Here is a 72,089-nt window from a genome sequence, read left to right as displayed (position 1 = left end):
AGCAGCAGATCAATTTCTAAATTGTTCTGGGAAAGCCACATAATGAAAACTTGTCAGTGAAGAAAAATGGCTAGTGTCAGTTCTGGCTCTGACTCGTGACCGCTTACTAGTGGGGGCTTAATGTTTCTAGGGTCTCCCTTAGTGGAATTATATATACACCACCTTCCTAATGCACACAGTGGTGTGAACTAGCTTTCTGAACTGCTGGAGAGCCTATAATTTAGAGAATCAGGCCTATAACCACAGTAAAGGAAAATTAGGGTCTAAAATAAAATGGTCCAAAAATATCATTGGATGTACCTCCTATCAAGGGTTTGCCAAAAGAAAAAAAAAGATAGCCAATCCTCTCAATGACTTCTTAAAGAACATTAAATTCAGAAGTATGGTTTTAGGTTTAGATTATAAAATATATAAAACTCAATATTCTATGACTGTTATTAACTCACTTGAATATCTCAAGGTAAAACACAATAACATTTGATTCAACTCATTTTGTCCTGCGAAAGACAGGGAGATGCATTAAGAGTACTGATTTGGAAAGTCTACATTAGAAGTTATTGGTAAATTGTTTAAGGGTGTCATTCCATTGTATGCAAATGAGTTGTTTCCAACTTTACCTCATCAGATGATTAGAAAATGTTGGAAGACTTTCTGAAAATTGGGTGGGGAGGTGATTGATGTACCTGCTTTCATTATCACTAAACCACACCTTGCAAATCACAGCAGTTGCTCCCGTGTTGTCTGATGGTGAGAGCAGAAGGTAGGGCAGTAAGACCCAAGAGCTAAAAAGCAACTGGCACATAAGAGGCAACTGTAGAACCAGGGTCCATTTCTAAGAGGAAACAAAGAGATAAAAGCTTCACATGCCATTAAGGAGAATAAAATACCTCTTGGGCAATAGTAGATGTTACAGACTGTGGTGCTGGATGTTTTTATTAACCTGGTTACTCTTACTGATCATCACATCACAATTTAGTTCATTCAGGCTGTGCTTAGTTAGGGATCATCGCAATAGCCTTTTATCTGGCTTCTGAGTTTGCCGTCTAACTTCCTTATGACTATGCATATTGAAATAAATACTCCAGAATCCAAACTGCTAACCTTGGCCTCCTAGAGCTTGATCTGACTCAGCATCCCTTTCCATTCTAGTTCCCCAACATCACCCGCTACCGTTCTCAGTGCAGCCAGCCCAGCCTTGGTGATGAAGAGATGCCACGTGTCATTTGATCTTTTCTCTATCTGAAATGCTCTTCCTTGATTCTTTTTCCCAGATGATGGCCTCCTTCATTCAGACTTTGATGCAAATGTTACTTTTTCTGCGAAGCTTTCCATAGAAAACCATTCTTCTATTTCTCCTCCTTCCTTCATTGGATTCTTTTTTTTTCTTTTCTTGACTGTACTTATAACTACTGGACTTTAACTAATAAATATATGTGGTCTTCAATGTTTATCTCCATCAGAATACTACCTGCTGGAAGGGGGCAAAACCATTTGTTATTTTTATTTATTACTGTATTCTGGCCAACTAGAATAGTAAGCAATCAATAAATGTTGAAATGGGGAAACATCCATGAAATGTGGAGTATTCTAAAAGAAATTCACATAAATAGAAATGTCCATGAGACTAATCCTTTAAACTAAGGTTCCTTAATTTGCCTGAACATAAAAATTATTTTGGGTGCTTCAGAAAAACCTGTTCATGTATATATGTATATGTATGTATATATATATATATAAAAAAAAATATATATATATATATGTGTGTGTGTGTGTGTGTGTGTGTGTGTGAATGTATATATATATATATGTATATATATGTATACATATATGTATATATATGTATATATATGTACATATATACATATGTATATATATATGTATACATATATATATATGTATATATATATGTATACATATATATATATATATATAGTCTCAAGAACTATCTTGAACATTGTATAAGTAGGAATTTTAGAGGAAAGTCCCCTGTTTTAGGCTATTCAGGTTCCTATTAAAGGATACTAGACAAATTTTAAATAAATTGTATTTTATATTATTTTGTTGTTGTTGTGCTTCTAGGATGAGACATGGGGCTTTATACATGTTAAGCAAGTGATCTAGCACTGAGCTAAATCCTAAGTCCTCAGAAATCTCCTCCTCCTCCACTTCCTCCTCCTTCTACTTCTCTTCCTCTTCCTCCTCCTCCTCCTCATCATCATCATAATTATAATCATCATCAAAAATTAGCATTGAAGCTGCTGATTTCAGAGTAACTCTTGAGTAAAACGTTGTTTTACAAAGCTCACTTATGGCACATCTAGTTCAAGGTGGTTGATAGCACTTCCTGGCTGTCTGTGGTAACCCCCGAACTGCTAGGCAAGATTACTGTATTCAAGGGGATCTGGTTATCGAATTTGATCCCCAAATACAGAAATCACCTCCCCCACCAGCACTAGCTCTTCCTTTCTTTTACTTATCTTCTCACCTCCCACGTTTTGCTCTTCAGAACATTTCCCCAAGTGTTAAATCCTGGCCTCTTTCTAAACCCATCACTGTGTTCAGATTCAAGCTTTGAGGGCCAGGCCGGCTCTTTATGTCCTTTGACTCGGACGAGCTGCTCTTTGTCGCAGTGGAATTCTCCAAATGAGTTTGTTATTTCAGAGTGAGACATAGTGTGTGAGTTTCTGCTTTCCCCTTCACTGTAAAGGCTGACTTCAAATTTCAATTAAAAATAATAGTCTATAAACCTCCACATAAAAGCGTACAGTTTTCAGCCCCGGTATATGCTCTTACTCTCTCTCATTAGAGTCATATTGAACAAGGGGACTTTGCTAAGGCACCCCAACGAAAGTGCCATGCCTGGAAAATAAGGGCTATAAAACGGGAATGAAAACAAAAGGCTTGAGACAGCTATATAAAATTTTCAGTTTTTATATGTAAGTCCCCTGAAATAATGTTATACACACTGCCTTTTAAATCTCTTCTGTGGCCATAGAGAGGAAAATTGAGAAATAATAGAGGGTTCCTTTATTTGCAGTCTCTCCTTACTTCCCTCTCACACTACTCACACCTAATCTAATCAGCAGAGAAGTGGATTGTAACAATAATTATAAAGGTAGAAATTAGAATTTGGACTTGTATAGAGTAGTTATAGTTTCAGTTAAAAGCAAATAATTTAACTGGAATAAAATAAAGAAAGCTGGAGGAAAAGATAATAGTGAATTAAGAGCTAAGGAGACAATATCAGGAAATCATCTTCACATGCTTTTAATCGTCCATTATATTCAGCTACAGGTGATGGAAAACACAAATAGCTTACTGAAAGGAAAACCCCCGAGAGAAGGCATATGTGAAGAATGGTTCTATTGTGCTGTCATGAACCCAGTGTTCCTTTTGTCTTTCTGTTCTACCATCTCCCCACAGTGGCAACTTCCCTCAGGAGCACAAGGCAGAATTAGAAGTTCCTAGCATCTCATACAGATCTGAGAGGGCCAGAGGCAGATACTTCCTCACTTTTTTCTAGAAGGTTCTACAACCTCCTTGACCTGCAGTGTCTTCACTGGTGATTTCTTCACCCATTCTTCCCAGCTTGAAATTCCCTGGTCTGTTAGTTTACCCATTCCCCTCTTCCACCATGACACTTCTTGGATTTTCCCCTTCACCAGTCTTTAATCTCTTCCTCCTCGAGTCTTTTGTTACTTCATGAGGTTTTCTTGCCTTTGTCTCTGTTCTTTTGGCTACCTATCTGGAGCATAGTTTAAAAATCACTGTTGAATTTCTTTAGGGAAATTCCTTGAGATTCGACACAGATAACAGAGTCAAATATTTTTCCTCAAGTAACTACTCTGAACTTTATAGTCTCATCAGTTTAAGAGTCTAAGATTCAAACTTTTGTACCATGTTTTGAATCCTTTCTACATAAACTTTTGTATTATCGAGTACATTTTGTTGCTTTTTTTCTCCTGTTGTTTCTCACACTGACTTCTTCAGTGAGATGCTGAGTCCAAAATACTTTACAACAATACTTGTTACAATGTAAGGAATCAATGCATGTATGCTGCTAATACTGCTATTGCAATAGTACATAATCTCACAGTTGGGATACCAAAAAAATCCTCCTTAAAAGTTACTACTCTATTTAATTTCTTTCTCTTCAAATCCATGCTTTATATTTCCTTGCTAACAATATTTATTTACACTGTGTTATCACTTCCATTTTTTAAATGCCTATTTACAACTCATAAGATATTCCAGTATAGAACAAGGCTCTTCATGATCTTGTATGCTAAGGCTTTCTTAGTGACTCTTTTTTATACCTCTCCAGATTTGGTCAAATTTCCAATCCTCCCTTGTTTCTTCCTGTTCTTGCTCCCAATATCCCATTTTCACATTCAGAAATAACTATGAATGGATTTATTCACCATGTTGGTATAGAAACTAGCCACCACAGCCTTGTCAAATGATCAGTCCCCTAAGGGAAGGCAAGAGCTTGGATTCAAGCTCAGATGCTCTGTCTCCCGATCCTAAGTTTGTTGTAGCTTACCACCTCTATGTCAGCATGATGTTGTTATAGATTGACATTAAATTCATTTTCAATTCACCCTCTGTTGATTATTTGCATAGATGAATATAGATCTACTCTTTCTGGTATCCTAAAACTTTAGACGCAAAACAGAGGATTTGAATAGAGGTTCAATAACAATAAAATAATATATATGTATGTATAATATATGTGATATAGACACATCACACACATATGTGATGTGTGTATGCAAAACACTGAGTTGCTTATATATATATATATATAAGCTTATATATATATATATAATATATATATATTATATATATATATTATATATATATATATAAGCTTATATATATATATATATATATATATATATATATATATATATATATATATATATAAGCAACTCAGTGTTTTGATCTATCTGGACTATGTCCTTACCACTATGGACTGCCTTTTAATAGCTCCTTGAACCAAAAACCACATTACACAACACAATTGTAGGCACTGAGTACCTATCAGTCCCTGCCCATCAGAACACAGGATAATTTCTCCAAACTGATAAACCACAGATGATATAATTTTGTCCTTGTTACATTTTTAAAAAGCATTCATAATTTAGGCTCACATAATTTAGAGCAATTTATCTCTAATCCCAGGGTCAGTACTGTGTTTAATATGACATTATCACAAATGTAGCCCCAAAGACATTTTTACAATGACTGGGTTTTATAAAAGAGAGGGGAAAATAAAACACCAAGGTGCAATCTGTCAGCTGGAAAGTGCTTATGAATGATTTCATGCTTACAGTGGATCTTTCAAAACTTTAGTCTTTGATTTTCCCTAAATGATGCTGACTAATAAATAGATACCTGTAATCTGAATCTGTATTTTCATATTAACTTTCTCACTTGTATCACGATCCACTCATGTTTAAGAAAAGTAAGGGGATGTTAGTTGAAATTTCAGATAGAAAAAAAAGAAAAGAATGAGAGGGAAATGATGCAAGAGAACTGACAAGAAGCATATTGATGATCTTTCCTTTAAAAACTCTGATGTTACAGATCATCTGGATGAATCAGGCCCTATTGATGATTCATATTCAAGAGAATGTGATACACCTCTAAACAGGATTGCAAGATAACTGGAATATACTCAATATTCAATGCTATGCTAGAGAATAGAAAAGTAGAGACAAGAGCAAGAAGACAGAAATCTTCATGTTTTGTTCTTGGCAATGTCTACATCATGGAATTATATCTCAGTGGTATCTTAGAGTGTTGCCTGAGCAACAACATCAAGCACAGGGTCAGGGTTGTGGGCAGAGTGGATGTGGAGGTACAGCAAGGCTAGACAGAAATTACATCTCAGCTGTGGTCAGAAGTACAGTTAACAGTTGTGTTCAATGGCTGCCAAGGGCAGGGTTGGTTTGCAGAAGAGAAATTAGTTTTCCTTCAACAAAGGAGAGAATGCAAATGACCCATTTGCCCACATCTGCTGATTGCACTGTGTAGTGCGGCTGATGTCCTCAGTGAACGTGGACAAGATTTTAGTATCTTTTCTAAGCCCTTATGCATTTATCAGTCATCATTCTTGCTTCATTTGCTTAGGAATGTTTGGCTATTAATGAAAACGGAACTCTCTCCTGAGATAGAAATTGCTTTCAAATAGTCTCTAAGCTGACTCTGAGGTTTTTGTAACTGCCTCTTCTGTTATACATATCTCTGACCTATTTTGTTCCAGTGCATCATTGCCCCTGGGGAATTACTCTCTCCTATGATGACATGAAAGCCAATTATTCAATGAGTTGGTATCATCCAGGAGATAACATATATGTTTTCCCCTGAACACTTCTTTTCAAAGAATGAATGGGTTTTCTCTCTTTCAGAGGCCAATAGGATTCTTTTCTAAAAGCAGTCATTTATAACATGATTAATTTCTTGTTCAAACCCTTCCCCAATGTGTCATTTGTCTACTTAGTACAAAGCAGTTATTGATTAAGAGTATTTCACTTCTTCATATTTAATGATGAACACCAAATGATAATGACAAACTACTAAAATCTTTTATCTTTCATGGTCCTTATAATCCCTGAGTATAGAGAATCAATTAACTTCAGAATAAGTGTAACAGAAAGATTTATTTTAACCATGCTATCCTGTTACAATATTTTCTACCTCCAAGAAAATGGCTTCATTCTAATCATTCTCATACAAACAAATATTCAATATTTCACCAGACTAAAGCTATGAAAGAACACATATCCAATTGCCCTCTTTAATTTTGTTTAGACTCCTCTTCTTCATTATAAGGACATCTAGTATTTTTAACTAATACCCATCTCAAGATTATCTTAGAGAACTTAAGAATGATTTGATTGTAAAAGAATATTTATCTGAGACGTACAAGATAACTCCTTGAGATATAACTGAGTAGGACTGAGGGATAAAAAGTTGAAAAAGAAGGTTTGTCATAATGAAGATCCTTGGGTACTGTGTAATTAGTGAAACCTACCTTTCACTTTGCTTAATTGTAAGTTTGTAACATTTTTGTTTTTAATAATTGAATTGAAAAATTAATAAAAATGAAGTCTGGGTAGTGGTTGATTAGATCTTGCACTTTTGCAGAGAATCTGCCTGACTTTTGCCCTTACCAAGGAAAAACAACATAAAAAAATTCTTTATCCGGTTGCCAAAATGACTCTGGAGGAAGATGCTCTTTCTTGGCCACAGGGAGAAGAGATCTCTTCCCAGTTCAAGCCCCACAATGAACAAAAAACAAAAATTTAACAAAGCTTCACTTGCTTCTTTCCTAAACAGTTTGCTCTGTTCCAATCTATTTGAGCGTGGAGAGAAGCTACTTAGGATTTTAGTTCCTCTACAGCACAGGAGCTATAGTGAGATCAATTTTATATTCTCCACTCACTACCTTAAAATTAATTCCAGTGAAAAATTATATTAATTGAAGTAAGCCAGACCCAAAGCAACATAGGTCCCATGATTTCCCTTATTTGCGATAACCAGTATATGTCTAGAATAATCTTACCAGACAAACAGAAATGGTTAAAAAAAAAAAAAACAACTATGTACATATGACCATATAAGATGTTGCTAAGCAAAATGAACCCCAAGATATGGACACAAGAGGTTTTGTCTTTGTCACTGTTGTTTTTAATGTATTATGTGACTTTTTCATTTCTTTTGTATGTTCTTCTGCCATGGCATAACTCCTGTTGTCACTGTATTTTATTCCAGTGCCCTGCATCTTGTATATACAATTTTCTAATTAGGGAAGGAGAAGTGAAATAACAAAATGCTGAAACAAGGGTAGAGGTTGACCCAGTGTAACAATGAGATATACAAGACACTATGTTGAAAATGAACTTTACAACTTCGGGGGGGGGCGGGTGGAGGGAGGAGTTGGAAAGGTGGGGAGAGAAGGAATGGTAGGGGAAAAACAAAGGAAAGGGTAACAATGCGCGATAGGAAATGTACTCTTTACCTTACTCATGTAACTGTAACCCCTCTGTACAGTAGTATCTTTACAATAAAAAAGTGTTGATTTAACATTAAAAAAAATAATTCCAGTGAATTGCAACATCAGCTCTTCAAAATTCCCCATTCAAGTGTATACACTGACACTCTTCCAGTAAGACCAAGGCCTGTGCAATTTATAGTTTAGTTTTCTGCATTGACAAAGAAAGGCTTCATCCAACAAAGCCATGAAGAGAAATAATTATGACTTGGTCTTCAAATAGATGAGTTCTTTGCTATCCCACCAAATAAAATAATACCTTCATAATTCAAGGTGTACTTACAGAAGTTTCCATAGATTTATGGACAAGCATAATTTTAAAAATGGATAGCGGTAGACCTCAAATTTGAGGCTCAGCCATTGGAACCAATAGATTGGGAGAGGTGGTTGGCACAAGGTAAAAACACAATAGATATATGGATTACCATAAATTTAATTAGTAGTTGTCCTCAGAGAGAGAAAAAAGAACTACATCATCCTAAGTTTAATGAGGTAAATGAAAGGAAGAAAGACGGTGTCAAGGAAAAAACTAACTAGATATGGAATTAGCCAGTTGTTCCTTAGACAGTCCATTAGTGATTTAATTTACTGCAAGGTTATTACTCAACTCCTGTTTGAGTGGTTTTCACTTGGTAATATTATGGTCTGGCTGGATTGAGCATTCTACATGGAGTCTGTCTCAGGATTAGTTTGCGTTCTCCTGTTGTGAGTGCTGCAAGAGTTTATCATGCACTAGGCATTAAAAAAGAAAAATACTTTCCTTCTATCTTTGAGACTAAATGAAGAATGGACTCAGGCTTACATCCAAACAGAACTTGATCCTCTCAGTTTTGGAAGTCTATTCATGCCCTAATCTTTGAATACCCAAGACTGAACATCAGCCCAGAAGGACTGAACTCTCTGGTGAACTTTGTTTATGGAGGAATCTTTAAGATACATACAGCTTACACAGTACTAGTATGTATTTTATGTATTGCTGATTGGCATGTATAAGCATTATTATGCATATTTATATATGCCTAGCAAGAAATAAATTGGTGCTAAATTTATTAGATCAATGTGTATATTCTTTTTAAAAAATATATTGTTTTATCATTATAAGATCTGTGTGTTTACATTCTCATATTACAAATAAGAAGACTGTTTGGTCTATTTGTCCTCAGAGATGCTAGGAGCACATTGCTACACTCATGTTTCCGATAAGCATGGATTTCTTAAAACATGTTGGATTCATGTGTCTGCAACATGAAGTTTGCATGTTACTATTCTGGCCAAACACCACGTTTTTCTTTCCCATTCACACTGGCTGGCAATTGGTGGAACAAGAGCTCAATGAATGTACCATGAAGGAATTAAAACATACAGCTATGCTTTCTTAAACAGGAGCACAAGGAGACCTATGCCCTGTAAATCCTCCAATTAGAGCCAATAAAGCAAACTGAGAAAATTGTGCCAGGTTAAAGTTTCATTTACTTCCCCCATGTAACTTGCATTTAGCAAAATCCCTCTCTAGGCCTCAAATGAGCTTGAAATTTAAATCACTTCATCCTTTACGCAAGCCATCTTTTCCTATGGGCACCTCAAGACAGCTGGAGCTCTTACAACGTGTTTTCCTTTGAAATTCTCCCAAGCACAGCAGCAAACAAACCCTGAGGCATAAGGCATGCCTCTTCTTAAAACACACATTTCCCGAACTGTGAAACTGTGGTGCTGCTGCCCTGGCATAGCATGGCACCTTATCTTTTGAGTGGGGATCATGTAGTCTTTTTTGTTTTGTTTTGTTTTTTACCAACTTACTACTTGAAATTATCATGTAACCTGCTTGCTGTGTCAAGGCTTTGATATGTATTTTTTTCCTAGTGGTATGATTTTTAAAATGACTATATTGTTTTCCCCCCATCTAGATGATGAATGTTTTTAACTTTCTCAATATGCTTCTTGTTATATGTGAGATAAATTTCTTATGATATCCAAAGAAAAAAAAATAAAGTTAAATTTTATCAATAACTTAAAAAAATGAAAAAGTCCACTGAGTGGACATTTAGAAAGTGAATAGATAAGTTTTGGGTTGCATATTCTTCTTTTATGTATTTTATGTAATTTAGTTGTTTTTGTTAATCCTATGGCCTGAACTCAGAGCACTATACTCCTGCTTATTTTTTTCTCAAGGCTGGCACTCACCACTTGAGCCATACTTCTATTTGTAGCTTTTGGGTGGTTAATTGGAGAGATCAGTCTCACAGACCTTTTTACTCAGGATGGCTTTAAACTGTGTTCCTAAGATCTCAGCTACCTCCTTAGCTAAGATTACAGAATTACAGGCATGAGCCAAGGTGCTTGGCACGTATTTATTTTAATCTGTATTTTACTTTCAAAAACTTAGGATATTTTCACAGGTCACCTCATTAATTTTGTGGAACTAATAATAGATAAATAATGACTAAAGAAGTGATAAAGCGTAGTCATTGATTTTTGGACAAAAGCACTGACTTTAAGAAAAGTATTTTAGGGGAAATAAAAGTAGTTGCTTCTTCGAATCATTTGGCAACTCTACTTAGATTTTAGTCCATTTCAGCAGAAAAGGTGATAGGCAATATGCAATATATATAAAAACACCATTAAAGATAAGTAGTTCTGAACCTCAAATTTCTACAATAATAGTATTGGCCTTTTGCTTCTGTTGTAGCAAATGTATTAAATATTCATGCCGATGTTTATTTGCTAAATGCAAAATGGATTCGGGATAACAAAGTTTTCCATCTGTTGATAATACTCGTGATATATTATTTTGTTTTTCTTTTGTGGGTTTTTACATGTTTGACTCAAGGTAGATTACTGAATAATGCATAATCATTTTAAAAAATGCATTTCAATAGTTGAGGTTACAGGTGTTGTCAGATTCATATCTTGAAGTAAAAACATTGCAATTTTCTTTTTGTACAGTACAAACCCATGGAGAAGATAGCCATTATAAATCTAATCAGTTTTGAGTCAAAATATTTTTTTGTGATGTAGGTTTTATGTAAGTGAGTTCATTTTCTAACCAGAAATCACATCACTGTTTTCTACAAAGGTTAGGCTTCCTGGAGTATCTTCTTAGAAGAACACTAGTGTGATTGAAAGTAATCTAAAAATAATCTAAAGACCTAAGAAATAGGATATATTTACAAAACTTAAAATTACTAACTGATATAAGGCTATGAATACAACATATCTATTTGCTATAGTTGTGCTTTGGGGAAAGGATCAATTTTATCTTTTTATTCATCATAAGCTGGTGGAACCCGTATTTATACTTCCAGGCTAAACAGATGTTAAAGATTTAGCTCTTTTTCTGTAGGACTTTCTAAGTTATAACAGTATTCATAAAGCCCAATATTCTGGGTTCTGAGGTTCAAAACATGATTTTGACAGCTTTACCTTGTGATTTTTATTCATGTTTGGGAGCAAAGTGCTTTTAACTCACTGAAGCAAACTCACTGAGGATTAATTAAAAATGCAAAATTCTCATCTATTAATTTTTGGCAAGAGACATAAACACAAATTAGACTAAGGAGAAAAGAGTTATAAGAGGAGTCCAGTGAATATTAAAAATGGGATGCCCCTAGTTCTAAATTATTAAGAATAATATTCAATCTATATATGTAAAAATTGAACCAGGTAGCTTGAATGGATGGAGTGTTGAGATGGTTGAGGGAGGGAGGAGGGATGTTGGAAGGTGTGGTACTGTACTCATAAATTGGCATGTTGAACTTAAACCCATTTGTAAAACTACTTAAAGATAATAAAGAAAGAATTGAATAAAATTTAAACAAAACTGAACTTCAAGATAGTGCCAGTAGAACATTAAACCATGCCCTTCTAAGCACAAGTCTCATACCGTGCCTAAACTTTTGGGACTGTAGAAGATGGCTTGTCAAAGAAGGAATCACAGGTTGGAGCGATGCTCAGGCTTAGCTACTCAGAAGGTTGAGATCTGAGGATTGGGATCCCAAGACAACCTAGGTAGTAAAGTCTCTGAGACTCTCATCTCCCATTAGCCAATAAAAAGCTCAACGTGGAGCTGCTGCTCAAGTGGAAGTACCTTAGCCTTGAGAAAAAGAGCTCAAAGACAGTGCTCAGGCCCTGAGTTCAAGATTGGAGCAGGAAAAGAAAGTTAGAGTCACTCATTATATACTTTTGTTCCTGGAAACAATGGCTCAGTTACTCTTTCCTGTGGGGAGGCACATTAACACCTCTCACTGCTCATTCATCCTTGGTTAGTGAACTGCCCTGCTGCTGTTGCCAGGCAGTGGCTCTTCATCACATTGCAATCCAGTTGAGCTGCTAACAGCTTCCTGTAAAACACCCTGTCTCCTTAATTGGATTCAGCAGATGATCTCCCCTCATCAGCCACACTTTGGGAACATAACTAAGTGAGCAGTGTACTTTATGCATAATGCACTGGCTTGCACTAATTTCTATTTCAGAGAATTGTCTTCTCAGTGCTATCCCTGGACTGTGACGAAATTTAGAGCAGTCACCTTTGCTCTGACTGTGTATTCACTCATTCATTCATTCATTCACTCTGCAGATCTTTTGCATCTAATGTGTGTGTGTGTGTGTGTGTGTGTGTGTGTGTGTGTGTGTGTGTGTGTGTGTGTTAGGAAGAATAGCATTTACGTTTTACACTTCTTTAGTAAGAATGAACATATTTTACTGTGATTTTTTGGAATACCTAGTAGAACAATTTTAATTGCATTCCAACTCAAATTATTCTAAAAGTTAGGTTGATAGATGACAGACAGACAGACAGACAGACAGACAGACAGACAGACAGACAGACAGACAGATAGATAGATAACAGATGGATAATAGAGCTATAAACAAGGACATCGATGATAGAGAGATACATAGATGATAGATGATAGATGGCACTTGCAAGATTCGTTGGATTCAAAAGTACAAATATAGGGCTGGGAAGGTGGCTCAGTGGTAGAGCGCTTGCCTTGCATGCATGAGGCCTGGATTCGATTCCCCAGCATCACATAAGCAAAAAGTAAAAAAGCCGGAAGTGGCGCTGTGGCTCAAGTGGTAGAGTGCTAGCCTTGAGCTGAAGAGCTGAGGGACAGTGCCCAGGCCCAGAGTTCAGGCCCCATGACTGGACCCCCCCAAAAAAGTACAAATATACCATTAGATTCCCTCCATTTCTCCCTCTATCGTCCACTTCCTTTCTGTCTCTCTTTCTCTCTAGTGCACATGCACTCTTGCTCTCACTCTTGCTCTCTTTCTCACTTGTGCACTTTTTTTTTTTCTGATTTGGCTTTCCTGTTAAAGCATGTTCCTTTCACATGGTGTCAGTAACAGTCTCAAATTCCTCTGGGTGCATATATTAGGGGAAAATGTCTTCATTTGAACATCCCAATGATTAGGTCAGAAGCTACTGAATGGTCTTCCCTGGAACACCTGCCAAACCTGGGCAAATAAGGCAATCTTGGACCCAGAACACTGTGTTTGGCTACCCATGAGATCACAATTAACAGTATCCAGAAGATGGAGGGGGAGTTTAAGGAAGGAAAAAAGAAGTGGTTTAGTAACCGAAAGAGGAAGGGGCCTTGCATTGATTTAAAAAACAAAAAACCCACAATATGTGTTTCATCCTTCATCGTGACTATATTAGACTGTGCAATTGAGTGTACAGAGAATTTAAGATCTGAATTCTAAAAAATGTCTGCTATCTCTGGGACTGAGAAAGACACAGGTGAGGAGAACTAAGCACTCTTTCTCCTTTTCATTAACACACATTTGTAGTAGATAGGCCTTTAATTGATAGTTCATAGCTGTACAGGGTGTACTGTGAACAAAGTTACCTCCTCTAGTATATCCCCTTCACACCTCTTCCTCCTCCCTTTTCAGACAGTATTGTGTTTCATTGTGCTATTTTCCTACTGCATGACATGTTCATCCTCTAATCACCTGGTACCCACTCCTTTCTCCCTCTTAATTCTTACCGATCCTCCCCTGCTACACAGTTCTATGTGTTCCGTGGTTCTCAGAGGAAATCCTAAAAAGTTCTCAAAGCAATTGTGACATCATTTCAAGATATTCAAGCTCACAGGTTTGTGTAATTTTGCTCCATCCTAGAGAAAGATCTTTGAACTTGCATGAAAGGTTTAAACTTTAGGACTCAGAATTTCCAATCTGTGGAATGGAGTGTTTAATATTGGCAGCCATTCTTCAAAGACAGAGCAACAAGAGAAGTTAGGAAGACCAACTTGGATGCTAGAAGACTTTTTTAAATTGTTGTTGTTTAGTTTTGTTTATTTTTCTGTGCAGGTCATGGGGTTTGGACTCTTGGACTCAGGGCCTGGGCACTGTCCCTGAGCATTTTGTTTTTCTTTTGCTCAAGGCTAGCGCTCTACCACTTGAGCCACAGCTCCACTTCCAGCTTTTTTGTGGTTAACGGGAGGTAAGAGTTTTGCAAACTTTCTTTCCCAGTCTGGCTTCGGACTGCAATCCTCAGATCTCAGCTTCCTGAGTAGCTAGAATTACAGTGTTGAGTCACTGGTGCCTGGATTCTTTTTATTTCTTGTTTTATTTAAAATTATCTTTCACATAGTTGTTCAAAGGAGTTTCAATTCTAGATGTCAGTTTATGAGTGCAAAGCTCTTTTTAAACTCTTGAATAGTATCATTTCAAGAAACATTGAAGAAAGGTAATAATAGTATTATAATATTATTATGTGAAAGATTTGGTGAAAGATAAAAAGCTAGTGAATGATCTTGTGCTTGTGCCCAGACATTATGGACATTGAATCTGCCATAGCTCCATTTTTGCCTCCCCCCAAAAAGATGAAGGGAGACAAATGCAGAAAAGCCACTGTGTTCTATATGGAGAAAGGATGTGTTCTCTTCTTCACCAGTGTTACCTCCTCCACCCGCACGGACACTCCAGGAGTCTGACAGCACTCTCCGAACCATATGACAACACATTGGGAAAATGTCCCTCTGTGTTTATTCTTTACCTGTGGGCTGATGGAGCCCTCAAGCTTGTCTCCAAATATCCTCAATTGAATCCGTGGACACTTCTGGGAGCCAGGGTGACAGCTGACGCTTATGCTATCTTAAGGGGAGCGGGGCACACACTTCCTTCTGCTGCTTTGCAGGGACACTTGAACGGTTTTGTGAGATGGCAGGTCCCATGGTGAGCCCCAGATCAGCAAATCCCTGAATTACTGGTAACCATTAGGATAACCTACAAAATCAGCACTAGAAAAACTGGCCAGTTTCCACATTGTACCTGTCCAACCTGGTTACTGCAGCAAGGCTGCAAGGTGATGGTGAGTTTGGTAGGAAGTCAAGACAAGGAGAGGAATTGTTAAGGATCTGAGCTTCTGCACCAAAGGGAAAACACTGACATCAGGTTGCCTGGAGGAACTGCAGGCATCAGCAGGTTGATACTGGGTAAAACAGGATCTTTACAGCACTTATATGCCACAGACATAGTACTGATAAGAAAAACAGAGACAAAGGCCACGGCAGAGACAGTGTGAGACAGAGACTGGAGATAGAGACAGAAACAGAGAGACTTCATGGTATATCTTTTTTTTAAACTTTAGGTGGAAGAGAGAGGGAGTGGTAGAAAGTTAAATAAATAATAGGTTAAGTTCCAGGAATCAACTAAGGAAAACTAAAAATAGCAAGCTACCTAAGTAGAGTATACAGTCTGTCTGCAGGGTAGAATGTTGGAGCCTACACTTTCCAAGGAATGTACCAAGGCCATAAGAAGCCTGTTGTGTTCTCCCTTAATGGAACCTGTCAGCACTTTAATATCCCCAAATATCCTTAATGGCAGCCATGTTCCCAAAAGACCAGTTGGCAGGTGTCTATGGTGCAATCATTTTCCAGGATGATGCAGATCTTCCTTCCACATCCTGTCTCCCACAGCTCTGAGACTAACAGAGACCTTTCAGTCTCTTGAAGAGGCAAAAGCTGAGATTTTATTCCAGATTATTTTTCATCTCAAATTGCTAAAGCTTGGAGCAAAAGCTCAAGACAGCCTAACTAATTTTACTAAAATAAACTTGTTTGCATTGTATAAGGACAACAGAAATAATGTATTTGATACGTTTTAGGTTTAATTTAATCTATTAATTTAATTAATTTAATTTAATTTAATCTATTAATCAGACTTAATTATTTCCTCACTGTTACCAATATATCTGCTTTTAAAGTTTTATCTTAAGATTTAGACTTGTCAAGTCAAAGACACACAGTCGAATCTTTCTCTGTTGCAAGTTGAGACATTGGTCTCCATTAATACATTTTACTCTTCCTTCTCCTTCATTCATAGCCTTCCCAAAGGCAATATTGTAAATCTGTCCCATTTACCTATGGTGGCCTTTAAGTGTCTTTCATCGCTTTTCCTCTGCTCTTTTAAGAGTCCTTGCCCCTCGGTCCTCTAGACATCCTGGGTTCTTGAACTTAGTATCTGTTAAGGCGACTCTTCAGTGGTGAACTATCCCTGTCAGCTCACCCCAGAGCTCTGGAGGGCAGCAACATGTAAGACAGATTTGGATCCAGAAATTCATTCACTGCCAGTCACAAGCTCTAAAACTGAGCCAGGCAATCACTCAGCCTTGTTTTGCCGATCTCTGAAATGGAATCTTCCTACCTTCACCATGTGTGCTCACCTCTTGAGTCCTCCTCATTGCTTTGTCTTCCCCTGTTTGGCCTCACCCCTTTGCCTCAGCAGATTTATTATTTTTTGTAAAAAAATAAAATTATTTCCTCTTCAGAGAAGTTTCTCTGTAAGTCTTTAGCCCACTTATTTATTGGGAAGTTGTTTCTTTGAGGATTTGTTGTTGGGGGATTTAGTTTTTGAGTTCCAGTTATATTTTAGATATGAGACCCTTGTCCATTGTATGGCTAGTGAAGATCTTCTCCTAATTCATGGGCTTCCTATTGATCTTGCTAGCTGTGTCCTTTGCCACGCAGAAGCTCTGCAGCTTCATGCAATCCCATTTGTCCAACCTTTCTTTGATTTGTTGTGTTTCTGGGTTTCTATTAAGAAAATTTTGGCCTGTGTCAAGGAGATCTAGGGTTTCTCCTGTTCCATCCTGTAATGTTTTCAGTGTCTGCTTTGACTCCAAGGTCTTTGATCCATTTGGAGTTGATTCTGGTGCAGGGTGATATGCAAGGATCTAGCTTTAGTTTTCTACAGGTGATTAGCCAATTTTACCAGCACCATTTACTGAAGAGGCTGTCTTTCTTCCATTCTATTTTTTTAATCTCCCTTATTGAAGATTAGGTGGCTATAGGTCTGTAAGTTCATTTCAGGGTTCTCAATTCTATTCCATTGATCCTGAGGTCTCTTCTTGTGCCAGTATCAAGCTGTTTTAAAGAAGAACTTCTCTGAAGAGGAAATAAGAATGGTCAATAGCGGGGCTGGGAAGGTGGCTCAGTGGTAGAGCGCTTGCCTTGCATGCCTGAGGCCCTGGGTTTGATTCCTCAGCACCACATAAGCAAATAGAAAAAAGCCAGAAGTGGCACTGTGACTCAAGTGGTAGAGCGCTAGCCTTGAGCTGAAGAGCTGAGGGACAGTGCCCAGGCCCAGAGTTCAGGCCCCACGACCGGACCCTAAAAAAAAAAAGAATGGTCAATAGACACATGAAGAAATGCTCAACCTCTGTAGCCATAAAAGAAATGCAAATCAAAACAACATTGGGATTCCACCTCACCCCAGTTAGAATGGCTATAATCAAAAACTCTAATAACAACAGATGCTGGAGGAGATGTGGCCGGAAGGGAACCCTACTGCATTGTTGGTGGGAGTGTGAACTTGTTCAGCCACTTTGGAAAGCAGTATGGAGGTTCCTCAAAAGACTTTACATAGAACTCCCCTATGACCCAGCAATCCCACTTTGGGGCATTTACACAAATGATCATAAACAAGACCATACTAAAGCTACCAGCACAACTATGTTTATTGCAGCATTATTTACCACAGCTAAGATATGGAACCAACCGAGATGCCCCTCAGTAGATGAATGGATCAAGAAAATGTGGAATATATACACGATGGAATTCTATGCCTCCATCAGAAAGAATGACATTGCCCCATTTGTTAGGAAATGGAAAGATTTGGAGAAAAGCATATTAAGTGAAGTAAGCCAGACCCAAAGAAACATAGGTCTCTTACACTAGTTATTTGCAATAACTAGTATATGTCTGGGACAAGCAGAAAAACTCAGATAAGATGATGTTAAGTGAAATGAACCCCAAGATAGGGACACAAATGGTTTTTTCTCCCTTGCTATTGTTTCTAACATATTTATAAGGTACCATGTGATTTTTTTGTTGCTTTGTATGTCCCTCCCCCATAGTATAACTCCTGTTTTCACTGTATTTGATGTTGGTATAATTTGTGGAGGGGAAGGGAAAAAATAAATTGTTTGAATAGGGATACAGAATGACTCATTGCAACAATGAGATGTATAAGACACTATGTCAAAAACCAACTTTACAGTTTAGGGGGGGAGGTGGGAGGGCGGGCAGGGGAGGTGTAGTTTTGGAGTTGGGAAGGACAGGATTGTAGGGGGAAAACAAAGGAGGCAACAATGCTGGTTAAGAAATGTACTCATTACCTTGCTCATGTAACGGTAACTCCTCTGTACAATATTTTCACAATAAAAAACTTATTTAATATACAAAAATAAATTTATGTGTAATTGGCATTTGAAATTGTACTTATTTATGGGTTACAGTCTGATAATTCGGTACACATGTGCTGAATGCACCAATGACAATAAATGGCGTGTGTTTGGTCTCACCCAAGACAGAATTCAGGGATGGAGCCATAGAGGAGAATTAATAGAGGAAGACTTACTTGAAGCAAAGAAAATCCAAAGCAAGATTTATTTCAGAGAAAGAGAATGGGAGCTGGGAGCAGACACCTCCTACCCCTACAGCCAAGTAATTTGAGCTCCTGAATCGTAGATACTTCTATGGATAGGATGTAAATATTATGCTAATGAGATTCCATAATTATGGAAATTTGATCAAAGTGGGGGGTGGGCTTTTCCAAACACTAGAGGAGGGGAGAGACTTACCTAGTAAAATGTCCTCTGAGTCAGGATGGCAATTTGAGGGAAGGCGTGTGCATAAAACTGTAGCTGTCTGAGATGCACCCAACTCCTCTGGCTCACCTTGAAGGCTGGGAAAGTCATTGATGGATGTGTGCACTGTGGACTGTTTTATCTCAGGTTTAGACTTTAGTCAACAGGACAAAGGTATGTTTGATAAAATAATCCAGGATCTGGTGCTGCTGCATCTGCTTTTTTGGCCCTCTGTGGCATCTTTTCACCCCCTGTCTACCTGTTTATTCTATATCAACAATAATCGGATCAAGATAAGTAGCATTTCCTATACTTTTAATATTAACTACTTCTCCATTAAAAAAAACCTTCAGATTAATTATTTTAGTTCTTTATAAAATACGTAACTTGTAAATTGTAGTAACTCTTCTGTGCTGTAGAACCGTGGGACACACACTGCCTATGTAACTGTGTTTCTGGTGCCCATTATCCAACCTCCTTTTGTCCCTCTGTGCTCTTCTTAGTCTCCAATAATCACTACTTAACTTCTTCCCTGTATGCAAGATTTTTTGCTTCCACCTATGAGTGAGATCTCTTGGAATTTGTCTTTCTGTGTCTGTTTTATTTCTCTTAACATTATATCCTCTAGTTCCATCTCTTGGCCACAAATGACAGAATTTTATTCTCTTGTACTATTGAATAACATCCCATTTGTGTACATATAGCAGATATTCATTATCCATTCATCCATCACTATACACTCTAACTTTTGTGGATTATACAACTTTTTTCTGGGATAGATTCTTCTGGTTTTTTGTCAAGTCTTAACTTAAAATTTGCTTCAGCTGAGGCTGGAGCTTTGACTCAATGGAAGAGTACTCATTTAGTGTATACAAAGCCCTGGTTTCTCAACATATCACTGCCAAAAATTAAATAACAATTCATAGGAAAATATTATTGCAGCCTATGAAATGCTCCTCTCATAAGCATTCTATTTTATTTTTTTGTCCGTTGTGGGACTGGAACTCTGGGCCTGGGTATTGTCCCTAAGCTCTTCAGCTCAAGGCAAGTACTCTACCACTTGAGCCATAGCGTCACTTCCAGTTTTCTGGTGGTTTTTTGTAGATAAGAGTCTCACAGACTTTCCTGTCTGGGCTGGCTTTAAACTGTAATCCTCAGATTTTAGCCTCCTTAGTATCTAGGATTACAGGTATTAGCCACCGGACCCAGCAGCATTCTTTTTTAAAGAAACATAACTTGTGATTATGTCATTTCCTTCATCCATTTGATTTTATCCTTTGTATTTCAGGGTCTTCCTTCCCTGATATGCTGCATATTCTTTTGGGCCAAAGACTCTTTCTGTCTCCCTCCCTCCATTCCACATGTCCTATTATAGCACAGTACTCAGCCTGGACAAACATCCAACAAATACTTTAACTCTTCCCTATTGTGTCTGGAAATAGACCCAAATCGTAGTGAACAGAGACTAGTAATCTTAATATAAACTGCTGTACAGCTAAAGAGACAGATACTACCCTTAGTACTTGACAGAAAGATAAATGTCTCTGGAAGGCCCAGATGTTGTAAACTTCCCTTCCTCTCTGTAATGCTATTGAGTGATTGAAAGGACTAGTGGAAGGAGGTTAGGTTATTGCAAGGGAGCCTTTGAAGGGGATACTGGGATGCCAGTCCATTCATCTCTCTCTCTTTGCTTCCAGCTTCCATGAGATGAATATGTTCATCACTCCTGCCACAACGAGCTATGTTTCCCCAAGCACAAACAACCATGGACTGAGACAAAGTTCATCTTACAAGTTGGCTAACTCAGGTATTTTGTCACAATACTGTGAAGCAGGCTAACACAAAAGTAATGGGTACTGGTGTACTCTGATGAAAGAGAATCAGACTGTGGAATAGGAAATGGGATCTCCAAAGGAGGGATATTTTATGCGATTGGATTGAGGAGTATATTTGACTTTCTGTGGTTGGTCTTGAGCTAAAAGTGGAAGCAAATGGTGAAGAAGTTGGCTGTCACTCATCAGTGCTGATGTTCAAATTATCTGCAGAGATGATAGATTTTTGTCACATGCAATCCAGCCATTGTTTCTTTGTCCCTTCTGGCTCCCATATGGCCCCTTCTCCTTTCTCCTAAACAATCTAGAAAGAAAATGTATTAATTAGTTTAATGTGAGAAGTTAATATATGATAAAATGATGTTATATATATAATATATGCTGATACGCTATGATATATTATGATAATTATATATGATAGTGTATCATAGAGGACTGGTATTTGTCAGTTGTTTGTCAACTATTGACAAAAAGAGAGTTAAGAAGCAGTAAGGACTGAGAGAAGAGCAGTACTTGGAGATAAAGTACTCTAGTATCTACCCTGTTCAAATCATACTGCAGAAGAAGACTAGTTTAGTGTTTCTCTATAAAATATATAAAATAAAAAAGTTAACTTTTTTAATAATATAAAGCTGATTTAAAGGACACCCTAAAGGAGAATTGCGGTATATATACACATTGATATCTAGACACTCCATACATATTTTGATCTCTGAATTACACGTGTGCTTGTCTAAAATGCTGTGTGCCTCCTCTCACCAAACCTTGGTTTTACTTTTCAACAAACAGATCAGGAGTCTTCCTCCTCTTCCTCCAGTCACTGCCAATAACAAATTCACAGCTCATTTGCTATCCTCTGATTCTATCCCTCAACCCCTAAGCCATATCATTCAACACATAATGACATGTTGCAATAGGGTATTTCTTCTATCCATGTAATTATTCAACAAGTTAGAGTGGAAGCTTCTGTGATATCTGTGCCTCTACCCCAGTAATTTTTTTTGTCAGTCGTGGGGCTTGAACTCTGGGCTTGGGCGCTGTCCCTCAGCTCTTCAGCTCAAGGCGAGTGCTCTATCGTTTGAGCCACAGCACCACGTCTGGTTTACTAGTGGTTTATAGAAGATAAGAGTCTCATGGACTTTCCTGCCTGGGATGACTTTGAACCATAGTCCTCAGATCTCAGCCTCCTGAGTAGCTAGGCTTACAGGCATGAGCCACCAGCGCCCAGCTCTACCCCAGTAATTATGATAGATATACTCTATTGGCGTGAAGGTATGAATGTTTACCCTCTCCATTTATAGCCATAGGGAAAATATAGACATTTAAAGATTTAAAGAAATAAATATAAAGTTACCTTACCCATGCACACACACACACACACACACACACACACACACACACACACACACACGCACACGCACACACACACACACGCACACACACACACCCCTATGGAGAGTGGTACAACATATTTAACTCCACAGGCTTTAGTCTGTGTTATTCACATCCATGCATATTCCATTGTGTGTGCATTCTTACTGAGCTTCATAAATACTCCTAAACTCTGAATAATGCATAATGACCTATCTCTATAGAAAAATCTATTATGTATTAAGTATTTGTGACTAGTTATCATTAGTTCTTATGCTATTTAAAATTGACCAAAAGCTACTGGGGGCTGATGACACAGTCCTGTCCTCGTTACTCAGAAGGTTGAGATCTGAATATTTCTGCTTGAACCCAGCACAAGCAGGTAAGTCCATGAGACTCTTATCTCCAATTAATCAACAACAACAAAAAGCTGGAAATTGAGTTGTGACTCAAGTGGTAGAAGCTAGCCTTGAGTAAAAAGAACAATGCCCAAACCCACAGTTTAAGCCCCAGGAATCATACACATACAGACACACAGAAAATTAACTGAAATCATTTGTTAAAATTTGTTAGGAGTAGTCCCATTTACAAAAGGTACATACATACACACACACATATGGGTGTGTCCTGCTATATAATATGTACATATATATAAATTCTGTTTATATATACATATATGCACATATATTATATATAATTATATATACATACCTATACACATGTGTATTTATTTACATGTATTTCCAAAGGTTGAGTTGTTATGAAAGTGTTTTGTCTATTTTGAAAGTCTCTTAGTGGATAAAATGATCAAATCAAGTAAATAAAGAATATATAAATGTTCTGATTACTTACTTTAGTCTGAAAGCCAAATCAGAATATTACTGCGGCATTCTTTAAGAGCCTCTCAGACAATTCACCCACCAACTGACCAAACGACAGTAAAAGAATTTAAGGACACTATGGCCTAAATTTGAAATCAGAACTCATGACTAAATTTGTTAAACATGTTGCTTTGAGTGAACTATTTGTCTTTGTCAAATATTTTTTTCCCATTTATAAGATGGAGCTAATAATACTCAGGATTAGAAAACACAAATGAGAAAAGACTCTTCATTGCCTATGGTTTACCCACTTACAGAAGAATAATAGACAATCAAGAAAAGCTGGAGATGTCTGATAGAAATCCACCAGGCTGACAGATTGCATAGAAACATTGGAAACTTGACTAAGTGGCCTAGATTTCCAGCTAAAATGTTAGAGAAAAGTGATCATTCAGATAAGCTCAACTTCTCCATGCTTCCTTTCCTCTTGTGCATTTGTTTAACTATGCATGAGTGAGACTTGGAAAAGCCAGGCAAAGACAGCTGCCAAAGGGTGGAGGGGCCAGCAGCTCTTGAAAACACCAAGTGACTGCGGAAAAAAACAATAAAAACAACAAAAACCCAAACTAGAGTCCAGGCCAAGAAGGAATCAAGGGCTTGAGAGACCAAGATGGTGAAAAATAAAGAGGCACAGAGAAGTAGGCCTGACATTCTTTGGTCCTCCCCATTAGGCATGTGCCAATTCCTCATTGAGTAGAGTCAGAGGTTAAGAAGCTAAGTAAAAAGCAGCTGAAAAAGAGAAGAGAGATTTTGGCAATCTCACAACACTCAGTAAACAAAAATCAGAATTCAGGGCTGCCAAAGAAAAGGAGGTCATTGTAAACACTCGAGTCTTTTAGTCAGTCTGGACCTTTGGCAAGCTTCACTCTAGGAACTGGAGGTAAAATGAGAGACCAAAACTTAAAGAGACAGAAAGCCACCATTGGAACAATTCATTCATTTCCTGACTGGTTAAGGTGAACTTCTCTAACTTGGCAACAGGAAGGGTAGATCCTCATTGCAAGAAGAAAATCAGGGAAAATCATGTAATTATCTCTCAAGCTCATCACAGGGAAAAACCAAAATGACTACACAAAAAAATTTAACAAGAATCAAAATAAAGATGACAGAAACAAATTCAAAAATGACATAGGTACCAGAGCTTTTTAAAAAATTTCCAGGCATAGAACTTAAGCAGACTCAAATTGATGACATTTAAAACAAAACATGGTAACTGAAAATTCCAAGACATCAGAGATCCATGCCAAAATTTAAATAAAAAGTGTCCAGGCCCACAAAGAAACACAGTCACATGACTGAAAGCAAAGAAAAAGAGTGACAATAAAAATACTGTAGATACAGATGATGTAGACCCTGGAATTAGCACACAACGATTTTTAAAGTAATTATCAATATTCATGTGAATAATTTTCTTTAGAATGGGTTCAAACTTTCCTGGACAGAAAATGGAGACCTACTGCTGAGGTCGTTTTGGGAAGCAGCGGATCTGTTGATCTCTGATCTTCCTCTGTTCATGGTACTTACCAAAAACAGATTGGGTCCAGGGCATTCTCAAATGCCCAGCTCCTGTATGTTAATCTCAGTGTGTGTGCTCAGCAGTATGAAATTTAGAAACATTAGGTTCTACTCTTCAGATACTTTCTTCAACTTTTCTATTTCCCACATTATACAGGTCTGCAATTTGGAAAATACGTTTACGACAACATTGGCTTGCATTAGAGGTCCTTAACGTCCTCATTTTCCTTTTTCTGGCTTAACTGGGAAAGACCCCTCATTAACAATTCTAATTCTTTTTCCCCAGGAAAGAATCTGAATCATGAAATCATGGTCTTTTGCCTGCATGGTTTTTCAGGCTTGGGTAGGGGGAAAAGCTACAGTGTCAAAGTCCGTATTTGTTTACTTCTAGTTCTTATTTTAGCTACTTTTTGATGACATTCAACACATAACTTTTTTACTTTAGGTAGATTTGAAATGATCTCAGTAGGAGCTCTAGTCAGCCTCTACTTTCTGCTAGGTTAGACCAATGATGCCAAATGTTGGTAAGAATATAGAGCAACTGTGACTTTTTATGCACTTATCACTAAGTATAAAGTTACCCAGCCATTTTTGAAAACTATCCATAATATGAACAGCAATTCTGTCCTAAAGATTACATTAACCCACCCAAAATGCATCCAAATGTTTATTAAAAAAACATGCACAAGAGCTCCAAACTGGGAACCACTCAAATTGCCATGACATTAGAATGAATACATAAATTCTGTGTATCAAAAGGGTATATAAAGTATATATTCAAAAGGTGAGTGAACTACAACCACTGTGATGGTTAATGCTATGTGTCAGCATAACACATAGCAAAATATATGCCCCCAAATGCCCATACTGTACATTATGTTTGGATGAGATTAGCATTTGAATAGGGTGGACTGGGGGGGAAGAAGGTTTTCTTCCCTTTGGAGATATAAGTAGGCATCATTGAATCCAGGAAGACCAGAATGAATTCAAATGCAAAAGGAGGAGACAAGTGCTTCTGTGGCTCCCTGACTTCTTGAGGTAGGATAAGACCTTTTGCTCTCACAGTCTCCAAATCTACAGATTGCAGATTTCTGTCAGATCACCTAACTTGTCAGTATCTAAAGTAACATGAGATCATTTGTATGTGTGTCTATGTGTGTGTGTGTGTCTGTGTGCATGCATGTGAGCATGTATATATTGGCTGATCCTCTAGAAATCCCTACCTAATACAATCACATACGTCATGATGAATTTCACAATTTCTGGCAAAAACAAACAAAAGAATCTTGAATATACATTTTTCTAATTTTGGGAGGGGAAGGAACAAAATGCTGAAATAAGGACATAGGTTGACACCCATTGTATCAATGAGATGTACAAGATACTATGTTGAAAATGAACTTTACAACTTGATGGGGGAGGAAGGAGTTGGGGAGGTGGAGAGGGAAGGGATGGTAGGGGAAAAACAAAGGATGAGGTAACAATGCTCAATAGGAAATGGACTCATTACTTTACTCATGTAACTGTAACCCCTCTGTACAGTATTTTTACAATTAAAAACAATATAAAAATCTTTTTAAAAAAGAACAAAACTAAAACAGCTAGAAGGAAAATTCATTAAGTAATGAAAAAGTGTTGCAAAATAACAAAGCACTATATGAATATATAAGGAATTAGCATTACTGAAAATAAACTAAAAAATATATAGAATATTACAGTGCCCTAGAAGCTATTGGCCTTACACATGTATTTTCTATGTAATTTTAGTGAAACTTTACTATCTGAAGTAAAAAAAAAAAGAGCAAAACACAAATATGTTGGTCCAGAGATCAGCTTAGTAAGTGAGCATCATGACATTTTGCTAACACTACTTCAAATTGTGTTTGATTTCTGTAAATTACAAAGGTTCCCAATGAGTTCAGCATTCTGGGTTTTATCTTCATTACTCAAAGGCATAGCTATACATTTTTGCATTGCTTTGCCCTGATACACTTCTGTCAACTTTGTCACTTGCTCTCAAAAATGTCACATTCTAGTTGAGCTGTTGTCTGATATTTTCAGTTTAAGGAATTTACTGGATTGCATCACACAGCTTGTCTTAATGTTTAGACAATAACAATAATGAGTACCTTTTCCAACAACCCTGTGCTCCTGATCTTATTCTGTGGTTAGAATTTAAAACAATGCCTCATATTAACTTTCAAAAGGAACAGAGCTTGAGAGATATCCGAGAAGACAGAAAGACCTTCACTAAAGTTACATTATGTCAATGTTTACCCACAGGACAAGCCTGGTAAAGGATTATCAATACTTGAACAGTCTCATAAGTAAAATAAATTATATATGAGGCTGATTATTTTTTTCCCCAAATAAAAATTCCTGAGTTTAAAAATGTCAGCAAGTTTGGTAAAAGCAACTTGTCTGAAGCTTAGTTGTGTATTAATGCATAAAAGAATTTCAGTGTTTTTGCAACCAGACATTGAGTTTGTTCCTTTTGCATTAGAAAAATAAGTTCTTAGTTAAAAACCAGTTACTTATTTTTATTTTTAAGAAAAGAGTCATTTCCATATTTGGTGATTTTTTTCCATCTAGCCTACTTTATATTTTTATATGATTTCTAGTGACAATATGTATACGATTAACAAAAGGAATTTCTATGTATCCTTTGCTCACATTCACCAATTATTTACAATAAATGTACCTTCTTGCATCCCATCTTCCCTCATACTCATATACCAACATTATTTATTTAGGAATAAATTGAAAATATTATACTTCTTCCATTCTAAATGCTATAGACTACTTCCTTGGAAAATGAAGGTTATCCAAGTACAATGATCATATTTAGCATTATTCTTAAAATGTTATCTAATCTATCTTCCATATTTAAATTGTACTGATTTCCCCAATTATTTTCCAGTACAGAATGAAACCTAAGAAATTGCATTCAATATATTTGTTGTGTTTATTTTGTCTCCTTTGATCTACAGCATACATCATCCTATTTCTTTTCCCTTTTGATTTTAGTCTTCTTATGGGGTAAGAGACAGTGTAGAATAGTTATCAGTTTGGATTTGTTCTATAATTGTTTATGATCAAACTCAGACTTGTTGGAGAACTTCAAAAAATTGTTAAGAGTCACACTGTGTCCTTGAACTATTACATCAAGAGAGAAATAATGCTGACTTGGTACAGAGTTTAACCAAATTAAACTTTGGTTAAGGTATCCATCAACATTTTTCCTCCAACTTTTGTCCAGTTGCTTTTATCACACATTAGAAACAATCTAATCTTATCATTCATGCTATATTTTGAAGACAACTTACATTCTGTCCCTTAGATTTTTCTTTATTTATTTGAGTACTTTATTATAGGTCAATGGAATATTTTAGTTAGCGTGTTATAGCTGTTACAACTTATTTCTATAAGTATATATTTTTCCACTTAACCAATTTTGGCTTCCCCTTCATGTGTGTGTGAACATGTTTGTATGTGTATGCCTCAGTGTGTGTATTTGTTTACATGTTCCCATCATTCACTGAGCAACTCCTTTTTTTTTTTTTTTTTTTTTTTGGTCAGTTGTGGGGCTTGAACTCTGGGCTTGGGCGCTGTCCCTGCATTCTTCAGATCAAGGCGAGCACTCTACCGCTTAAGCCACAGCACCACTTCCAGTTTTCTAGTGGTTTATTGAAGATAAGAGTCTCATGGACTTTCCTGCCCGGGCTAGCTTTAAACCGTGATCCTCAGATCTCAGCCTCCTGAGTAACTAGGATTATAGGCGTGAGCCCGGTGCCCAGATAACTGAGCAATTTCTTACTTGTGAGTTGAAAAATAAACTACACGTTGGTTTACCTTGTGGGCCAATGAGTCTTCTCTTAAAGAGAACTGATTTCTTCAAGTGGAAAGCAATATTTCTGAGATTACACAATTACCTTACAAAGTTGGAAAACTATTCATGCATGCCTCTATATTTTTTTCATGCCTCTATATTTTTGTGTATAGCTATGTACATACATATATATCTATAGCTACACAAGTTAGGATAAATTAGGATATTCTATTAATCCCTCTGTTTCCATCCAGGAGCTCAGGGATTGTCATGATTTGTGCTTTCCTATGTGTAAATCTTTTACTGCTTTGCTCTGTCTTTTCTCTATCATACTCCTCTATTCTTCCCTCTCTTCTCATTTCTACATGTCCTTGTTCTTCTAAATAGTATGAGTGAGGGTATTTTTAAAGTTTGAAAATGTAAAAATCAATGTCAAAGACAACCAAAAGTTAATGCTCAAAATACATCAGATGTACCACAGCATATAGTATCATGGAGAGGTGGTAGAATCTTGAAGAGGTGAGGTGTGGTCTTATGAAGTAAAGTTAAGTTATGGGGGGGAGGAGGGATTACCTGTCACATTCCTTTCTTACCCGGCTCTGTGTGGCATTTCTCTTGAAAAAAAGTGGATCTAGAGTTTGCTCCCTATAGGTTGGAGTCATCACTTGATGTGCTAACACGGTCTTCAGTCTGACAGCTACCGGAGACTGCCTCACAACAGGCTTATTAGGCTTGAGAAACCTACTGAAGATATTTTTTCAATCTTTTCTCCTATTGACAATTCCCCACTGCACTTCACTTTCTTTGTCAGGAGATAATTCAACAAACATCATATAAACCTGAGGTTTGCAAACTTGCCAGTCATATATCAGCACAGTTTCTCAAGGAGGAAAGCATTAAGAAGTGTAAGAAAGAAGACACCAAATTTCTATATTAATCAAGCTCATCCTGATTTTCAAGCTATCCTCTGTACCATGTTGGGTTTTCCTGGGAGAGTCTGAATCAAACACTTGAATTCGGTAGTTTGTATGACAGGAGATTCTTAGAGAGCACAGGATAGTAATGATAAACTCAAATTAGGAAAGGATACAATTCCAGTGAGTTATCTGTTTTGGGACACTACACATGCTGGAAAATTGTAGAACACATTGTAAATAACACCTCAGCACCGACCCCTCTGAAGTCAAGCAAGTTGGGGTATGTATCCTTCAATCCCTTCACTGAATGCTTTGCTAAGAAGAATTTTCCTGGGAATTTTCTTCCTGCCAAATGCAAGAACCACAGCTAAACCCTTAGGTGATGGGTCCTAGGTGCCTACAATCAGAAGCTTTGGTAGATGCCAGATCATTGTAGAACCAAGAGATATGTACAGAGATCTGCCAGCCTCTGCTACATGAATCATATAATGATACATTCAGAAAAGGAATTTCAACTTTCCAAGAATCATGGAGTTGTCACAATTTCACACTATGCTGATACGACAATGAAAGGGTAACGTGTAAGCCCACTGAGAACAGGATCCATATTTATAGAAGCCTAGTCATAGCAAGCACTCAGCAATGTCTAACAGGGACCTTGTAGTCAATGGACTAACATGTTTTGTTGTAAACTATGCTCAGATAATTATACTCAGATAAATCAGAAAGGCTATGTGGCAAAGAGCTATGTGGCAAAGACCACAAGCTCTATGATCACATTACTTAGATTGAAATCCATCCTTATCCTTTATTCACTGTGGGCCTGAGTGGGAAGTTTCTTCACCTCCTGAGTCTTGATACGGAAATATCCTACATGTGTGTGATGACAATTCCCATACAATTGTGCTGCTTGACTAAATGAGATTGCTCATGCCAAACAATGATCCACAATTCCCCATACCTGTTAAATGGGAAAAGTCTGTCATTAATAGCACTTAAGCCACAGCCACTAAAGTGGTCCAGTGTCTGGACAGATGATCCTGGCACTCAAGTGGGGAAGCCTGGGAAGATCACAGTTCAAAGCCAATCTGTGCAAAAATGTGAGATCTATCTGAAAGATACCTAAAGCAAAGAGGATCAAGGGGTATGGCACGAGTCTGTAGAGGATCTGCCTAGCAAGTGTAGCCTTGAGTTCAAACTGCAGAACTGCTACAAAAATATATTTGCCAACATCTTGCTTGGTAAGAAATGTACGCATTATCCTGCCCGTGTAATTGTAACTCCTCTGTACAGTATGTTCACAAATAAAATAAAATTAAATTAAAAAATATATATATATTTGCCAACATCTAAAGTGACCATATATTATGGTTGGCAAACTCAAACTTTACACACACACACACACACACACACACACACACACATCACATCACACACATATAACTAAAATAGTTGTGACCTCATTTGAGGCTTACTTGTCAAAACCAATCACCTTACAGTAAGTGATAGACATAATGTTTCCCTGATCTTTTTATTCTTTAAAATCATGTTTCCAATTGTTTAATTTATTTGGGAAAGTAAGTCCTGTGTTTCGAATTAGGAAGATATAACAATACAAGCCATTTCAGTAAGAGTTTAAAGTAAGATTTCAAAATATGATTTTCAAGTTTACAGATAAGAGATTTTATTATATACCTAAATACCAATTGGGGTGTCTTTTGGATTTTATTTGTATAGCTTCCATTTCCATTAATGTCCCATTTATAACTCAAGATTAGGTTTTGCTTTTCTTTAAGATGTTAAATTTATACTAGGTAAGAAACACTACATTGAATGCTTGGCCAATAACTTGGGCATTTTTGCTTCAATAGGACAATACTGATCTCATCATAGCTGGAAGGAAAATTACTCCAGAAAGAAATGTTCATAGTGGCTCTCAAAAAGTACATTGCAATAGTAAATAATTTTCAGTATGTGGCACATCACTTTTAAACTTCTTCCTTTCTTTCTTTTCCATTCCCAATGGAAATGAAAAACCAGAAACACTAGTAAATGTACTCGAAAATTATCATTGATTATCTTTACTTTGTCTGGGCCAGATGGTCTGTGGTCTATTTTATCCGCTGAGGAAGGCAGCAGAAAAATCACTTAAGTAGGAATAAGGAAATTGGAAGTCTGGTGTTAGCGTTGTCTTTAATCCTTTGAATCAGTGATATCATAGATGGTGTTGGTAATAGTTTTATTCAGTGACCTAACACCATGGCTTGGATTGGGAGTTCTGATGTACCTTCAGAAAAGCTTGGTACTATTTGAAGATACAGGGATAGAAACATGTTCACTGATTGATTGTTATAGAGACAGAACTTTGAAATGATACATTAAAGTGGGTGGGAAGATATCCGTAACATCAGTAATATCAGTAATAAAAAACTAGTGTTTCTTATTCAAGTAAAGCTAGGCATATAATTTCTAGCAATTAAACACAACATGTGATTACTAAAAAATACATCTTCTTCTGAGTGGTTCAGCATCAGGAGAAAAACAACCTAGCACCTCAGCTTGGCGATGGGTTTCCAGGGGTCAGTAGATGAATGGATCAAGAAAATGTGGTATATATACACTATGGAATTCTGTGCCTCCATCAGGAAGAATGACATTGCCCCATTTGTTTGGGAAATGGAAAGACTTGGAAAAAATTATGTTAAGTGAAGTAAGCCAAGCCCAAAGAAACATAGGTTCCATGGTTTCCCTTATTTGCAATAACTAGTATATGTCTGAGACAAGCAGAAATGGTCAGATAAGCTGATGTTAGGTGAAATGAACCCCAAGATAAGGACTCAAGTGGTTTTTCTTTCTTGCTATTGTTTCTAACGTATTTATAAGATGATTTTTTTGTTGCTTTTTATGTCCCTCCCCCATGGTATAACCCCTGTTTTCACTGTATTTGATGTTGATTTACTTTGTGGAGGGGAAGGGAAAAAACAAATTGTTTAAATAGGGATACAAGAGGACCCATTGCAACAGTGAGATGTACAAGACATGTTGAAAATTGACCTTTACAACTTCGGCTGGGGGGAGATGAAGGGCAGGGATGGTAAGGGGAAACAAAGGAGGAAGTAACAACACTTGATAAGAAATGTACTCATTACCTTGCTCATGTTATTGTAACCCCTCTGTATGGTATTTTCACAATAAAAAAAACTTATTAATAAAAAAAGAAGAAGAAAAGCAACAAGAAAGAGGAGCTGTGAAAACATAGAAAATAAATCATCCAAGATTGACCATAGCATGGAAAGATGAGTTAGTAACAGGGGATTGAGGCAAAAACAATTTGAAGAATTCCAGGACCAAAACTAGCTTAGGACAAAGTAATGACAGCATTAGCTATTACTAATGAAACTCAATAGCTTAAAACAAAACATAGTTATCACTTCATAGTTTTAATTGGCCATGAATATAGACAAAAGGACCCTTCTGGTTTCACATCTCTCCTAGATGGTGATCACGGTCTGGCTCAGTTATTAGATAGAGGTCTTCTAGGTGTTCATCTGGGCCAGGCACTTCTGGTGCTTTGTAAGGTTGAGCTCTGGGAAGGCTGTTGATTGAGGGGCACCCTTTTTTGCCAATGGTTAGTGAGCAAATATCCTCAGTTCCTTGTCATGTGGGCCTATCCACTAAGTGGCTCAGAACATGGCAGTTTTCTCCCTCAAGGTCCACAAGGGAGGGTTTCTGATAGGAAGAGATAACTGAGAGTCTTATGCAACCTATTAAAGAAAGTGAATCTTATCATGCTTCTTGAGTTCAGTTTGTTAGAAGCAACCACAGAGTCCAGCCCACTCTCCAGGGGAAAGTGGAAAATCACACTGGTCAAAAAAGCCAGTATATGGATCTCCTTGGGATTCATATTAGAATTTAACCACCACAGGGTGCTAATGTATTAATGTACAGTTGCATGACAGTGATTAGGAATATACTTTGACATCATAGATCTAGAATACTAATATGGTAGTTTTATTATATGTTGTTTTTTTTAAATAAAAACAAACAACAAATTTCCTCTCTTTCCCTCAGTTGCTTCGGCTATAGAAAATCAGGTTTGCGATTAATGTCTCATCTTCACATTCTCCCTTCAGGGTTTTCCACAATTCTACCACTGAAACTCTTTCCCAGCCTTCCAGATTTTTTTTTTAGCTGTGAACTTGACATTGCATTCTTTGTTTAGCAAAGGGTCAACCTCTGTATAAAGGATTATTCTGTCCTGAAGTATGTACCTGAAAATCAAAGAATCTAAGCCACACGTTTTGTTCACCACATAATTTTTCCAACTATGATATGAAACTGTACCACAGAAATGAACCTCTCCAAAAAATCTTAAGTAAAAATGAAGACATAATTGAGAAAGAAGTGAGGTGATAGAGTTTAAGAGGTGGCAGCCAACGAGGGCCTGCTAAACCCAGTTGTGTACCAGACAGGGTGCTAAGAGACATTTGGCCTCATAACTTTATTCAGAAATATAAGCAATTACTTTTTCAAAGGCTTTCTCAAGTATTTCATATGTATTTCTTGCCTTTTAAAAACTGGAGCCCAATGTATTACTTGCCTTTTCTCCAAATGTTCAATTACCATTCAATTCCCCTTCTCAACCCCTTGAGATTAATGTAACAAATACATTGCATATGCCTTTGATAGCAGTTAAACTTGTTAAATTCCCATGATGATGGAGATTCCAATGAAATTCTGAGATCCAGCAAGAAAGTCACTTTCTATCTATTTGCTTAGGCTAGTTGGAGTCCCAACTAAATCTCAAGCGATAAAGATTGTGGCTCATGTCTTTCATGAAGCAGTGAAGGTTCCAATTTGTATTGGAACAGCCCTTTCCCACTGGGTCAGCCTCCCGACTGGATTTAATCATAGCTGCTAGTCGGACTTGATTCAGTAGCTCAGTGCAGACACAGCTCCAGTCCATGGCCTTTTACTGCTCTAAGACCAGTTTTCAAATAAATAACTGGCTAAATGGTTTCCAGATGCTAAAATAAAAACTATACAGATGCAAATATATTACATTTAATTTCAAGGCTGTTTAAGGTTTTTACTGTGCCTCAAGAAGACAGCTATAAAAAAAAATGCACATCACTTCAGCAGAGCATACTTCATCAATTACTCCATTAGCAACAACAATGTGGGAAATAAGGGGTGAAATTGAGAACAATAAACCAACGAAGAAATAGAACATAAACAAGAAGTGGAAATCACCATGAAATGAATTAATATTAAGCCTAAGTTACCCATACTATTCTTCAGGTCTTTCTTTAAAATACGCTGTTTTTGACCACTGATCAATAGGATTCATGCTTTATGAATCACTTTTCTAGTAATGATGAAGTAGGAGGACTTGTACAAACTTGCCCTGTTGTCAGTCTGTTCCACAGTCTACACTTCCAAGATGGCTCTATAGGAGTGGAGGGTTTTAGTCATGGAACAAAAAACATTCCTAGTAATTAGCATGAAAGTATTGGGTTAATAAGCAAGAAGTAGGTTGTAGTTTGACACTCTCACTGTTCAAGAAAAGAATAGATTAGTCTTACTCAAGGTTACCTATCTGAGTATGTGTAAGTAGGTACAGAAAACAAGAGAGTTTAGATATCATAAAACTGTCTTTATTATAACTGGAATTGGCCATCAATTGAAATTACTCCTCCACTTCATTCAAAACTCTAAAGCAATAGACTAGGTAGCAAAAGATAAAGGCACCTGGGAAGGAAATAGATTGGCATTTGCTTTAGGGAAACCATGACCTTCAAATGACATGACCTCAATGATATTAAGGTTTTAAACAATTAATTCATGACATCCCTTACATAGGCAAGAGAGCTACATTCAAGACCAGAACTACAAAATGTAACAACAAAGAGGTTTGACTCATTTCAAAACATATAATGAAGAAGAGAAAAAATATAAACAAGGTTCATGTAAGTTCCTTTTAGAAAACATAAGTGCTAGGCCAGTGCTTCTTTTACGGTAGTTCTTGTAAGGTGATGGCTGCAGTGGAAGCCCTTTGCTTCCTACCATGTCATGTTGTAAAGAAGGCTGAAATAACCTCCAAGGAGAGAAGCCCAGCGGCTTTATTAAAAGGAATGGGAGAGTACAGGGAACTGATGTCCTCTGAGCGAAAGCAAAAAGACTCCTGCCAATGTTCTGTCAATCTGACCATGTGGAGCTGTGCTGTCTGCATACCTAGGGCCACTGGAGCCTGATGAGGAGATGTTACAGCTATCCTTTCCTTCCTGTGGACTCTGAGCCCTGTGGACAATTCACACTATCTGTCTCATGAGGTTTCTATCTCAATGCCTCTGTGTCTAGATGCTCCAGTTCTGTCTGGTTTCACATTGACAATTTATGTTTTGCTCAGTCACTTCTTTAGCTTCCAGATCCATCTACATTCTTAAACTTTGCATTTAAGTCTAGAGACTAGGGAACCTCATCTCAATGTCCCAAACAGGCACCTGTCCCTTAACTTCAATACCTCGACCTTCTCAAGTTCTCAAAGGAATGTAATGTATATTCCCACAGCCCCAGTGAGGTAAAGCAGCATCACATTCTTCCGAGGATTCCATTGGTACAAGACCCTGGGTATTTTCAAATTAGCATCTTGGCTCTTCAAGGTTGCCATTTGCCTTGCTTAACTCTAGGATTGAAATTGTAACAATTGAAGGGGGCTGGGCATGAAACCCAGTGACAAGGGACCTGGGCTCCAAGCCAATAGATGCCACCATGTACACTAGTGACCTTCAAAAGGACATTCTTTTAGCTCAGGTGTCTCACTTCCAAAATCATCATGTTAGAATCATCCCCCAGATCTCTTTTAAAAACAGAGGAAGCAATGTTTGTCTGAGTATTCTGTAGTTTCAGTTTCTAGAGGGACGGGTAGACAGTGCTAAGGGCTTGGACAGTGCTAGTGAGCTTCTGAATCTCTGCTGAAGTTTTTTTTTCTTTTTCTTTTCCCCTGTGTCCTTGCTCCCACCACAAAATTTAGCAAAAAAAATACAATGCACTGGCTACATTTTACCTCCAGGAAAAAAAAAAGATCCCTTCAAGAGTTTCTCCATTCATGCATTCAGATTTATTGCACTACAAACTGGTGGGAACCTACTGCATTTATTTAAACTTCTGTCATCGTCATTGTGAATACATCCGGAGGTCTCCTGTGGGCTTGCTGCTGAAATGCAGAGTGTCAATGGAAGTAAACAAAGCAGTATCTTACTTTCTATTCTTTGGGCTCTGCCACTGATATTTAATGACATAAGAAATACCCAGCAGCCATTTGTTGAGTTAAGCATAAGAATAAATAAAGTGACAATCTACAAAGTGAGGATGTGCATATACTACATTCTGAAATCAGATTTCTGTCTCTCAGGAAACTCGCAAGCTGAATTTTTATTTTTTTCTGTCCTTACAAAGGCCCTCTGGTAAGAGGGCCTTTCTAAACTTGAAGCTGTAGCTTAGTAGGTAGAAGGGACTTAGCTGTGTGTGGAGTACGTGTGATTCCCACTCCTTTTACATGTCTTCTGTGTTCTTGCTTCTTCCTCCTCAAGATTAGAGTCTCCTCCTGGCCTCTAAGGTTCCAGTGTTGAGGACATAACTAAAGAATACTTTTAAATTGTTATTGTAAGGATGATGTACACAGATACGTAAGTACAGTTACAATTACATAAGTCAGGTAGTGAGTGCATTTCTTTTTGAATGGTGTCACCCCTCCCCTTGCTTTCTCCCAGTTTTGGAACACTTTTAATACCCAGTTGTGGTAAATGTGGCTTGCTTATCAAATGGCCAGGGAAATGACTGGGTCTAATGACTCCAACTATGACAAACTGCCAATTTGTCACAGTTGGAGCCAGAGGTTTCCAACGCCTGAGTGAGATGGTTGACGGTGAGATGAGCTATACCTCAAAACTACAGAGGCGATACACACTGAAAGGGAGAGGTGAACCTGAGTTGAGGCAGGTTACTATAGTACTGGTAAACAGCCCTTCTGAGGAATAGGATCAGAAAGGCGTCGCTGGGTGTGAATGCGAATGCCTCGGGAGAACGGGCTTCTCACCACATCTGTGGCACTAGCTAACTTCAGTTTGGGAGAAATGTTGTGCTTTCCCCAACCTAGTTCCTCATTGACTCACTGATTCATTCATTGATCCAGAAAGAAAGTTCCATTATTGTCTTCTATGTTGTCATTGTTGTTGTTTTTCAGAATGAATCATCGAAAAGTCTAGGTAGAGGGAAGAACAAAAGAAAACACTGTGGAAATTTGAAAGAGGTCAGCAATTTAAAAACCGGCAAATGCTCCAAAGGGGCCACGCTGCCTACATTAAGAGAGAGGCAGATGCTGGGAAGTGTACTTGTGTACTTGCTGACGCTGGCTGTGAAGACTCTTCATGTCAGTCGGGGACATCAGAACCTCCCAAGCATCAATAGAAACACATCGATTGTTTTAAAGTAGGGAAATGGCCTCCTCAGAGATTTGCCTTGCTTTGTCATTTGGACCTTGATGATGCTTATATTCTGTTTAATACTGGGATCAATGATGTAAGCCTCTATTGTTCCAACTACTAAGGACTTCAGTCCCTTGCTCCACTCTTCTATTCTACTTGCCTTGATAATTTAACAGTTGATGAGTATGGCTCAGTTCAAAGAGAATAATCATCTACACAAACTGGAAACTATAGGTGGAGAAAAAGTGTCAGGTAGCACGCTGCTCTGCCTCTGTCATTGATATTGAAAAGTGTCTTTTGTAAATTCGATATTTTCAGCTCCTGGCAAAGGCCATGCAGCTCATTCTACAATCTTTTTGAAGTAAGAATGTTGGAGACAGTAGGAGTTTCTGTTCAAGCTATAGCTACCCTATCTAGCTTTATCTGAACAAGGGAGTTCTAGCCCCCTATTACCCTGTGCCTTTAAAAATCAATTCTGGTAAATACACGTTCCTTTTAGTCCTCTGTCTTTTGAGTCTGAAAGTCCTTCCTTGCCTTTACATCTAGTCTGTATCCATACCTATTGTAGAAACATGACACCTGTTTATAAAGAAAAACCATGCTGTGTTATTACTATGTTTTAGAAAACATCCTGGATCATATTGAAAAGTAATAGCTACCAAGACAAAATTACATGGGATTGCTATTAAAATTAAGGTTGCTTACATTGCTGTGTCCCATGCTAGAGGCCCATCTTTTCAACATGTTCAACATATATGAACTTAACACATATCAAACTGTAGAAAATACTAGCAGAACCACTGAGAACAAACAGAAGAGGAGACATGAGAAGTGCGAGCAGTTAAGAAGTTCTTTTAGACAGGTAGGCAAATGAGGTCCAGACATTCCTTGCTTAGCGCTTGTGGTAATGGAGGAAAGCGCATGTTGGAGGAGGATTTCAGATGTGGACTTCACCCACTGTTAGCATTCAAATACAGTCAGGTTGAGCTGGTTGGTGAATGTGTCTGGAAATACCAATTTTAGGAAAGGCTCTGGCTTCAATTTCCATCATCTGGTTTGCTCTTTTTGGCTGGATAAACTACCTGCCATCTACCTGTTTGGGCCTTTAACAGAAAAAAGGTTTTTGGAGTAGTGATAGCCTCATTTTTGGTCATGTTTCAGCTACTTTATTTTATTCTGTACCCTACAAAAAGCAAGTGGGGCATGCAACGAAGGCACCATAATGGCACAGATGTCTGACTATGAATTGGGAAAGTCATCAAGAGTCAGCAGGAGGCTGTCTGTCTGAGATCTGAACAGGTATTGAAGCCCTTTCTGCTCTCTTCTGTACTCTGATAATACCTTCTGAAAAGTCAAGAATTTAATGTATATCTCATATTAAGGTAGGACAGGGATGGAGGTATTGACAGGGGCGACATTGATAGAGATAAATTGTATTCATAAACTGACTGTTAAATGGCAACTCCTTTGTACAACTACTTAAAGATAACAATAAAAGGAAAAATATATAGCCGGATCCTCTTCACTCCAACTTTGTTTTCAGCTAGCAGTAAGAAAAAATACCCTAATGTATCTGAAACAAAAACAACAACAACAACAAGAAATTCTAAATATAAATACTTCAGGAGTTGACTGTGGTTATCAATCCTGGCCTAAAAACACCAAGGTACATACAAGAGATCACCACAGCTTTACACTTGGAGGAACACAGAACCAACGGCCACAGCTTAAGGGAGTAATCCCTAATCTGTCTCCAGGAGCACCATCTTTCAGGAGATTCAGTGGTTTGTCTCAACAGCAAGCACAATAAAATAAATTGCTATAATGTGTTTAGAATATATGGGATTCAACAACACAGTCTGACCTTACAGCATGACTCCCTCGGCCCTCTAATGCAATAATGAGCATGAAAGCTGCTGTGTACTGCTTAAAAAAACACACACCCTGGAGCAGAACCACCCGAGGTTAGACCCTAGTTTGCAAGGATGTTGATCTGCCTTACGTTTCAGTTTTCCTTGTGTGCAAATGGTAGGAAATACCTGTCTTGTAGAGGACATGAGCTCATAATGATGAGGGCAAAGGTTTAGAGTTAATGTTTGGGGATGAGAATTCATTGGCAGGCATTGTTCAGAACCACAGTTTAGAAATTCTGAGCTAGAAGCTACTGGCATTTCAGAGATAAGCAGAGGGGCAAAAAGGCCCATACAGAATTAGTGAATAGAGAAAAGTGAAGATTTGAACTGGAGAATGGCTGTTGCTCCTCTGGTTCTGTTTTCTAAACTCAGTGAATTCAGGAAAGCAAGGTCCAAATGCCAAGAGGGAAATGGGATTTTGGTCTTCCCTAGTTGACTAGACCCCATTGCAAGTACTAAAGGAGACTCATCCATCCACTTCAGGCTTTCCATGCAATGAACCTTCTAGCTGGAAGGTTGTAGAGTCTGCATCAGTGTGAATCTTCTCAGATTTTCCTGGCTATACCCTGAACTCGTAGCTGCTTGCTCCAGAAGCTGTTGGCCACTGCCACCACACTGCAATCATCTTCCAATCTCACAGCCTGTCTCAGGCTCTGTAATGGTGCACTACACACCCTGGCACAGCTCCATCCACAATGGATTGGGGAGAAAACTCAGCAGCTCCATGTTTGTTACAGTCTTGAAGGTTCTGAATCATTCCATTTCTGCATCCAGAAGAAGGGCTACACAGAAGGGTGTGGGATTTTGTTTCCTTAGTGACTGTCAAGATAGTCCCATAACTTTAGGGAATTATAAACAGTGAGGAAAACATTGACTAATAAGTGATTGGAGCTGAGAAAACAAGATAATGTCATATGTATTCCTCTACTTGTTTCTCCCATGATGAACTTCTTCAAGGAACAGTGATTCCAAGGAGTCAAGTTGGAAATCAACTATGCTCTCTGAAAGTTATGACCAACCAATATCCAAATAGTACTCTGCCTTATATTTGTCCTTTACCTTTCTCTGCCTCATTCTTCTTTTCCATTCATTCCTCCTGCTTTAGGACCAAACATTAAGTGTATTTTTCATGGTCTGCTTTCAAGGAACCCAAGATACAGAAGATTCTACATCCCAAAACAGGATTATGGGGTTTTTTTGTTTTCATTTTTGTTTTTTTGTCTGTCATGGCGGCTGAACTCTGGGCCTGGGCACTCTCCCTCAGTGATTCAGCTCAAGGTTAGAACCCTACCATGAGCCACAGCTCCACTTCCAGCTTTTTTCTGCTTATGTGGTGCTGAGGAATCAAACCCAGGGCCTCATGCATGTGAGGCAAGCACTTTACCTCTGAGCCAACTTCGCAGCCCCAGGATTATGTTTTGTGACATCAGTTGACCTCCATAGACATGACCATGTGTTTTGGACCTTTCCAATCGGATCAGGGGAAGATATATTTATCATAATCATTATTAAAATATATTTCTCTTCTAGAAAATTTATCTTTCTGATGTCTAAGGCAGGAAGTATTTTTTGAACAGGATTAAAATCATGACAAAAATTTAAGGTTTTTCTTTTATGCTGAGAATATAGATTATCCGTAGCATTGATCCCTTTTGGTAACTTTAATGACGGGCATAGTGTCTTCCTGGTTGCAAGTACTAACAAAGGCTTCCTAAATAATTTTTCTTATAGATAGTTCCTATAGCAAGTTGATTCATGGGAGACACATTTGATGTATTTTGTGCAGCAATAGAACTAAAATTTTTAAGTCTAAGGCTGAAAAACTATGCTCTGGGGCCAGAGTATGACCAGTGTATACAAACTAGTGTATAATGCTACCTATGGGAAAATGACATAAAAATAAGTAATAATTGTTAGACATCAGTCTTCTCTCCATATTTGACAGTCCATGGTAGGAAAATATACCCTGACAAAACAACCCTGCAGCAAAGGTGTCAATGCTCAATATTTTTTGTTCTTTAACCTTGGCTTCACTTCTAGGAGGACTGTTCCAAACCCACCACCTGTGTGTTCATTTAATTCTCTGGGAAGTTGCTAGAAACTAAATATCAGCTGGAAATGTCTGGTTTACAGGACAAGATAGTCATTCATTCTCCTCCCTCTATAAACCAGTTGGAAAGTTTGGATCCTTAATAATGTTTGATATCAAATTAAAAATTAATTAATTGGCTTACTCCAAAAATTGTGAGCGAGTCTAATGTTCACAGTCTCTTCCAAGTTATCTGATGCTCCCAGAAAATATTAGTGGAACATCACTGTCTCTCTCTCTCTCTCTGTCTTTCTCTCTCTCTCTCTCTCTCTCTCTCTCTCTCTCTCTCTCTCTCTCTCTCTCTCTCTCTCTCTCTCTCTCTCTCTCTCTCTCTCACACACACACACACACACACACACACACACACACACACTACTGATTAAAGTCCTTGTGATGAAGCCAGTATGATCTTTCAGAAATCAAGACCTTCTAGGCTAGTTGCTGGACCCCAGGCACTCTCAATCTAAAGCTCCCCAGCTCCAGCAAGCAGGCAAGATAGTCACTTAACACCACGTGGAACCCAATGGTCAACCGAGGCCCTTGATGCGGGATCTAAATCCATACAGCAAGCCCAGTGGCCAAAATTATTTAGTTCTGTCATCTTTGCTTTTATTTTTGTTTCTTTTTACTTCTGAGACAAAGGTTAGAGAAAAATTCTACCTCCAATCCTTCAGCTCTATCCCAGGAAGAGTTTAGGAATAGCCCCTTCAGCCTTGAGATTCCAATCTCTTCATTTAATTAATTGTTGGGGTAGTTTAAACTTTCTTGCTTAATTTCTGAGTCATTTGTTCCTGTAAAAGGAGTGATGCCTGAAAGTCTATGTGCTCTGCCTCTGAATGCTACAGACCTTCCAGACCAACCATGTTGGAAATCTTTCTTAATTTTATCACTTATCACTTTGGGATAATAGAAAACAAATTCACATAGAGCTTCTGCCAAGACAATGCATCAGGGACGTGCAATGTGCACTGGGAACCATTACTTTGTTTTGGTTTGCTTGGGTTCAGACCCCTTGAAGTGGCCCTTGAGTTTCAGGTTCATTTAAACTGCTTAGTTGGGCCTGGCTTCCATCTGCAACCATAAAATTGCTTTGAATTTCTCCAAACTCAGCCCAGGTTTGCTGAAAACTCATCGAAAAGCTGGACAGGGTTCATGGAAAGGTTTGCAGATCTATTTGATTATGTAGCTGTTCAAATTCTCATTTCTAAATTGCCAGGTGAGAACTTTACCTTGTGAGAGACTCTCTCATCTGGAAGTCCTTGCTACCCACGTTCAAGTCCGAAGACCGCCTTTCATACAAACAAAAACAAAAGTAGAGATTGAGGGTGCTTGAAAAAAAGAAACTATATCTCTCCAAATCTTGAAATATCTCCCAAATAATAAATAAATAAATACTAGAAACATTTTCCCATCAAGCCCTGTACATCAAATTGGTCTCCCAATTCCTCTTAGCATTTCATTGGAAATGGCTGTTTCCCAATAGATTAAGATTTACCAAAGGAAAACGGGCTTGTAAATGTTCTAACCTCCAAATGAGTTGAAATGAAGCAGCATGTGGAGGCAGCCATGCACGGAGATGAATGCAGTATGGTGGGTGAGAGGTGAGAGAAAGAAAAATGGGAGACATTTATTTCTGAGAGATGTTTTTCGCCATTTCCAATAAGGTAGTATGCCACAGACATAATTGAATTTCTAAAATTTTAAAAGATCTGATACAACTGTAAATTTTATCATTTTAAATGATTTTTAGGAATAAAGAGCTAATTTCATTTTATCTCTCCCTTCCTCCACCATAAGGTTCTGTCAATCTAGCTTGAACTCAGATTCTTCAGACTGACTCACACTCAATGCTGAGCCACTGTCATCCTTATTTTAAAGCATAACCTTCTGCTGTAATAACTTCTGGCATGAATACTCCTGATGACTGCTTCTGCTTAGCTGTAGCCAGATCTATGCACACAGCTAAAAGAAAGTCACATTAAGATTGAAATATAGCTTGAAATGATTACAGATAAGATGATAAAAGGTTGTTTTGAGAGATCTCTAGCAAAACCAAGGTTTAATGGTGCCAAAAGCCTTTCTATATTGTGAATAAAACCTTTTATCCAGGGGTTGCTAAATTTTTTCACAGTCCAGAAGTGTAATTACATGAAAAAAAAATGAAGAAATAAGCAAAGATTAAAAAGCAAGTTAATGAACTGGATGGATCATAGATTATTTTGTTTTGTTTTCCTGGGTACCAGAAACTGTCTACTTGCTAAATAAGCTAACAAGATCAACTATATACATACACATTGCTGGACTTTTATACATCCCTGTCTAGTGTAACTCAAACACACTGGAGACACAGGTTTCATGATTCTCTTCATTTTTTTGTCTTAGAAATATTTGACTTACAGTGTACATACTAACACAGTAGTCAGACACAAAACTGTGTGATGTAGAAACAAGCCAGAGTGCAGGAAGTCATTGTCTTTGATTGTAGCTCTAATCCTAGCAGACAATGTATTTTGATAGCATGACTATTTACATGCATTTGGCCTTACCATCCTCAGGTGGACGAAACACCAATGGTTTGATACTTTGCCTTTGTTAATGCATCAAAACAGTTCACTGACACTCTTAAGCACTTTGACAATGGGTATGAATAGTCTAGAGTTTTCCTTCCTAACCTAACTACAAGTCTTTTGATTTGCATGATATTTATCAGGTAAGTATAGATTTCATTTCTTCTTGGTTAAGTCTCTTGTGAATACATGCCATTTATTGAAAGAATTCCTATGGGGACCACAGTGTTCTTTTTCCCCCTGGAAACACTTCTGGCACAGAGATAAAGAAAGGAAGGTCTGAAATTTAAAGTGGCCAAGATTTAAACTTGCATAATAGTGCAAGTATGCAATCCCAGCTACCCAAGAAGGTAAAATAATTTCTAAACTAACCAGGGCTACATAGGGATTACAGTGTCGGCCTGGACCACATAGAGAGACCCTTTCTCAAAAATATAATAAGAAAAAGGAAAGAAGTGACAGAGAGACGAAAAGGGAAGGGGAAAAGAGAAGGGGAGGGGAGGGCAGAAGTAAAGACAGGGTAAAAGGGAAGGAGGTGGCTTTGCAGACGCTGCTGTCACTTGGGGTTACCAGCTGCCAGCCATGGTCAACCCCACCGTGTTCTTCGACATTGCCACGGATGGCAAGCCCTTGGGCCGCGTCTGCTTTAAGCTGAAACAAAGTTCCAAAGACAGCAGAAAACTTTCTGCTCTGAGCACTGGAGAAAAAGGATTTGGTTATAAGGGTTCCTGCTTTCACAGGATTATCCCAGGATTCATGTGCCAGGGTGGTGACAAAACATGCCATAATGGCACTGGTGGCAAGTTCATCTACAGAGAGAAATTTGAGGATATCATCCTGAAGCATACAGGTCCTGGCATCGTGTCCATGGCAAATGCTGGACCAAACACACATGGTTCCCAGTTTTTCATCTGCACTGTCAAGACTGATTGGTTGGATGGCAAGCATGTGGTCTTTGGGAAGGTGAAAGAGAGCATGGAAGTCGTGGAAGCCATGCAGGGCTTTGGGTCCCGGAATGGCAAGACCAGCAAGAAGGTCACCATTACCGACTGCGGACAACTCTAATACATTTGATTTGGTTTACCATAACCACCAGACCATTCCCTCTGTAGCTCAGGAGAGCACCCTTCCACCCCATCTGCTTGCAATATCCTGTCATCTTTGTGCTCTCACTGCAGTTCTTTGGGTTCCATGTTTTTCTTCCCTCCTCTCCAAATCTAGCTGGATTGCAGAGTTAAGTTTATGATTATGAATAAAAACTAAACAACAAAAAAAAGGGAGGGAGGAGAAGGGAAGGGAGGGAAATAGGAAAGGTATTATCTTTGTTCTTAAGCATGTTTAGAACTGCTGAGAGCTAGCTGCAAATTATATAAACAAATAGGAAAATAATCCATCAATCTATGCTATTTGCTTTGGTTTTATAGATAGTTTAGGAGGAAAAATTATATACTATTTCTTGCAATCTTCTTTCATAGCTATGTAGGAACTCTCATTGACATCTCTCTCTCTTTTTTTCCTTCCCAAGGAAGGAAGAGTTGGCAAAAAAGACTCACCAAGTATTGTGTTGGCGGGGAGGGGAATGCTTTCTTGTATTCTCCATCCATGCATTCCTCAGAGATGGGAACATCTCCAGTTCACTGGAAGTTCCAGGCAGCTATGGAGTCGCTGTCTCTTCTCATATACTGGTTGTCTCCCAGTGACCAACTAATAATGTTTCCATTTGCCTCCAGTGTTGTTCTGTACTTACTTCCATGTTTCCCCAAAGGTCATTCTAACAATAGTGACAGTTGTCAACTTTTACCATCTCCATGATTTAAATGTCTTCCTGTCAAACTATTAAAAGTAGAAATCTTTGAAGATTTGTTTTTGGGAGATGTGATTTTTTGAGTTCCAGGTATATTTTAGATATGAGACCCTTGTCTGTTGTATGGCTAGTGAAGATCTTCTCCCAATCCATGGGCTTTCTATTGATCTTGCTAGCTATGTCCTTTGCCATGCAGAAGCTCTGCAATTTCATGCAATCCCATTTGTCCAACCTTTCTTTGATTTCTTGTGTTTCTGGGTCTCTATTAAGAAAATTTCGGCCTGTGCCAAGGAGACCTAGGGTTTCTCCTATTCCATCCTGTAATGTTTAACTGCCCAATAAATGAGTGGGTTAAAGACTTAAAGAGAAACTTCTCTGAAGAGGAAAGAAGGATGGCCAATAGACACATGAAAAAATGCTCTACCTCTCTAGCCATAAAAGAAATGCAAATCAAAACAACATTGAGATACCACCTCACCCCAGTTAGAATGGCTATAATCAAGAACTCTAATAACAGATGCTGGAGATGCGGACAGAAGGGAACCTTACTGCATTGTTGGTGGGAGTGTAAACTTGTTCAACCACTTTGGAAAGCAGTATGAAGGTTGCTCAAAAGACTCCACATAGAGCTCCCCTATGACCCAGCAATCGCACTTTTGGGCATTTACCCAAATAATCACAAACTAGGCCACACTAAAGCTACCAGCACGACTATGTTTATTGCAGCATTATTTACCATAGCTAAGATATAGAATCAACCCAGATGCTTAGATGAATGGATCAAGAAAATGTGGAATTCTGTGCCTCCATCAGAAAGAATGACATTGCCCCATTTGTTAGGAAATGGAAAGACTTGAAAAAAATTATATTAAGTGAAGTAAGCCAGGCCCAAAGAAACACAGGTCCTTGCGTTTCCCTTATTTGCAATAACTAGTATATGTCTGCGTCAAGCAGAAAAGGTCAGATAAGTTGATGTTAGGGGAATGAACCCCAAGATAATATTCAAATGATTTTTGTTTTTTTCCTTTCATGCTATTGTTTCTATCATATTTATAAGATGATTTCTATGTTGCTTTGTATGTCCCTCCCCCACAGTATAACCCATACTTCCACTGGTTTTGATGTTGGTATAATTTGTGGAGGGGAAAGGAAAAAACAAATCGTTTACTAGGGATACTAGTTAACTAGGTGGACCCATTGCAACAATAAGATGTACAAATCGTTATGTCGAAAAACGAACTTAACAACTTTGGTGGGGGGTGGGGGGAGGATGTGGTGGGGGGAGGGGCGGAGTATGGGAAGGGATGGGAAGGGGAAGCAAGGAGGAGACAACAATGCTTGATAAGAAATGTGCTCTCTTGCCTATGTAATTGTGACTCCTCTGTATGGTATTTTCACAATAAAAATAAAAGTAAACATCTATCCTGAAGCTATACCTATACCTATACCTAGGACCTCCAGCATTCTTATGTATTCTTCCTACAGCCCTTTACATAAGCAACGTCAAAATCACATTTTAAATAAGTACAGAGCCTAGATTTTAATGCAGAACTCTGCCTACCTATCTTCCTTATATGTGAAATATTGTTCATTTCCAGGAGAGTAAGTTTCTGGGGTCCTTGGTAACCTTTTACATTAGTAGATTCTGATCTAGTTTCAGACAACCATGAGGTGAAGAGAAAGGAAATTTGTTTTTTGTGGGTTTTTTTGTAATAATCACTGGAAAGACTTTTAAAATATAGATGCCCAGGATTTTACACACACACATACACACAAAAACACACACAGACATATAAACACATACACACACAGATCTGCCTTCAGGTTGTCTTAGGTGGAGCTCCGCATCAATGTTTTTAGAAGATACTTAGAAAATTTTACTGTACAGTCAGAGCACTTAAATGCAAGAAGAGGAAAATATACTTTACCAGAACTTTGAAGCTAATGAAATATATTAAATAGAAGCATTAAGGATTAGCAAGTCTCTATTAATTAACAGAAATATATGGAAGTACAAGAAATCAATACAAAATTGATTATGTCTCTGATATTCAATTAATAAACATTATACTTTATTTATGGAATTACTGAATTACTATTAATAAAATGTTTAAAATATTTATTAGGACACTGATTGGTTGAACACTGGAAAAATATGTAGAACTAAAGGCCCAGATTTATAGGTTTTATAAATTGTCAAAATGTATGTCTTTGTTTCTATAAATTTAGATTCCTCAAAATAATAAAAGAAAACCTTCTTGCTGTGTGCCCTTTTCTAGCCTGTTTTAAAGTCCTTGATCAAGCAAGAATTTATCTTCCTGTTTAGTTCTTTCTCATTGTTCTTGATCCAGACTATTAATATAATGCTTCACTGAGAACTAAATGTTTTCTTTCTTCCTGAGGCTGAAAAATTGAAGTCATGGTCTCACTATTTGAAGAATCTAAAATTTGAACTGAACAGGGGGTTTAGTTACATTGCCATGTTCAAACATTTTTTTATGGAAAATGCTTTATTGCCACTGATTCAAAGCCACAAACATGCTTTGAATCCAATTCAATATATTTCTTATTTGTTTCTGATTTTCTTTTTTTTTCCTTTTAATTATTATTAGAAGGTATAAATTTCCAGAAAAGCTTGGCCCTGACAAGGCCCCATTATTTGCACATGACAAGGTTTATCAGAAACAGTTGGATTTTTGTAAGAAGCCTTTTATGTTTCCTCCATAAAGTATAAATAAATGAAAAGGATTAGACGGAGGAAACGGAGTGTAATTCATCACCAGTGTGAAACATAGTCAACGGGTTACAGATGGATGAACTGAAGAACTTGGGATACTGCTCCAGGCAAGAAAAAAACCCTCTTCCATGAGCCAACCTGACTGACATCTCTAACTTGTGATGTCATCTTAATTTATTAGCCTTCTTTTGCTTTTTGGTGTTTGGTATATAAGTCTAAAGCTGGTCCTGACTCTCAAAAAAAATCTGTCATAGTTTGATGTCGACTCAAAGCTGTAGTTAACTCTTCTTTCTCCCTCTGCCTCCCATTCTTTCCTCAAATACACAGAAAAATAAAACAATACAAAAACACACAAAGCATTGACCATTGTGATGGTATAGTGGCACAGAGCTATCAGAGATAAAATGTTTAATAGATTTTTCCATTTCAAAGCCAATAATTAGCCATTTAAGGGGAAGTGATTTTTATATGTATAAAGTGTGGTATCTCCCTAAACACACAAAATTGAGGATTTTAGCTATTTTAAGCTAAAACATAACAAAATTACTTTAGCTCATAGATCTGTTTCTAAGTTGGACTTCATTGCTTATCAGGCAGTCTCATTCTTGGTAAAATGAAAATGCATAGCACAATTTCCTCCTTAAATCTATCTGAAATCTATCTTTCAGAAATAAGAGACTTTTCATGTCTCATATTCTCAACTTTCATTTCTATCTAATAATAATAGAGTGCTTTATAGCATATAAATCACATTTCTGCTTAAAAATGACCTTCTTCATGACCTTTTTGTCTCTACCTGTCACCATGTATTCTCCTAGTAATAATAATAATAAGTTCTAGCCAGGAATGAGCACTCAAAATTAGACTGATTCCAAGAACAGCTCTTACAAAGGCTGAGATATAGCTCATTTTGAAGTTAAATAATTTAACAGCTTTCTACTGAAGTAGACACACACTGGATGTGTCACTTTAAACTGAGAAAAGTTTACTGATAAGAAAAAGTTTACTGAAAAGGAAATAAAGAAAATATACCAGGAAATTTGCAGTCAGACATAGCTGTCCAAAAACGCTAAGCTAGGGACACTGCTATCATTTTGTACTCTAGAAATTTATTTCCTTTTTAAATTCTAGCCTACTTCTTAGAAGGCACAGAAATTAGAACCTTGTCTCCAATCCTTTCAACCTAGGGTTCTTTTGATCTTAGAATTCTTCAAAATTTTGAAACACTACCCAATCATGTTTCACTTTAGCAAAAATAGCAAATATTCCCTTTGAATTAACACTCAATTATGAAGCTTCAGGACAAACATCATAAAAACACAACTTTCGAGTCTGAATATCTGCCCAGTAAAGTAATGCTATTTAATGGTTTAACATTTATTTAGGGGGAAAGAAGGATATAAACCTGAACTTTAAGAAGCAGGTCCCTGAAAACACTTTAAACTGTCTCATAATAGATGGAGAGACATTAAGTTCCCTTTTAAGCAAGTCATCTTATTTTAAAACGAGTCTAAACTCTACACAAATTTTACTTCTTAATGAATCATAATGAGAATGGAGCTTTCTCTTGTTAGGTCAATTTACTATACAACCTATTCTGCATCCAGGTTGGCTTTTAAGTGTGAGTTCATTTCTACAATCTAAAGACAATTTAGGAAGTACAAGAGACCCGGCCATTCAATGGCTCAACACATGAATGATTTCCTTCGTACTTGAACTGTTGAAGAGTCTTCTTGAGACACAAGTGAAGGAGAAACTTGGCTGCTTCAAAGAGTAGAGGATCACATATCTTTCTAAAGCCATGTCTTAGTGATCACCCAAAAGAATGCAAATAAATTCGCCACAGTAAGAAGGACTCTTTGTCAATGATCTGGGGAGATCAGGTATGTAGAACCTCTTCCTAGATATCCTCTCTCTACCCTATCACACATTGGACATTGAGATGCCTCAAGCGAACAAGGCCAGTTACTTGTATTGAAGCCAATGAGTCTTGAAGTTAACTAATTAGGAAAAGCTTTGTGAATCACAAACTCTCACATCCTTTCCCTGTAGTAACACCTGATTTCTGAGAAACACTGTTCCCTAAGATACTAATTTAAAAGGTTTTGTTTTAAAAAATAATAATAAGACAAAGTTTCCAGCTGCAAGATGTGATAGAGCATTGTTTTCGCTGGACAACTTCAAAAAAAGGGGTCTCATTTGCATACTACCTGTAAGCTCATTGACTGTGACTGTCTACATCCTGTTTTAACTCATTAGGTTTCCTTATCAGAGGGAGTTTATCTGAGCTTCCTATGGGCTCCAGAACACATGAGCGATCATGGTCACTGTGGAAACAATACATCAGCCTCACAGTGACATCCCATCTAGCCACACAGAAAGACACATGGCTGTGCTCACTGGTAAGTTAGATGAGTGAAATGGAAGATAAAAGACCCAACTCATATGTGTACACTCTGCCTTTAATAAGTGGAACCCCCACATCTGGTTCACTGGCTGACTTCTCATGGGTATCTTCAAGTGGACACATCAAGCATTTCATTTTCTCTTCCTGGAGTTTATGGAGGTTTGGAGAGCCCAGAATGTGGGCATGGTTCTTTCTTCTTCTCCTACTCACATCTGGGTATAACTTCGATTTCTCTCAATTAAAAGTGAATGAGATCACTAGTCAATTGTGTTGCTCAAAGAGAGGTAGAGCTTGAGATCCAATGATACTAACTATTCTGGCATGGAATTGGTATGGGAGCCTCAGAGTTCAAAAGGAAACACTGACAGAGTAGAAGAGCCCTTAATGATAAGCAGAAGGAGATGCCCGGAATCACCAGGCTATGAGACTCACCACTGTCCTGGTTGGTTGCTCCTATCAGCAACTTTTATCTCAGCCCAATCCTTTGACTGTCTCAAATGAGCCAGGTGCTATCTAGCCAGGCTCTGGGAGATCTTCAGGACTGAATTTAAAAGAAGAGTGAATTGGCAGGTGACAGTTGTATTATAGAGGCTTACATTCTTGTTTGTGCTAGCAACAAGCTATTCTTCATTGTCTCTGTCTAGGAGACATACCACAGGCCCCAGGCCTATCAAAAGCAGTAACACAGTACCATAAAGTACTCAGGGGAGAAAAGACAAATGGTGCTTCTTTTCCTTATGGAAGTAATGATTGGTCAAATCACACTTTCAATATCAATGCAAGAAACACAGATGCAAAAACTTCTCTGGATACTTAATTATCTATGTTTCCTTCAACACCAGCCCCTAAGTTTCTAGAGAATATGGTGTTCTTATTGTTTGTTTTTACTGTTTTTCCTTAAAGTCAAAGTGGCATGGTATCACTCAACATAATCTATACACAAATCACATGGAAAACTGATTAAAATGAAGACTGTGATACCAGGGACCAGGCCTGGGATCCGAGACATTGCATTTCTAACTGTCTCCAGTGCTACTGCTATGCTGGTCTACCATGCTTTGAGCCCTATGGCTCAGTGTATTAGACTAATGTTGGAGCTGTTACAGTTGAGAAGGTTACATATCCACAAGCCAACCACTCAGTGATCGTCCCAAACACCACTGAATTCCCAAATCGTTTCAAGTTGATGTTAAACGTAGAGGCCACTCTTCTGAAGCCCTGAAGGATCTTTGCTGAAGCTAATTGAGTGAAATGAAAGCATCTTCAGTTTCAATAATTTCCTTTCATTTATCATCACAATCCATGAACCTCAGAATTTTCCAGCTCATGATGAATTGTGAGTGAACACCATTTGGGGCAGGTTTCAAGTGCCATTACCTACGTATTTCCCTTATGAGGGCTCAAGGACACCTCAGAACTCTACTTTGTCACCTTCACCTTTGATGGATGGGGCCAAATAGCAGAGAGGGAATTAGGTCAGCATTTGGATAGGTTTGGAATATTTTTATAAGGCAGTCTATTGCTATTCACTTCAAGAAAAAGATTAACCTCTGCATTTGTAAAAATACAGTTTAATTATGATTACTTTTTGGTCCAGACAGTTATCTTGTAAATGTATTCGATTGAAAATATTCATTCAGTTGCTTCATTCTGAAGAACAAACTGTCATTTGCAGAAAACAAGCATGCCTCCTCCAGTTGTTGAAATTAGTGATATATTAGGTAACAAAGAGTAGGAAAGGTGGTGGGAAACACCTTGAACTTCTGAGGATTACTGATCAACATGGCCTTTGTTATTGGCAAGCAGTAGTATAAAACCTCATACCTTTAGGTAAGCTGCTGTGGATGTAGTGATCCAAATTTGAGTTCATTTCCAAGACCTGATTGTATAATGCTTTGATAATCTGAGGAGGCATCAGTCTTTCCTTCCTACTCTTCTAGAATTTATCATTGAGTTGATGTGTGCTTTGTGGCTTTGTTTTTTACTTGAAGCCAGGAAACCCATCTTTGTTTTCTTGGGGTCCTTCAGAGACCTATCACAGAATCTTGCAGAAAGAGCTCCGCAAATGCTTATCAAGCGCAACTTCTTCCCAAATAAAACAATATTATAGAAACATACTCATTTCTGACTTGGTATAGAGAAGAATGACATGAGGCCAACTCAATATAACACAAAATAAATCTGAAACAATTGCCCTTTTCATTCTGGAAATATCTTGGGGAACATTTCAGGTCAGGTAAAGACAATGCCTGAATTCATTCAAAGTGATTGAAAATCATTTAAGAGATAGGATAAAGTGGTTGTAGGATGAATTTCTTACTAGGAAACAGGACATTAGGTATAAATCTAAGTTAATGTGGGAGCCTTGAGTCTTTTGAAATTATCCCAGTAGAATCAGAGAAAATTATACTGACAGTGATCTCTATTTACAAGAGATGGTGGCATTACTTTTCATTATTATTGCTTCAGAAGTATACTAATAATCCCATGATAATAAAAGCTTAAAAAAACTGTGATTCTGTTTCCATCATTTTCTGACCCAAATATAGAATTCTAACTGTTAAATTTGAACTGTTGTTAAAAGTCAAAGTTTGTTCAGAAATCAACATGGATTCTAAGAGCACAGTAGAGTTGTTTTCTTATTTATTTGAATAAAAATTAACATTAATCACATGAATACATTTCAACATAAGTGTTTCCATAAGTTCTTACTTCTTCTTGTCTCCTCTTCTTTTCTCAAACATCCAATGCTCCATGTCCCTCTAATTTTTATTATCCCCAAGTCCCTCTTCTCCTCCCTCTCTTCTCTTCTTCATTGTATCAAATAGGGATCCACTTTCATCATTTCTTTTTATTTGAAGGAACCTCAAGATAGAACTTGACATCAGTTGGGGAAATACGTCACAAAGGAGCCTTCATGGAAGTCCAGTCATAGAACATAAATTGCAATAACATTTTTTAAAAGTTTGAGGTAAGGGTGATCATGAATGGATTGAGCTGCTCTCAATCTATTAACTTCATTATCCTGAGCACTTACAAATACATCGGACTTTTGTGTTTGTGTTTGGAAGACACTGCTGAGGGGGAAAAAAGTGAGGTCAGTATTACCTTTTTATGGTGGATTTATTGCAGTTTAGAAAAACACACATACACAGTATGAAACAGTTCAAATAATGGGCTTCATGTTTATGTTGGATGCAAACTCTTTGTTCTTCATTGATCTGGTGGGGACTACACTTCCTATTTGCTCAATCTCTGGCTTTGTTTGCTCCCTTTTTGAATCCTGTGGATGAGTCAAGGAAGGATTCATCTGCTAGCTCATATAATTTCTGTAATTCACAGCTGAAAAGAAACATTTACCTTAATATAATTTTAAGTAGGTTCTTTGTTTTAAATCTAGAAACATACTCTACGCCTCTTGATATTTTTGACAACTTTGAGGTGTTTGATGTGGGGAAAGGAGCAAAGGAGCATGAATAAATTAAAATTTCCTAGTTCTTTTACTTTTAAACCAAACCTTTAAATAATCCACTGGTTAGATATCTTTAGGAAAGCTTCTTGGTAAAGGTAAGTCTTCCATGCTATAAACTTCTACCTTCTAAGGGCAGAAAACAATTTATAAAAGCAATAGGCCTCAATTCCCACGGTGTTAAAAAGTTTTTATGTCCTGAGAATTGATTTTATTTCTACACTGGGTCATTAATGTAGCTCAGTTTTACCTACTGTGATAGTTCCTCAGTAAGAACTGATTAATGACATCATCATTAACTCGATTTTCTTTTAGTCTTTCCAATATGCTGTTTTTATAGGGTACAGGCTATATTTAGAAACACGTTAGCCTCAACACTCACGGATGCTCTTTTCCTTATAAACCTCGGGGTAAATTTCTCCTTCTGGGAGAACAGAAGGTATTTCTTTACCTTTCTCTCTCAGTTTGGAGAGGGTAAACGGCTGCCATTGACACAGATTTATGATACTGGGGTTTATGAAACATGCCTTGTGAATAAACTCATTTCTAATTCTTCTAGGAGCAGAAAAGCTGTGCTGTGATTTCTCAGAGTATATGGAGACACCGGGGTTTACACCAACCTCAGCTGAAAGTCAATGAAGGATTGATGGTTCTTGCTTTCAACAAATCCCCCCCTCCAAAAGAAAAAAATACATTCATAAAGAATTGAGAGACAAGGTTGGTGGATGTTCTTACAGCAATATCTTTGCCGTAGCGGTTGTGTGAACAACATATTTAAGTCACTGCCACTGAAAGCCTGGCATTTGTAAATATTTCTTATTTTATGGGGTGATTATAGGGTGCTACATCTTACACAAAATTCTCATACAAGATTGTTCTATTCATTGGCTAATACGTAAAGTGTCTGGCATTCTTATTTTTTTCCCAGAAAATTCAAAATATCTAAATGAAAATGAAAAAAATAAGCCACAAAGATATTTCCAAACTAATAATAGATTGCTGTGTGGTTGAATACTGAAGTTGGAATAGATGCTTTTATAAGGAGAATTTTAATATCAAAATTGGACTAAATTCTCTTAAAACTTACAGATTTTTCTCCTCGTCTGTCCAGACAGACTGAAAGAACAAATCTACCAGAGTTTTAATTTACTCAAGCTAAAATTCAGTGAAGAGTGAAAGAATTATATACCATTTATTGCTCATTGCTGACTGGGATTTCAGTAACTACAAACACCATCTCATCCTAGACCACCTCTCTAAGATTAGTTCTAAGAACATAGACATCAAATGGAATGAGGATCTTGAGAAAGAGGCACTAGTAACATCTGATTATTTTAGAAGATGGACCACGTATAGATGAGGCCAAAATGTATCTGTAATATATTTCTTTAAAACTACATGTTTCCGTAAGTGTGTTTTTTTAATTAAGCCAAAAATACTTTTTTTTCATTTTGAGCTAGCAATAATAGTAGATAAATTCCTGATAGTTTTGATGCTTCCAATTACGTATTCACTATTGATTGTCCACTCTAATTCATTGCATATATGCTATGTGTTAGACATTATTTTGTCTGATTGTCTGATTAGGACATGAACATAAAACTAAAGAGAGAGATGAAAAAATTCCACAAACAACGAGCTAATACCTTAAACTAGCAACAATTGCACGTTGATTTAATTTTTAGCACATTTGCATTAAAACTTTGTGTATACACTTTCCCCTCAGCCTTCGCATATTCTTGGAGAAAGGGTACATTTTTCTGTTGATCCTGGAGTTTGAACTCAACGCCTGGGCACTGTCCCTGAGCTTTTGTGCTCAAGTGTAGTGCTTTACCACTTTGAACCACAGCATCACTTTTCTGGTGATTAACTGGAGATAAGAGTCCCATGGACTTTCCTTCCCTGGCTGACTTCAAACCAGGATCCTCAGATCTCAGCCTCCTGAGTAGCTAGTATCATATGTGTGAGCCATTGGTACCTGGCTATAAAAGGTGCATTTTTTAAGGCTAAAAAAATCATAATAGTCAAACAGGAAATGCAGATATGAATCAGAGTAGTAATCATTTAGCTTTCCACATGGGAACAGCCCACTGGAATAGAGCACTGAGAGAGGGTAATTAAGGGACTACTTGGGAAGGGGTGTAATTAAGGGACTACTTAGGAAGAAGGTTCAAAAATAGCAACACAGAAGGTGGTACTAATACACCGGGTGCAATGCCAGGAAGCCTACAACACAGATCTGAAGAAGGAAGGAGGGGAAAGGAGGGTCACTGGGGTCTGAAGAGAGCTGTAATTGTGCTGGAAAGAGACTCCAACAGAAGCCTGGTCCTCGAAGGAGGATAGAGCCATTGTCAAACTAAATCATAACTGAACAGGGAAGAAACTAGGAAATAAATGCATCTTTTCTTCTCCAACTTTATTGCAGCCCTTCCTGCTACTAATCAAGGTCAGCTACAAGCTGATGCTCAAAAGCACAAAGTTTGCTGAGGTCTTGAAAGGAGTAGAGAAGAGAAACCAATGGATAAGGAAGGGGGAAAAAAAAATCTACCAACACAGTTGGGTTTACATATTCACAAAAGGCAAATCTGTAGAAATAGGAAGTAGATCAGTAGTGGCTGTGAACTGAGGGATGGAGAAATGAGCTATTGTCTGATAATTGGAATCTTACTTTTGACTTATAAAAAATTCTGAGGGGAGGGGAGAGGGGAAATGTAGTTGTAGAGATGGGAGGGAAGGGATGGTAGGGAAAACAAAGGAGGAGGCAACATTGCTTGATAAGAAATGTACTCATTACCTTGCTCATGTGATTGTAACCCCTCTGTACAGTATTTTTACAATAAAAACCATTAAAAACACTTAAAAATAAAAATAAATTCTGAAATTAGGAAGCCATGTTGATTGTACCACATTTTGAATGAACTTGATGCCACTTAAATTATATTGTTAGAAGCATTACAATAAAATTTGTATTGTATCACCACACAGAACTGCTTTAGAATAACCTGAAAAAATTCACATCATATCATGTCCAACATGACAATTATATTTAGTTTTTTCCTTGAAAATTAAAAAATAAAAATCATTCTTTAAGTAGTACAGTTAGATATTAACCAATGAAAGGAAGATTTATCTGATACAACTTCAAAATCCATTCTGTTGTTATCCTGGTTAGAAATATTTGCAAATTAGAAAAACTATTGGGTACATAATTCAAATTCAGAAATTGAAGAGAAGAGCTATTCTTTATATGTACCTACTATTGCCCTTGCTTAAAGCCAAATCACTATTAGTGAAATTGTCCTTGCTTCAAATCAAATCACTATTACTTGTACTGAAATTTTGTTATAAGCCTTAGAATTCAATAGTTTGCTCCACTGTGGGAATGGAGAGATTAAAAATATTTAAGAATTGAGCTCCAATTTACATGTACTCAATTGTGGTTTAAAGTAAGTAAATAAAAGTACCAAAGTATAAGACCTTTTATGGCTCACATGAGGAAACAATTCTAAAACACTGTTTTCTCTAACAAGGAATTCCTTCTGTGTATTTTGGAAAAAATTCTATAAATGTCAGTATGTTTTATGCTAATTCTTCATATACAATGCATTAATTTTATAGGGATTTAAATCACTAGGTTTTATTATTCCTTTTACATTGTGTGCTTCTTTGAGAAGAAACATAACTCCCTGATTTATCTTTATACAATGCTTTAATTGTTGAGTGGTACCAGGTTTTTAATAATGGGTCAGATTCTCTTGGAGTTGTTTGTTGATAATGTTTGTATAGGTGCCAAAAACGCAGACCCCCAACTGAGTATGTATGCCTCCTAAGATAATGGTGTCTCTTGATTGGAAGATAGCATTAAATGGGTTTCAGATGACTTCTAGGGCTGACATTCATCCCTTGACAAATGAATGCATTTTTAGATGCTTACACACACACACACACACACACACACACACACACACACACACACACACACACACACACACACACACACACACACACACACACACACACACGGAGTCCGTTCAATCCTCTTAGAGTAGTCAAACATTTCCCAGGTCTTGTAGATGAAGGAACTAGGGCTTAGAGAGATCATAGTACTTGCTCTAGCTTAAGCTAGGCTTCAATGCAAGTTCTGATTCTAAATCTATTGCACCATCAAATCTGGTTGTACTCTGCCCAGATGGATAAACTTCCTCTACCTATAGACCCATGGAAATAAGCTTATCATATCTCAATGTTTACTTAAAGCTTTAGGCTCTGGATCAAAAGATTAGTTCATCTAGTTTATTACATTCTGTTAAAAGAGAGTAATAAGTGTGGGCTTATGTTGCCAGTCTTTGTTTCTCACAGAAGAATGAAGATGGCTCCAGTGAATTATGGCAGTTACAAGCTCCTATTAGTGTTTATATTAAATTATTTATTAACATTGCTCAATAGTATTAATATTAAATAAACCAATATCAAGACTTTCATGCATTTTAAAACATCATATCATTTAAAAAAATTCTAACAATGCTATAATTTGAATTGTGTGCCTTATTCATGTTTTCTGATTATGTCTGGCACTCTACCATTGAGCCATGCCTTTAGTCTGGTTTTTTGCTAGTTAATTGAGATGGAATCTCAAGAACATTTCTTTCTGGGCTTTGAACCTTAATCTTCTGGTTTTATCCACTTGAGTAGCTAGGATTATAGGCATAAGCCATCAGCATCAGCACTCAGCTTCATTTCCTTTTAAATAAAATACTGTTTTTATCTAGATGTATATTGTGAACACTTCTGTTTATATATCATTTTTAACCATATGAACTCTACTGACCTACACTTTGTGATCATAAATACTTTGATATATTTCATTTTTTTAAATGTACCTTAACGCCAGGCACCGGTGGCTCACGCCTGTCATCCTAGTTACTCAGGAGGCTGCGATCTGAGGATCATGGTTCAAAGCCAGCCCAGGCAGAAAACTCCATGAGACTCTTATCTCCAATAAACCACCAGAAAACCAGAAGTGGTGCTGTAGCTAAAATGGTAGAACACTACCTTTGAAGAGAAGGACAATGTCCAGACCCAGAGTTCAAGCCCCACGACCAACATAAATAAATACATAAATAAATAAATAAAATATACTTTGATAACCTTAGTAAATTTCTGTTGTCTAGCTCTTTGAATTGTTTTTATTGTTCTTCCTTTTCTGTTTCAGAGAAAAAGTTCTGCTATCAAAATCTTTATGCAGTGTACATAATTTTTTTAAACTGTATTTCTCCAAATGATTGATAAAAGACCTTGTATATTTTCAAGACTATTGATAGAACACTTCCAAGTTTATTGTCAAGAAAAACAAGGAAAGATTCTTATCCTGGAAAGGGACACCAGAGATTTCAAATTCCAGTGCTTTCATCAGCGTTTATAAATTTTAATATTTTGCAAAATGATCATTGAAAATAGTACCTTTGTTATTAGTGTGATATAAGTTGTTGTGATAATACATGTTTTCTCTGTTAGATTTTTTTTTGGGGGGGGTCTGGTTGTGGGCCTGAACTCTGGGCCTGGGCACTGTCCTTCAGCTCTTCAGCTCAAGGCTAGCGCCCTACCACTTCAGCCACAGCGCCACTTCTGGCTTTTTTCTTTTTGCTTATGTGGTGCTGAGGAATCGAACCCAGGGCCTCATGCATGCAAGGCAAGCGCTCTACCACTGAGCCACCTTCCCAGCCCTCTGTTAGATTTGTTTTCTAATTTTGTATACATTATTATAATTTCGTCTTTTAGGCATATCATTATCATTCTCTGTGAAAATAATAATTTTATGTTTCTAAATGTTCCCTGCATTTTAGTATTGTATAAATACTTATCTAACTTCATCTTTAGCTATATGCCTTTATTTTGATGAGCGTACAGTTATTTTTTTTCAGTACAGGGCTTTAAAGCACTTAGGGCCTGGTGCTTGCTGGGCCTGCACTCTGTCGCTTAAGGAATGTTCTCTTTTTGTGTAGTTATTTTTCTTCAGGTTGGGTCTTGTGCTTTTTCCCCTGATGACCTCCCAATGGTGCTCCTCCAATCTCTGTTTCCCATGTAGCTGGGATTGCAGTGCTTTATTGTGCCTTGCCTTTGTATTGAGATGGTGGTGTCTCACTAAATGTAGAAAGAAATCTAAGAAATCAGGCAAAAAAAAAAATCAGCATGCAGCTGCAAAACATATAACAGACTCAATACTGTTGTGTTCTAGCAGAATATACTCACACAAATGATTTTGAAAGTATACAGAAACAGCACACTGAACTATCAACTGTGATTTTTCTCTATATCATAGATAAGTTATTTTTCTTTTGCTATGTTTCTATACTTTCTAGCTTATTTTCTGATAGCAAACATTGTTCTTGCACTTGGAAAAAATCTTTAATAAGCATAATGTTTAAGAAGATAGAAATGTGAACAATTTAATAGAGACCCACAAAAACAAGACTTACTAGACCAGGTACATACAGAAATAAAGTTAATTTACCTGCACTAAATAAAGAAACACAAATCATATATTAGGACTAACAAGTCTGGATTTTTTAAATTAATAATTCATTAAAAATTGTGTTTGTGCATGAAAAATAGGGCAAATCTACAGAAAATAAGTTGCATGGAAATTGTTAAATCATACTCTTCATCTGGTTCACTTGTCTTTCTCTCTCTCTCTCTCTCTCTCTCTAGCTCTCTCTCTCTCTCTCTCTCTTTCTCTCTCTCTCTCTCTCACACACACACACACACACCACTTGTAAATACCATATTGTTCACTAAGGCAATATAACAGAGTTAAAGCTTTGCATCAAAGGCTGACAAAATACAGTTATGTATCTCATTTAATTCTCTAGAACATCCTGAGAAACTACTCCTTTACAGATGAGGGCAGGCTCTGCAACTTGACGGTGAGCTGAGAAGCACCTCCTTCTGATGCTTTGATAAGGAAATGCAGTATCTTTGGCTAAATTGAGCATCGTGGGATGTTGCCCAAGCATCTCTCACACACATACAATAGATCTCAGATGATTTGAATGCATAGCCATGATTAGAAGAATACATTTTTAAAACATAATTTTCAAACTCCGATTCCTGTGCTAAATTTGCTATTCCTGACTCCCAGCAATATAAATAGTATCCAAATATGCAGGAAGTAGAGCTGTGGTTCAAGTGATAGGGTACTATCCCTGAGCAAAATGAAGCTCAGGGACAATGCCCAGACCCAGAGTTCAAGCTCCAGGACCAGCAAAATAAATAAATAAATAAATCATTTATATTTGCATGGGCTTTGGTGGTATAAAGTTAGCATAGCTGCCTTCCAAATACACAAGTTCCTAGGAACTTACACACACACACACACACACATGAGATGTTTAACCATGTGTGTCATGATACAGATTTAAGAGCTTATGTTTTCCTGTTTTTACAAAGCTCTTAAGAAAATATATATTTAACTATATAACTATAAAGCTAATGAAAGGGAAGTCTGCCATCTGTGCTTTCTTTTGTGCATTGGATGTTAGAAGTGATCAAGAACTTTCATCGCAGATTTGGAAGAAAAAATTCTGACCAACTTCGGAGGTAAAAAAAAAGAAACTTGAACCCTTTCCAAAGTGTATTAAAACACTTCGTTATAATAATACACTTATGCATTCCACCTTCATTTTGAAGGTATTTATTATTTGAAAGCAAAAGTATCTAATGTGATTGCTAAGTGTTCAAAAGCCTCAATAGATATCCAAAATTAATTTTCAACAAGTATAGTAATAATGAGTTTTAAAGACCAAGTTTAATCATTTATATTCAATTCATTTACAATCATTACACAGTCAAGAAACTTTCTTCATACTTTTATTGGGCAAGTAATATACACATTATTATAATATAAGTCTGCCTTAACCAAATACAAAAAGTAAGCCCATTTCAAAGTCATTTGGAAGCTTTATGTGTTGAAGCTCATGTTTGCCAATGGTTTTTCATTTTCTTAAATGTTCTCTAGTACCAATTAATTAGTCTCACTGGGTAGGAGCCATTGAATTTATTATGGATGCTTGGAAGACATTTTCAATTTCATCAGCAAAATATGAAAGAGATAATCAACATCATGTATGTATGTATATTGCTCATATCCATAACAACTTATTTATATATTGCTAAACTGTGTAATATGAATTGAAACAGAATTCTATAGACAAAGAAGGAAATGTATGGATGAAAAATATGAGACGGGTTAGATGGAAATTTAATCACAGTGCAAAACTTTAGTCATGTTAAATTTAAATTGGTAGAGTACAATTACCATTTTCTTTTCTTTCTATGAAAATGTAATCTTATGTCAAAATTTCATAGTCAATCACTATGATATTTTTAAATGGGGACAATGTTTCTTTTATAAGGAACAATTTTACTCATTATAAGTATCTGGTTTGTGAAGTTAGCAATATCTAAGTTCAAATCTTAGGTCAGGTTTGGAAAGTAATTGAATGTTAAGGAGATTTCTTAAAGGAGTAGGACCTGCATCACCTATTTACCAAATGGCAAGAAAAGGATCTATTTCTCCTATGTGCTGAAGGTTGTGAGATTGAAAAATAGAGGGCAACTGACACAAAATTAAATGCATGTTGTTTCCTTCTCTTTTCTTTGAGGGGACAAAAGTCTATGAAATTTTGATTGAATATGATTGTAGTCACATATGTCCTTGTATTAGATATGACTGCTCATTGCTTCCTTAAACACTTAACATTGAAAAAAATCACATCCTAATAATTTTAGTGTATATGGAATAAAGATGATAGATAAAAAATACTGAGAAAGTAACAAGATGGATAGATTTGTTATTTCTCTAGCATCAAGATTCATTTAGGGTTGAAGGTTTAGCTCCACCAGAGAGCACTGGCCTTAGCACAGGGGAAACCCTGGCTTTGGTCATCAGCATGGCAAAACAGACTTTTCAACTTGTCAACAGTAATTCTTACACTGTAGTCAAAATTTGCCTTATGATAGAAACATCTTATAGATCTTGATTTCAAAGGGAGGGCACTTTTCTCATCTCTGCGGCTGTAATTCTAGATAGTGATCATCCCTGATCTGATTAATCACAGTTGATTGTAGAAGACACATGATTGACTTGTTCCCTCCAGGGATCCTCTTTCCTGGGTAGGAGTGGTGTTATGACAGACTGCAATTCTAGCCCATTCTCTTCCCCTCACTCCCTCATCTCCATACCCCAGACTTGTGCTCTGCTACTTGACAGTACCTTCTCACCAGAGTTCGGGTGACATGCCACCCTTTTTCAGTGGGGTCAAACACATGACTCATTCTGGCTAATGGGATACTAGCAGAAGAGAAGGAGAGTTGTACTTCACTTCAGGCTTGCTCTTTTACACCTCTGACATTGTTATTAAAACCTGCCTGCTGAAGGATGAGAGACGTACAGAGCAGAGTGGCCTCAGCTGCTCCAGTTGGCAGACAGAAGACATCCAGACCTGGGTAGGCATAATTGAAATCAGCGTGACCATATAACTGAGCTTCAGCTTGTCCCAGACATGTGAGCCCAAACGGATTGCTGGATTATGGATTGTGTCTATGTGTTATGGTAGCATTATTACAGAAATGGTAATAGTTATAAAAGTTACATATCTACCATCCATCTGTGTCCCTACTTATCTAATCAGTCATCTACTTATCCATACACATATATGTGTGTACACACGTATACATACACATACACACAAGTACATAGATATATAACCCTGTATATATATGAGTACATGTTCATATATATACACCTATTTAGACATATGTTTGTATATACATATATGCTCATACACACACATATATGTATATACTATATTGTGAATTAAGCAAATATTCCAAATAGTGTATGCTTATTATTTTTTCTACAAAAGGTTAAAAAATTGAGAGAATATTTTGAGATTTTGATTTATACTTAGAAAGAGGTGTAGAGAGGTGACTATTCATTCAATGGTCAAGGTTAGTTATCTATATCTGAAAATAACAAGTTTCCCATCAGTGCTTCAGTTATAGCATAGTAGCTAAGTGAGTCTAATAGAAATTAAATAATTAATTAATATGTTCAAAGGACTCAGTCACATCCAATTAAGTTTATGACATTATGTCAAAGGCATAATTGTTTCACACAACTTTTGTAAATTTAAGTATGCTTGTAAAAACAACAATAATCACTCCATAAATAATCACATTTTTTATTACCTCCAATTCATTCATTTAGCATCAACTCCCAGTTCCAAACATTTGGCAGACTCCATGAGCATGTATGTAAATGTATGGAAGGCATTTGCAAAGGGAAGTCTGTCAGGCATCCCCAACTCAATACACAAAGATAAAACTAGGCCTTTCATTGAAAGTTAACTGAAGTTTGTACTTCCTGCCTCTGTGGAATGGCTCCACCCGCCATTCACAAAAGAAAAATTACATGGCCAACTGGAGCTATTTACTAATTTAAAAACTAGTAATCCATACGTATTAAGAATTTTAAAAAATTTTGTTCATGTTTTCCCCACTTGATCTTTCTTTTATAAAATCCCATAGAACAATGATTATGATACAGTCATTTAATATATGTACAAATTGTAAAGAATATGTATATTTTACATGAATGTAAAAGCATGTAGAAGCCAACATATAAATAAATTGTTTTTAAAAAAGAATTTAAAAAAATCAAAGCGATTCATTTTGCATAACAACCCAATTAGTGTTTTAGCATTGCACCAGAATAGAAAAATGTAAGGCTCTATTTTTTAAATTTACATATCTTATTTGAAAAATTAAATAGCTGTTAGACCTGGTGGCTCATGTCTGGAGGCTGACGTCTGAGGATCAAGGTTCAAAGTCAAGGCTCTATTTTTTAATGACAATGGAGAGCTATAGTTTGTCTTCATGATCCTGCATCTGTGGTTGGTTTGAGACCTTTCAAAGAAGTTGAAGAAAGGAGGCCCCATTATCCATCAACCCCTTCAAAAATCAAATTATTGCATGCACAATTAAGGAGAAGAAGAGAATTTTAGAAATTAAAGTGCAAGAATAGTTATTTGACAGGAGTGTCTTGAAAAAATTGTTAATTCTGTGCTTTTCCGTGGCCTGGTGCCTGAACATAAACATACCTCCAATAAAAGTCATACAGAAAAAATACACTGAATAGAATCTAAGGAGCTCCACAATTATGTTAGAAATGTTTATCTATTTCTTCTTCAGAGAAGTCCTTCTTTAAGTCTTTAGCCTACTTATTAATTGGGCAGTTGTTTCTTTGAAGATTTGTTGTTGGGGGATTTAATTTTTTGAGTTCTAAGTATATTTTAGATATGAGACCCTTGTGTGTTGTATGGCTACTTAAGATCTTCTCCAAATCCATGGGCTTTCTATTGATCTTGCTTGCTATGTCCTTTACCATGCAGAAACTCTGCAGTTCCATGCAACCCCATTTGTCCAACCTTTCTTTGATTTGTTGTGTTTTTGGTCTTTATTAAGAAAATTTTGGCCTATGCCAAAGAGCCCTAGAGTTTCTTTTATTCCTTCCTGTAATGTTTTCAGGGTGTCTGCTTTGACTTTGAGGTCTTTGACCCATTTGGAGTTGATTCTGGTGCAGGGTGATATATAAGAATCTAACCAATAGACACATGAAGAAATGCTCAACCTCCTTAGCCATAAAAGAAATGCAAATCAAAACAACACTGAGATACCACCTCACTCCAGTTAGAATGGTTATAATCAAGAAATCTAATAACAATAGATGCTGGAGGGGATGTGACCCAAAGGAATCCTACTGCATTGTTGGTGGAAATGTAAACATGTTCAACTACTGTGGAAAGCAGTATGGAGGTTCCTCAAAAGACTCCACATAGAGCTCCCCTATGACCCAGCAATTCGGTTTTAGGCATCTACCCAAATGATCACAAAGAAGGTGATACTAAAACTACCAGCACAACTATGTTTATTGCAGCATTATTCACCATAGCTAAGATATGGAGCCAACCTAGATGCCCCTCAGTAGATGAATGGATCAAGAAAATGTGATATATATATATATATATATATATATATATAGAGAGAGAGAGAGAGAGAGAGAGAGAGAGAGAGAGAGAGAGAGAGAGAGAGAGAAATTCTATGTCTCCATCAGAAAGAATTACACTGCCCCATTTGTTAAGAAATGGAAAGATATGGAAAAAAATTATATTAAGTAAAGTAAGCCAGACCCAAAGAAACATAGGTCCCATGGTTTCCCTTATCTGCAATAACTAGTATATGTCTAGGACAAGTAGAAAAGGTCAAAAGCTATGTACATATGACCATATAACTTGATGCTAAGCGAAATGAACCTCAAGATAGGGACACAAGAGATTTTATCTTTGTTGCTGTTCTTTTTAATGTACTTATAATGTACCATGTGACTTTTTTGTTTCTTTGGTATGTTTTTCACCCATGGCATAACCTCTGTTTTCACTGCATTTGATTCTGGTGCCCTGCATCTTGTATATACATTTTTCTAATTTGGGGAGGGGAAGGGAAATAACAAAATGTTGAAATGAGGATACAGGTTGACCCATTGTAACAATGAGATGTACAAGACATTATTTCGAAAACGAACTTTACAACTTTGGGGGGGGAGGGAGGAGTTGGTGAAGTGGGGAGGGGAAGGAATGGTAGGCGACAAACAGGAGGGGGTAACAATGTTCCACAGGCAATGGCTTCATTACCTTGTGCATGTTACGGTAACCCCTCTGTATAGTATCTTTACAATAAAAATATATAGTTAAAATAAAAAAGAAATGTTTATCTAAAGAAAAAAATACTGAGCATCAATTTTAATCCTTTATTATAAAATGTTAAGGAACTAAAAGTTTGTCTCAGGTTACAACAGGAAAATTAAAGGCATATTTGTTTGCATTAGTTGGAGTTCTTCAGAGAAACAAAAACATAATATTATATTTTATCTAATATATAATTTATGAACACCAACATACATTATACATAATTTTATATACATTATATACAATTATAATTATGGATTATATATTTATGTATAGGTTATATATTATATAATTGCACATAATTATACATAATTACATCTCATTATAGTTACTAAATATTATATTACATATTATTATGTTATAGAATATATAATGCTATATATCATTACACAATATATTCTATACATTTGATAGTATAACATATTACAATATGTAATATTCATACAGAATATATATTATAATATAGGCTATATCATATATAATTACATATTATAGTGTATAATATTTATATATATAATACTTATATAATTGCATGTTATACAATATAATATATAATATTATATATATCTTCATTTAAATACATATATCCCCAAACCAGTAGTTCTAAGTGTTCCAAAACAGAAGATGGATATCTCAAGTCAAGTAGAGAAACTGAACTTGACCTTTGTTATCTTTTTATTGTATTCATGCCCACCCATATGGGTTTTTTTCTTACCATTCCACATGCTAATTTGTTCTAGAAACATCCTCACTGACACATCCAGAAGTGATGTTTTATCAACTATCTGGGCATCCCTAAATCTGTAATGTCTTACCAGCTCTTTTGGCATCCTAAAGCCTAGTAAATTTGACATATTAAATAGCCACCATAATGCAGAATGTACAGTAGTTTTTCCCAAACAATGAAAATGTCAAGTGGTTAATTCAATGCTCCCTTTTTGAAATCAGGAGTGTACAGTTTTTATAGCCTTGAATCTATTAAGCTGAGTATATAGAAATATTAACAGTTACATACCTTCTTCAAAAAGGAAAATTTCAGCACATATGAAAGATAAATACAAGCTGCAAGAGGAACTAATATACCCAGGTCAACTGACTTATTTGCATTTGTAGTATACATTAAGACCCTGCTTCTGGGTGTTATGTATGTACATATGTGTATGTTTATTAAATGAATAGAATATCCATTACTAGGATATGGGAAGGCAATGAGAACTCAGTTTTAATTTGTATAGTTATTAAGAAACAAATGTTTACATGAACACACTCACTCATATTACTCAGTGATAAATGATAGAGAAAGGATCCAGAATAGAAGTACTCAAAAACCTTAATGTCTCAGTTAAGACAGCAAAAAAGAATTCAGTATAACAATAAAGGATCTAAGACAGCAAACATTTGTTCCACAGATACCACAAAAAGCAAGCTGTAGGCTCAATATCTAAAATATGATGTTTGCTCATAAATTCAGATTGATCATTTCCTTAATGCAACTTGGGTCCTAATTAACATCAAGGGGATGTGAAGCACAGAATCAAAGCCATATATGGGTAACAACAACATAACATCAACAAAACCATTTAGTGAACTTAGAGAATCCAAGAAGACCTAGAATCATATCGGAATAAAGACATATTGAATTGTTTAGTGAGACAACTGGAAATGAACATTAAAATGCTACTATTAACTACACGGAATTTGATCACTTAAATTCTGCTTAAATAAAACATAGCTTCACAGTTATGAGAAACAATTGTTCATAGTTCTGTGTTTGATACATACTAAGTCCTAGGGTAATGATACATATCAAATGGATAGTTTTTATTTCAAAGTGGAAATTTAGCAGACTGCTTTTGCTACTTAATGAAATCTGAAGTTCTGTTTCTCTCAGTAAACCAAAGTGGAATATATCCATTATGTTTTGCTGCATAACAAGTTATTCCTAAGTTTTGTGAATTAAAACAACAATAATTGTCTCAATTTTTCTAGATCAGAAGTTTGGGCCCAGCTGCACTAGTGGTCTCTGTAATGGAGTTATCAGAGGGACCTGTGGTCATCATCCAAAGACCTACTTGCAGAGAACTCATTGCCAAGCTCATTCAAACAATGTTGGCAGGATTCAGTAGCAAGCAACTCAGTTCCTTGGTGACTACTGGTAGCTGGGGGGGGAGGGTAGCCTCTGTCCCTTGATTGCTGAATTACTGCCTAAGACCCTCATAGCAAGACAGTGTGTTTCCTCAAAGCAAGGGGCCAAGAAGAGCTAGGCAGAATGAGTACATGTAAGGTGGACGTCTTAGTCCTTTTTTAACCTAATGTTAGAAGTGACATCTTATCGCTGTTCAGTAGGAGGAACCTGGGTGAAGGCTGTACTCCAAGGAAGTATTCCACAAGGATATGGATGTGCAGAGCCAAGGATTCCTGAGAAGCACTTGGAATCTGTCAACCTTAGGGCAAGCTGAGAAAACATTCCATGGCCCACTGCTGCTCAATTTTCAATTTAACCAAGACCCTTGACAGAGAGAGTTACAGTGCTAGGAGCTAGAGTGTTGATCTGTAACTCTAGGGTCAAAATCAAACTTCATCAACTTCAGGTACGGGGGTGGGGGGACAGGGGGTGGGGAGGGTGGGGAGGAGTTGGGGAGGTGGGAAGGGAAGGGATGGTAAGGGAAAAACAAAGGAGGGGGTAACAATCCTGGATAGGAAATGGACTCATTACCTTACTCATGTAACTGTAACCACTCTGTACAGTATCTTTATAATTATACATATAAAGAAATCAGACTTCATGTATTATGCAATCTGGGAGATTTTTCTGGTTTCATGTTGTTGTTATCAGTGCTGTGGATAGCATCCAGGGCCTCAGGCATGCTAGGCAATTGCTTTATCACTAACTATATCCTCAGCCTACAAACTACAAAGGTAAATATAATAGTACATCAAATTGCTTTGATTGAGTTGAGTGAAGGGATACATATACATCATTTAGCAAAGACACTAGGACAATAATAGTAATTAGTCTGCATGCTTTGCCAGAGAAATAAATAAAATAATGTTAGCACAAGGCCCATGTTGTAAACATTCAACGTGTGGTATTACTCTTAATGTTTCATTCCGTCACTTGGGAAAGGAGCCTTCGGTTGCAATTCTGCAGTTGTGGGTCCCTTCATTCCCTCTTCCCCTGATATACAAGGAAGACTCACTGGTGTTCAGCAGTACAAAATAAAGAATTCCTAATGTTTGCATAGAGCTGTCTGACCTCCAGTGTTTCAATGTTACCTGGACAGGTACTATATACAAGGTGGATGTAGATGTGTGTGTGTGAATCTCCGTGCACCAGGGGCAGAAAACAAGGATTTCACAATTTTTCTACAGGATAAAAGGAGAGGACACCATTTGGCTTGGACAGGACAGGAAGCTCAGGAACTTCAGAGTTCTTTGAGGGGAGGTGACCCCCAAAGTACAGTGAGGAGATCCCTGTGTCTGTCACCCCAGGCTGGGTGGTAACACATTCTGCACATTTGGCTTGGGAACTCAGGTTCCTAAGCAATCAACTCCTGTTGAATTCCCACTGGGAAAAATTGTTTCTAAATAGTCTGGATGGAAAGGAAACTGTGGCATTTTTTTTTAAAAAAGGGAAAATAAACTTGCTGTTACTTAAACCCCAATTCTGGGACACATACTGGAATCTAGGGTCCTTTTAAAGTCATTTCAAAGCTGCAGAAAGAAACACAATAAAAGTTGACTAAGGATTTATGTTATATAGTCACCCACACAAGCAAGTTGACTGACATGGCAAATACAGTACAGTGTGATTATTATAATGTGGGTCACAGGCAGTATATGTGTAGGGAATTTCCTGCATTGGGAAACTAAACCTTTTATATTTATTGAAGGACACTGAATACTTAAGGCAGCTTTTAGAACCAAACCAGAGATGGAAGGCCCTGAATTGGTGGGGTGAGATGGAGTGCCGGCACTGAATTCCATGAGCAATAGACCTTTAATGTTTCTCTTCATGTCACAATAACACCATTTTCGTCTGTCTTCTTAAACACAAACTCCCTGAAAACCTTTGGTTTTAGAGATCAGAAGTCACAGATAACCAAGTCAGATGCGAATGGAATGACAGAAAGCCACAAAGGAATGTTTTAAATGTGACCCGTTAAACAAGCAAATGAATAAAGTACAAAGCTCCATAAAGTGAAGCGCTTTGAGAAAAAAAATGTATTGCATATGTTATGCATGATTTTGTAGATTTCTTATATTTGTATACATACACAAATACACATATTCATACACACACATATATATACAT

The 72,089-nt window shown here is 37.1% G+C and overlaps 1 protein-coding gene and 1 long non-coding RNA gene across 2 annotated transcripts; both read left to right on the top strand.

The window, feature by feature from the left end:
- The first annotated feature begins 14,452 nt into the window (after positions 1 to 14,452).
- On the top strand, positions 14,453 to 56,105 carry LOC138829087 (uncharacterized). The gene is made up of 5 exons (XR_011372486.1): positions 14,453 to 14,507; positions 20,852 to 20,961; positions 54,364 to 54,473; positions 55,531 to 55,688; positions 56,061 to 56,105. It is a non-coding gene; the product is annotated as an uncharacterized lncRNA (long non-coding RNA).
- On the top strand, positions 45,137 to 45,766 carry LOC138829022 (peptidyl-prolyl cis-trans isomerase A-like). Its single transcript, XM_070025023.1, has one exon. The coding sequence runs from the start codon at positions 45,137 to 45,139 to the stop codon at positions 45,617 to 45,619; it is 483 nt and encodes a 160-aa protein (XP_069881124.1). The 3' UTR covers positions 45,620 to 45,766.
- Positions 56,106 to 72,089: the final 15,984 nt, after the last annotated feature.

Source organism: Dipodomys merriami, unplaced genomic scaffold (assembly GCF_024711535.1).
Source record: "Dipodomys merriami isolate MVZ:Mamm:240054 unplaced genomic scaffold, mDipMer1.0.p SCAF_1, whole genome shotgun sequence".
NCBI lineage: Eukaryota > Metazoa > Chordata > Mammalia > Rodentia > Heteromyidae > Dipodomys > Dipodomys merriami.
This window is presented reverse-complemented; position numbering and strand designations above follow the sequence as displayed.

Coding starts and splice junctions, on each gene's coding strand:
- LOC138829022 (XM_070025023.1), top strand. CDS start 45,137: ATGGTCAACCCCACCGTGTTCTTCGACATTGCCACGGATGGCAAGCCC.